Consider the following 72,089-nt stretch of genomic DNA (forward strand, 5'->3'; position numbering starts at 1 on the left):
TGGGGCGCATGCCCCCTTAGCCCCCCTCTAGTTGCGACCCTGGATAGCTAACTACCAATGATGGATTGTGGACATCATTGGTCTATGGCTAAAGTCAAGTGTTTTGCCATCATTGGCATTGCCCAATGTTATAAAAAAAAAGTGAATTGACGGCACTGGAACAATAGCCATGGGTTCCGAATGCGCAGAACTTAATCATTAATGGCTATACCATCGATGGTACAGTCATCAATAGACATCACTTACAGTATACCATAAAAATTGCTACTTTTATGGTATACTGGGACCTATTAAGCTTACATCGCTCATGCGCATTGATGCGAATACGAGGCATTCGCAACGCGGCAATGCGGCATTGTGGGGATGGGACAGTTAAAACAGGATTGGGTCTGTGATGCGGAAAATGGTTGCGGCCCAACTGCCTTCCCAGCCAGGATGCGGAGGCAGGGGGCTTCACTTATTCAGCAATGCGATCGCAATTGTATTGTAAATGGTGTTCCAGCCAGTCAGCTTCCAACTGTCATTTTTCAAACACATGACAGTTAGGAGCTGAAAACATCACAGTTAGGAGCTAAACACATGACAGTTTGGAGCTGATTGGTTGGAGCACCATTTATCATACGCAGCGAGTTTTATCGTCAACAACAAGTTTCATCACTCATTAAAAATAATACCCTTCAAGTCTTTTAACTAGATGCTTGAGTTCACCCACAGCAGTTAAGGTGGAATGGGGAATAGGGAGCCCCCTTGCCTCCTTTCCCATATATAACTTATCCGGTCACTGATGCCAGGAGATTGGGAGGCTTGTGCAGAGCGGCACGGAAGATGATTACGGCCGCATTACGTGCGCAGAAATAATTGCTGATCCTCGTCTGTATTCAAAGTTCCACTCATCTACGTGGCCGCACCACCTATACCCATAGCCTTGTGGACATCGCCAGTGCACTATCAGCGAGTGCTTGCACCAGCCCTATACCTGGAGCAACAGATTCCATGAACAACCTCAGGTACTTAGTCTACGTGCAAATGCCGTGTTGCCACCCAATTCTGCCCATCGTGCCAATTACTCATAATCGGCACAGTTACACATTACTGCACTCGGCCAAGGAGCATGCGTGGTGCTGCAAATCACCTGACCCGTCCGCCAGACTCAGTTGCGTGAAACATTGCATCAGCCCTTGGATGCTCAGTGGGCGTATCCCAGCTAATGGCATTAGTCCCAGATAGGGGGTCACTGATATTATACTGCATGAGAGGGGGGGGGGGGGGTATTTTCTTAAAATAAATCTAAATGTAACATCCGCTCTTCTGCTGAGCATATTGATACCCAATCGCTTTGTCATTAAGCATATATAGTGAAATAATAAAATACAGGCGTATACTGAGATCCTCCTGCTATTATCACTGCTATCCCAGTGTTTTCCCAGCTCCGGGCCCAGGTCATCACTAATCTCACAGGCAAAACTTTACCCTTTGGACCTTTTGCAATTTGCTCTGAACTTCTAAACACAATAACTCAGCTGGTTTTCCTGGCTATATAAATTCAGGTCCAAGGGAAGAGGCTCATTCTCTCCCTCTGACAAAGACGAGAAGCCAAGACTGGCAGAGAAGGAGTCCTGGAGCTCCTGAGAGCTGGTATAGCTCAACATGGGCAGTAGGACGCTATTGCTCCTCGTGCTGTTTGCCAGCAGTTGCACCTTTGCCCGTAAGTACTGGCTCACCTTACCCATGTGAGGGGAACAACACCAGCTGTACTTACCGCTGGTTATACTGTTACTGTGAGGACTGGTGGCTGCTGCTGCCTGCTGGGATGTCTGTAGATTAAATGTGGATTTATTTATGTATCTGCTTATTCATTTATTTACTAGCACTTATATAGTGGCAGCATATTACATTACACTTTACAGCTGGATAGAGATTGGCAAGCCATATTTAGTAAGGGAAATAGCAATTGTGTCTGGAATCTCACTGAATCTGTCTACTTTTATTATCAGATTTGCTTTAATTGAATCATGTTATTGATTTATAAAACATATTGTTATTTATACCATACTTAAAGATCTGACTATATCATATAATATCGCAGTTTCCATATTGTACTATAATAAAACAATAGTATTTTGAATATCCCCCCCCCCCCAAAATAAATAATAATAAAAAAAATAATATATATATATATATATATAAGTTTTTGGTGTATCTATCTATCTATCTATCTATCTATCTATCTATCTATCTATCTATCTATCTATCTATCTATCTATATATATATATATATATATGTATATATTTATATATGCTGTGTATATATATATATATATATATATATATATATCGGTACACACGCAATCACTTATTATGTAGTCTGTAATTTGTTGGTTTTCTTCTTTATATAGTGCCAGGTGTTGGATGGAATAGTTTTATAATGTACATTAGGGGCTCTGATTTTTCTTATAATACACAGTGGGGTAAATTTACTAATGTGGGAGATTTTTAGAACTGGCGATGTTGCCCATGGAAACCAATCAGATTCTACTTACCATTTATCTAGCTGCTTCTAGCAGATAATATATATAATCTGATTGGTTGCTATGGGCAACATCACCAGTTCTACAAATCTCCCACCATAGTAAATTTACCCCAGTGTATGGATGAGCAGTTCTTTCCCTAGTCAGTTAGTTGCTCTTCTTCAGCACTTATTTATAGGTGTATAATATGTATAATAATAATAATAATAATAATAATAATAATAATATTCCAATAGTGGTAAAGTTTTGAATATGTGCCTTAAAATATCTCATTTCTGTCAGATTCAGATCTTTTTGTTTTTTTGCTTCCCAGTTTTGCGCTGGCGTATTCCATACTGTAACGGTATAGCAGCTTAGACTGTATCTTGCCATCAGTTGCTATAATTGCTGTGTACAGAGATTGTGCGCCTGTTCATTTGTAAAACAGTGGACGTGCTATGGAGTGGCGGGCGGCTTATCATAGATTTGCAGATGTGTGTACCCAAGACACCTGCATTGTACTTATAGATGGAAGGAAGTTGTTCTATTATCTGGTATTTGTTACTGATTGGCAGCAGTCTGATGGGGACTTTTGTGTGTTTGTGTAGACACAACAACTGTCTGTAGGCTACAAAGACACCTCCTTATCATATTAACATTAGGGTGTATATAACAATAGGTTTAATAAATCATTTTATATTTTCCACAATTCCATTTTTGATACATTTTCATTGTTACCAAATATTTGGCTAGTAACTTGTTATATAACAGAGCACAAAGTGTTCCTCTATTCATATACTGTATACACTGGCAATTATCATTAAGCAGAAAAACCTACTGTTATTCTAAATGGTTCTTTGATTGCGTGAGAGTCTGTTCCTGCACACAATCTGACAGTGCTCTCATTATTTTCAGAGGAAGATGGGACAGAAAGCCAAAATTCAAGATGTTCGCGTAAGACTACTATTCTATTTATTTGTATAATTATTCTGTTCGAAAAAGTTTTCATGAATTAATAGAGGTTTATCAGTACATGGCAAAAAAATAAATAAAACTAAACCAGCTCCCCTTTCTCTTTTGCGCTTGAGTAGTGAAAGGGTTACAATAGCTGGGGTGATTTCCAGTCTTGCGACAGAAAGGCAGAGAATTGCTATATATGTTTTTTTAGATTGGACTATGCTATGTTACCTAACTACTGGTGAACAGGGTAAACAGCAAGCACGAACGCTGACTTCATACCTGTCATATCAGTGTGGATAATTATTTATTGCAGATAATCTTTCCAGGGATCATGAAATGTGTACTGTGTGTTTAACCTTTGTATTGAAGGCCAGGGGGGGCGGTTATTGGAATTGATACATGTTGTTCTTTAGAGGACAAAGTATTGAGTGTTGTTTTCAAATGACCACTAGCAAAACCTGTGTAACATAAGTATAACAGCGCCCTCTTGTGTCAGTCTGATATATTGCAATAAAACAAAACTGGAGGAGAGGATTGAGAAATAATAAGTTTTAGGTGTGTGATATAAATGTAATCTAAAGCAGTTTGCTAGTTGGCTTGTATTTTTTTATATGACTTAATTTATTTGAATAAATTAAAAAAACTTTAGTTTTTTTTACACGCATTATGTATTTTCATAAATCACCCTCTTTATTCAGGTAAATAATGATGTGAAATACATATATGAAATAATGAAAATTCATTTTAAATTAAATGAAAGATTTATTTATGAAATTATTGACATCTGTTCATATAGAGACAGCAGCTCCTTACAGCTAACACAATCTGTGAACAGTAATCTCTCTAAACCTAAAGGTGGCCATACACTATACAATTATCTGGCAGGTCATCGGTCCAGTCTGGCTGGTTGGAATGAAAATCAAGTAATGGCCCTCATTCCGAGTTGATCGGTCGCAAGGCGAATTTAGCAGAGTTACACACGCTAAGCCGCCGCCTACTGGGAGTGAATCTTAGCTTCTTAAAATTGCGACCGATGTATTCGCAATATTGCGATTACTAACTACTTAGCAGTTTCAGAGTAGCTCCAGACTTACTCTGCCTGTGCGATCATTTCAGTGCTTGTCGTTCCTGGTTGACGTCACAAACACACCCAGCGTTCGCCCAGGCACTCCCACCGTTTCCCCGGCCACTCCTGCGTTTTTTCCGGAAACGGTAGCGTTTTCAGTCACACGCCCCTGAAACGCCGTGTTTCCGCCCAGTAACACCCATTTCCTGTCAATCACATTACGATCGCCGGAGCGAAGAAAAAGCCGTGAGTAAAAATACTTTCTTCATAGTAAAGTTACTTGGCGCAGTCGCAGTGCGAACATTGCGCATGCGTACTACGCGGATTTTCACTGCGATGCGATGAAAAATACCGAGCGAACAACTCGGAATGAGGGCCAATGTATGGGAGCAAATTACAATTGTCCATTTGCTACCAAACACCGGAAAACGGTCCAAACCGTCATTCAGACGAATTGGTTATATTATGGATTTAACCAATTTGTCTGAACCACAGTTTTTGTCCATTATCCAATGTTTGGGAGCAAATGGCCAATTGTTGTTTGCTCCCATACATTACCAGATTTTCATTCCAACCAGCCAGACTGGACAGATGACCTGCCAGAAAATTGTATCGTGTATGCCCAGCTTACATAGTGAAGGGTTTGGAAGGGTTGGTATTGAAGCCGGGATTCCGTCTGTCAGATGGCCAGCGGGTTGGGGGGGTCGAGGTCTGCGCTTGCCACAGGTTCTATTCCCACTCTATGGTTGTCGTGGGAACAGTCCCTGTTGTAGGCATGCCGACCGACAGGCTAGTCAGTATTTGGGGTGCCGGCGCCACTATTGTGACAGCATCCCGTTTGGAATATAGCAGTGGTTCTCAAACTTAGTCATCAGGACCTCAAACAGGTCACATTTTCCAGGTTACTTGGCAGGTGCACAGGTATACTCATTACTGACTGACATATTTTAAAAGAGCCAAATATGGAGCTAATTATTTAACTTGTGAGAGTCTATGATGAGACCTGGAAAACATGAACTGTTTGGGGTCCTGAGGACTGAGTTTGAGAACCTGGAGCAACAGAAGGCCACCACTGAGCCAAAATGTGAAAATTATATAAATTCCTTTTGGGTGCAAGAAGAAAACAAGATCTTATACAGAAGAAAAAGGAAAGAAAAGAAAATATGAGTTTTAAAGCTAACCCCTAGACTACTGTTAGGCTGATGAATATTTGCATTAACTCAGAGTTTCCAAAACTCTGCCTTTACAGTCTAGGTTTTAGGGATATCCATGTTTGAGCACAGGTGACTCAATTAGTACCTCAGTCAATTGGACTTAAGCATGGGTATCCTGAAAACCTGGATTGCAGTGGCGGAGTTTGGGAAACTGTGCATTAACTGGTCAATGACACTATTTTAATTTACAATGTAATGTATTTGTTATAGATCTGAAACAAATAAAAGAATAAGTAAAAGTGAATGTTTGTTTAATGCACATGTTTATATTTTCAGGAGATGCAACAAAATTCAAGCATTTTAAGAAATATGTCTACAATTATGAGGCTGGTACATCCAGCGGAGTGACAGGTACAGCTGATGCACAGAGCGGATCTAGTTTTAACTGCAAGGTGAGTAGCTGGAGGGGGCCAGGCCACACATAAACATAACAATATAATTGGGCATTGAGACTGGAATGAGATCGTGTTTGTTGCTATACCACAGGTGGAATTGGAAGTTCCGCAGCCATGTAATTTCATCCTGAGGATTAGCCAGTGCACCCTGCGAGAGGTGTTCGGCGTGGACTCCGAGGGCAGATCGCTCTTCAAGAAGGCGAAGAATTCCGAAGATTTCGCCAATGCCATGTCCAAGTAAGTGGACCACGTGTTTAGTATTGCCACAAGTGCTGGCAGTGAGATGTTCTGGTGGACAGGAAACAAAAGGTTTTCCATCTACTATACTCTACATGACCAGAAATTATTGTTGTGGAACTACAACTCTCAGCATGACGTGACACAGGGTCAGTTTTAGGTGCCGCAGTGCCAAGGGCAGGAGGCAAAAGGACTTGGCAGCCTATTGCTAACATTCTACATAGAAATGATGCCCATGTATATAGATAAATAACAGAAAAAGAAAAGTGGCCATGTTCGGACTTGTAGTTCCACAGCAACTAGGCTGCCAAACATGGGCCTAAGGGGTCTATTTACTAAGCCTTGGATGGAGATAAAGTACCAGCCAATCAGCTCCTAACTGTCACGTCACAGGCTGTGTTTGACAAATGACCGTTAGGAGCTGATTGGCTGGATCTTTATCTTCAGCGACTTTATCTCCATCCAAGGCTTAGTAAATAGACCCCTTTGTCTGCTTTATGCTACACAGTAATAATGTTTATCAATGTCATTCTCCAGGTATGAAGTGAATTTCAGTGTTATTGAAGGGAAGCAGGTCATTTTATACCCAAATAATGAGGATCCTGGGAACATATTAAACATGAAGAGAGGAATTATTTCATCGCTGCTTGTTCCTGATGAGACCAAGGAGATCAGTAACATGGTAAGTGTATAGAGTGTTATGTAACATTATTGTCTGTGTGGCATGGCTGCTGGTCAGGGGCGTATTAAGAGAGGAGGGGACCCGCGTTCATTTTCAATCTGTAGCTGGCAGCGCAGAGACTCTGGGCACTAGGGTCACTAGGAGATCCTAGTGCTGTCCCAGAGTCTAGTGCGCAAGTGCAGGTCTCCAGGAAATGTTGCTGCAGCCATTTACCCGGTGATTTTCCTACTGCGCATGCACGAAATGCCGGGAAAATGGCCCCTGTGCCACTTTCTTGGAGGTTTGTGCAGCGCTGCTGCTGCCGGTGTGGGACTCCAGAGAGGTAAGTATTGAAAACATGGGTGCAGGGTGTGTGGTTTGGGCCTCCCTGGACCTGGGGGTCATGTGTGCACCGCACACACAGCACCCATTATAAATACTCCACTGCTGCTGGCCCTCTATATACAAGGAGCGCTTTCTGGAACTTCTCACTTTCTTCATCTGCTATCAGTGTTGGACTGGTGTATGAAGTGCCCACCGGGGTAACGCAGTGGTAGGGGCCCATGCTTAGGGGTGTGGCCAGCCTCCAGAGGGGGTGTGGCCGGCCACCACTGTAGGCTTGACTAACCATTAGAGAGTGCATGGGCTGGGCCCCTTGATAAATATATATATACATAGTAAATACCACCAGTGCATGCATGATAATGTACCAGGTTAAGAACAACTATGTACTGTAGAGAATATACCATCATCTTGTGCAGTATAAGGTAACATATATAGTGTATAATTCAAGTGCACAATCTGGAACCTAATCTCTAGAGGAAGGGGCGGGCCCTCGGGCAGCGATGACCACCGGGATTTTCCCCTGTACCCCTATGGGCCAGTCCAACCCCGGCTGCTTTCCAAGTTTCTCTTAGGTACAAGATCTATGAGGCCATTATATTAATAACTTTATTTTTATTATATGTTTTTCAGGATACTGCGTATGGGGAATGCTCCAGTCAAATCACTGTTACAGATAGGAAAGGAGCCGTCGCTACTGACATTACAATTAAAAGAAATCTGAAGACGTGTAATCAGTTCACACCATTAAGGGACTATGTTAGCCCCATTGCTCTATTTAAAGGAATGGTAAGTAGTATCTATCTATCTATCTATCTATCTATCTATCTATCTATCTATCTATCTATCTGTCTGTCTGTCTGTCTGTCTGTCTGTCTGTCTGTCTGTCTGTCTGTCTGTCTGTCTTTCCATATAGAATGGTGTGTTAAAATGTAGATTTACTAAGCCTTGGAGAGTACTAAAGTGGAAACAGATAAAGCACCAACCAATCAGCTGGGACGTTAACTCTGCCCACTTTATCTCTCTCCAAGGCTTAGTACATAGACCCCTAATCTCTCTCCACTTTGTAACTCTCCACGGCTTAGTACATCACGTCTACCCCTAAATCACATGACTGTGCATTATTTCCCAACCACCACACACCTGAATTACATCCCACTGTGACCAAAACCACATCAGAACCATTCTGAATTATTTTGACACAGCAGGGGCCATTTTATAAGATAAATATACCACTCTAGGGTGTGCGGCCACACTCTGATGTACGCAAGCCTTGGGAGGTTGAACGCAAGGTGTGCGTATATCAGAGTGCAACCACCGCCCAAGAGTGGTATATCTATTACATATATAAAATATGGTATGATGACATGATTTAATATACATACTGTTCTCCCAGAATGCACCTCTATCCACGCTACTCAGCAGCAGCCAGTCATGTCAGTACACACTGGAACCGAAGATGAGACACGTGAGAGAGGCGTCCTGCGTGGAAACTCACCTCTTCCTCCCCTTCTCCCACAAGTGAGTGTTATGTAACACCGAACACACTTCTTATTCTTCAGGAATGACCTGAAGATTATTCTAGCTTGGGAAATCCTGTCTATTGGCTTTTAGGCGCTCACTTTATATTTTGCTATTACAGGAATCAGTACGGTATGATGGCAAAAGTCACCCAAACACTGAAACTGGAATCTGTGTCCAAAACCAACAACAGAGAATTTACAGGTATGGATCCCTTTGATCTATGTAATACGCTCATTATCCCTGATATTGCAATTGAGTAAGTAGGTGGTGCTCATTCCTTCAGAGATGATACATGTCTGTGTTTCTTCCTCAGTCTCCCCTCCGGGGACCGGCCTGGCCTTAGAGGCAGTGGAGCACCTTTCAACCAATGAAGACGATGTGCTGGATAGTCTCATGGAATTGCAGAAAATGTCAACATCACAGCAGAATCAGCAGAGAGCAAACCTCTTCCACAAACTGGTGACCGCTCTGAGGGCACTTAACAATGAGACTCTGGGTCCTCTAGTGCCCAGACTGGTACAGCTATCCAGGTGACTATAAATGTAGAGAAAAATTATGACATGGTCTTCTTAGCACTCTTCTCTGATCATTTGCATGTATATAGCCGCGTCGGGTGCATATCCGTAATGGGTGGTGTGCGATATTTATGGGCCCATAAGACGGAACGGGGGAAGGTAGGCAATGACACCCACCGTGCACCCATTACAACGTCTTATCTGGCAGCTGCTCACACATTTTCTGGTGATTTCTTCAGAAAGAGGACGCCGGCAACATAATTCCGAGGTAATCACTGGAAATCTGGCGCATGCACAGAAGGGACTGCCAATAGGACTCTGGAACTATTCCATATATTCTGCACATGCGCCAAATTTCCAGTAGTGATGGGGCCCTAGCAGTTGCATACGGGCCCCCTCATGTATTTAAAAGCCCCTGTACTGCAAGGCAGATATAAGCAAAGTATGGTGCTCCTCCTGATATGAAACTACAAGTTCCATCGCCCTTGTTTGCCCATGTATACTGGAACTTGCTGGCCCACAATGGTAACATGTCCATCTTTGTCGACGTTTTTAGTTGGCAGAAGGGTAATTTTAAATACGACCCATTATTTTTAACTTAGCTATTGATCATATATTGCGTAGATCAGAAAGTATCCAAACTGTGCCTGTTTCAGCAGATTATTAATACGCAGAAAGACTGCCCAACATCTGTGTCTTCATATGAATATTGCTGATTTAGGGATTTTATTTTGCACTTTTAACATTGCCCCCCTCTGCCCCTACTAAATAAATATTCTGCACAGGTTCATTATATATGTCCAAATATTAAGTACCAGGTATCACCACAAGGTGTCAGCATTTCATTATGTTAGTGAAATCCTATCATGCCAGTGATTTTGACAGACAAACATTTTGAACATTTGCTAGATAACCCATTTGTTCCCAAACTTTGAATCACGGCGCTCTAGAGAATCAGCATTTTTTTTTCACGGCACCCCTAGGATAAAAGTTTTTCATTGATTAATTTTGAAAAAAATATTCAACCACTTAACTGGCATGGTCAGATCTCATGCGACTGCGCCGTCCCACCCTGTCCCCCCGTGTTTGATGAGGAGATCCTTTCTGCAGATGTGCATAATGTAATGTTTAAATATTTAGAAAAATAATTTTAAACTTTATTAAGTAAAAGAAATTTAAAAAAACAATGTTATTAACAGTTTTGAAGGGAAAATTGTCAGTTAAGTGGTTTAACCACTTAACTGACGATTTTTCCCTTCAAAACTGTTAATTTCCCTTCAATGTTATTAACAGTTTTGAAGGGAAAAATTGTCAGTTAAGTGGTTTAACCACTTAACTGACGACTTTTCCCTTCAAAACTGTTAATAACATTGTTTTTTTAAATTTATTTTACTTAATAAAGTTTAAAAAGTATTTTTCTAAATATTTAAACATTATATTATGCACATCTGCAGAATGGATCTCCTCATCAAACAACTGTCGTCCTAAAGGCCCATACACATTAGACGATGTCGCTCTGTGAGCGACATCGTCTAACGTTTCCCCCTCCCGGGCCGGCCGGTCGGCGGCCGCCTGTACGCACTGAGCGATATGACCGCTCATATCGCTCAGTGACGTCACGCCCCCGCCAGCCCTGCATGAAGGTCGTGGACGACAGTCCACATCCTTCATGCATGCCCTACCGACAGCGACGATCGTTGCCGACCCGCGGGGCCGCGCATCGGTCGTCGCTGGCGGCATACACACTTGATGATAAAATGAGCGACGTCGCTCAAGGAGGGGGAAAATGAGCGACGTCGCTCATTTTATCGTTAAGTGTGTATGGACCTTTAGTGTCAGCTATGTGGTGGTGTACAGTTGTCCTTATTGTCCACATGTTTTATGATTGGCGGCCACTAGCACTGGTTTTGCCTATTACTTGGACCATAAATAATTTGATTTGGTTCTGGACCACCAACCCTAGGCACCCCTGCGGTTTGGGAACCACTGGTTTAGAGTATTTTATAGTTATTTTTTATCATTATACAGTATGTGCATACTGTTTAGAAAGTCATGTTAAGTATTCTTATGCTCTCTATCTTTTTTGTAAAGCCCGATTGCACTGCAGGCATTGACCCAATGTGGTACCCCTGAATGTTTCGGAGGCATTCTTCAGGTTCTGCGGACTGGGAATATTTCGCCCGTGTTGACCGACACTGTTACATATGCTTTGGGGCTTTTGTCTTCACCGTGCACCAAGCGCGTCCGGGAACTTCTCAATATGGCCCAGTATCAGCAAAGCCGTGCTTCATTTTATGCCTTGAGCCATGCTGTAACCAAGTGAGTACATTCCGCAAACTAACACAGGTAGGAGATGTGGTGGAAATATGGTATAATAAAGTCACATATATAGTACAGAAACTTAGAAGATTATTGCGTTTCCGGTCTACACTTATACAATCGTTATAGCTATTCCTGATGATCACAACAGTAATGTAGTACAATATTGTTTTGTGATGCATAATTTTCAAGTAACAAATTTGTGTATACTACAAGTATTACTGCAGTATACTGAGCATTACATATCTTATACCACTGTTTAAAAAAAAAAGTAAGACAGAACAAAACAATAAATAATCAGTATTAATGTTATACCCAAACACAACATATGAAGTATATTTGGAATCTGTAGCTATTATCTGTCTCATTTTTCTTAATTTTGCATATTACTAGCTTCTATGAAGACCGCAAAACCATCACTCCTGAGCTGAGGGATGTGGCCGATTTCATGTCATCTCTCCTTGAAAATGAATGCACTGGAGATCAAGACAAGACCTTCCTAACTCTCAAGGTATTCCGGTGATTTAGTGGACGGAATGAAACTTGACTACAATATTTTCCCTTGACTAGCAGGTTCTCATACGGCTGGTTTCTTTTCTATTGCTCCTCAGGCTATTGGGATCATGGGGAACGTTTTAGAAGAAGCCAATCCACAGGTCAAGGCCGCAGTTCTGAAATGTGCTAGGGGTCAAGAAACATCACTCGATGTCCAGAAGGCAGCAGTTCAGGCCCTCCGCAAAATGTCCATGACAGATGAAGTAAGTTACCTTAGCAATTCATAGGCAGGTTATAATCTGATACACAGGGCTGTATTATCCGTAAGGCTGACTAGGCTGAAGCCTACGGGCCGTGCAGGAATTAGGGGCCCATCAATTTCTTTTTTTTTTATTGCTGAGGCACTGTTACCTGCGCCTAAGGCTCCAATGGTTAAAACCGCTTTGTACTCTGCGCCGTAGCAAGGCACACTTGTAGTCAATTGAGGTTTGTTTTTTTGCAGTAGGATTAAGCTGTGAGAAAAGAGGTCAGCAGACTTTATTTCAATTGGGAATCGGTGTCCGTGTGAATACTGAAAGTGTAAATGATGGCATAAGCTCCCAAATGTCTGCTGTAGTGGAGTGAAAGATTGAAGTGCTAGAAGGGGCCTGAAATATCTTAAAGCCTAGGGGCCTGTCCTTGGGTTAATATGGCCCTGCTGATACACAAATAGTCCTACTGTATGATGTTTTTTTTGAGAAGTGTGTAATAGATCTTCAAAAGTATCCGTTCCTGATTCACGTTCCTGATTCACAAAATTTCTTGCACCCTATGGTGCAGGAATCTGGAACAAATTAATTCCTAGCTTTCCCAATTTTCATCTAGGTTCGAAGTGTACTTGTCCAGGCTTTCCAAAACAACAATTCTCCAGTCCAGAAAAGGCTGGCGGCCTACCTCATCCTCATGAGAGGACCCTCATCGTCAGACCTCCGCAAAGTAGTCCGAACTCTCAAAAAAGATGACAGTGACCAAGTAAAGAACTTTGTAGCCTCTCACATTGTTAACATTCTGAACTCTCAGGAACCAGAAACTCAAGAGTAAGTACTATAAGTCAGAGAAATACTTCTCAGGTAGTTTCTTTAGAGTGAATTCAAAATGTATTATTGCCTATGCAGAATTTTGGAGTTTAAGAACTAGAGAAAATTTAAAAGCTCCAGCAAATCATTTGACATGACCCATCGCCGCCATCATTTATTTTCGTGTATTTAATGTACTGGGTAATGTGCTCTGACTTATCGATCTATTTTGAATTGCAGGTTGAAAGGTAAAGTAGAGGAATCCCTCAAGTCAAGTGGTGTGCCAGCTATTGTCAGCGACTTTACAAAATTCTCCCGCAATTACCAAATCTCCAAGACTTTGGATGTTCCAGGTTTGAGCGATAAATTGGGAGCCAAAGAAATTGGGAGCCAAAGTGGAAGGAAACATAATCTATGATTCTACTGGCTACATGCCTAAAGAAGCCATGTTGGAAGCTACGCTGAACATGTTTGGCCAATCTGTGGATATGTTTGGGGTATTTAAACCTTTTTTTTTATTGAGCTAGTGACCACAGTCATCATTTTGTAAAGTGTGTTTTGCTTATTCTTTAAAACTAGGGACATACTGTAAATACAAGCAGAAGAGTAAGAAGACATGGTTAGAAAACTAGAATATTAACAAACCAGAATATTTTAGCTCAGCCAGTTCCCGGTGTCCAAAGGGACTAGACCAGTATGTAGCCAATTAGATGCTTCTAAGTGAATAATATCAGTAGACACATGGGCCAATGGCTTACCTCTTGAAGCTTCAGAAGATCATTCAAGATGGCCAGTGGTGGACTAAAATTACCATCAGCCATCTTGTTAGGCCACCTGTATACTAAATCTACATGACTATCATAGGGATAGTTATGGAAAGGTTCAATAGTAATTACAGTATGACAAGTACATTTGGTATTTGACAATATATTATTGGTAAAAACTGCGACTGATTTAATACAATTGGCCATTATCCTTTTTATATAGGTCAACATAGAAGGAAAAAATTTTGAGACAACTCTAGATGCTTTGTTTGGGAAAGGTGGATTTTTCCCAGATTGTGCCACAAAGGCATTGTACTGGGTGGACGGCAAAGTTCCAGACAAAGTCGCTGAGGTTTTGTACAAGTGGTTTGGGGTCTCCAGACAAGATAACCAGAATCAGGTAAGTGTGCAGGTTATGCCTGATCTGTAGCATCTCTACGAATGCATGGAAATGCAGATTTCTCTAAAAAGAAAATATTTTTAGCATGAATTCTTACACATATGTGTTAATTGTATTATAGGATCTTAAAAAAGCATTCCTAATGAATGTTGAAAAGCTGATTAAGGAAGTAAAATCTAGCGATGCTCCAGAAGCCAAAGCATACCTGGAAATCCTTGGTAAAGAATTGGGGTACCTTAAACTGAGTGACTTCAAAATGATGGGGAACATGTTGCTGAAAAGCTTCCAATCAACACAGCAGCTGCCAGCACAGGTATCACCAAATATGAGTGGATAAAGTAGTGTTTGTAAGATGTATTGAAGATCCAACAAGGGTAAACAAGATATGATGGCCTGCCTTATCAAGAGGTTGTTATCCCAATAGAATAGTCTAATAGAAGGAAGGAAGAAAGGAAAACAGAATTACCCAAATATATATTTGTGAACTAGAGTTAAGTGAGCCACTAAAAACAAGATGCATAGTTAAACATTAAACAATACAGACATTCTCTACAGACATTGCAGCCGGAATGCCGTAGTACCATGTTTAGATAGTAGGTGGCAATGTAGAGCAATATTAGTATTCTTTATTCTTTTACCTCTTAATTTAAGACTATACCTTGCACAGTTTTCTAGGGCATGATCTGCATATCACGAGTTTTGGGGGTAAGGGTATAAGATAAGGGTACTGTATCTCTGCAAGCTGCAAACATTCATAGGCACATTTAGTACTTGACAGTGTGAGACAGTACCAGTACCAGAGTACTTGGCTCATGACCAGTGGCGCTGAGAGAGGGAGGGGGGAGGGGGTACTAATTACCCAGGCACAGGTCTGATGGAGGGGCCTAGGTCCCCATCCCCCTTTTCCTCAGCCCAGCACATGTTGCTGTATGCTGGGCTACAGTATGACCAGGGAAGCTCTTAGAATGCAATTTGTATTTTTTTCTAAAGGGTTCATGACCACGCCTCTTGTGATTAGGCCACACCCCTTGGAAGGTACCTGGGCCCAGCCAGGCTCCCTACTGCCCTGCTTATGACCTGTGTTTAGTATAAACTATTTTATATCATTTGTTGTATCTATTATTTTAGATCATGCAAACCTTTTCCAATGGTGGAGAAAGCGATCTCTTTGCCCACTACATCTTCTTAGACAATCAGTTCTACCTTCCAACCGGATCAGGTCTTCAGCTCCAAGTGTCTTTGTCTGGAATAATTACTCCAGGAACAAAGTCTGGAATTAAATTTGGGATGAAAAATGTAAGTATTCAATTCTGCTTCACTTTATAACTGGAAAAGAATAAAAGTCATATTTGTTCTGGCGTTATCTTAAATCGCATGAAACGTGCATCTTGTAAATAAGACGCAAGATTCCATTTTCAATTTATACGTTTTCTCCCACCTCTTTCTAACTGCATCATAGTAGCCCTTTAACTTTTACATAAACACTGATTGAGTTACGTACAGTCATCCCGCTAGCTTCCTACTATGAGCAAGCATGGTAATAGACTTGACCGATCAGTAGACCTGTGCTACTGTTAAGCTCTTCATGTTTGGCTCACAGTTAAATGAAACAAAGTACAAAACGTTAGACAGACATGTCATAGGGAACTTTCACATTTAAATGCTGACAGACGATTTAGTTGTGTAGTATTTAAGGTCATAACATTAATAAATACTTTTTGAGTTAGAAAGCTGGGATCACATGTAGGCTGATGGAAGTGTTTTGGTCCTCTGCAGATGAAAGCAGAACTGTCCCTGAAACCAGCCGTTGCAGTGGAGTTTGTTACTAACTTAGGAATTCAGATTCCAAAGTTTTCCAAACATGCCGTGCAAATGAATACCAACATTTACCACGAATCTGGAGTTCAGGCGCGGGCCTCTTTAAGCTACGGACAGTTCAAATTCTCCATCCCTGCACCTACAATGCCAACCAAACTCTTCAGTATCAAGTAAGTACAAGGAGATAAGGCTGGTCTTTACATTATATAGATAGATAGATAGATAGATAGATAGATAGATAGATAGATAGATAGATAGATATGAGTTGGAACTAATAATTTATTCTATCCCTAATTAGCAACAAGGTTAACCTGGTCTTTGCATCGAAGACTGAAGTCATGGCTTCCATCATGGAAAACAGGAAGGAGCAGTCATATTGCAAGCGTCTGATCACAGGGCTGGAGTACTGCACCAACATTGCATATTCCAACGCCAGTTCCATAGACGCCGCTCCCTACTTCCCACTTACCGGAGAGGCCAGGTGAATTATTAGTGCATGGTATAAAATATGTTTGTTATAGAAGATATGTAACTTTCATCGCTACAGTTGGCCACTTACAGATGGAATTACTATAACTCTGGCACACCATAGTCCAAAACTGGTTATATTCCCCCATATTTTGCAAGTTAAAGAATACAATGGACAAATACTAGTTGAATGCTGCTCAACAATTAAGTTCCTGATTGTGAATAATAGTTTGGGACTGACTCAAACCTCCTAAATAGAAGAAAAGGAGAAATTGCCCATAGCTACCAATCAGCTTCCATCTATCATTTATCAAGTAGATTCTATAAAATAGCTATAAGCTGATTGGTTTGTATGGGTAATTTCTCCGCCTGTCCCCCTTTATCTTGAAACAGTTTTTGATGTTTGACATAGACGTCTCTTTTCCAATTCTCCTAAGGTTTGAGCTGGAGATTCAGCCAACAGGTGAGGTGCAGGAATATTCATTGACTGCAAATTATAACCTGAATAGAGAAGGAAGTGACCAGGTGGCCACTCTGAAAGTCTCTGCACAAGCAGAAGGTATGTTCACATATGCATGTTGCATATTGTTCTTTGTTATTTATTACTTAATTAATATTATTATTATGTAGATTTTCGTATCCTATTAAATGCATTGTTTTTCAGGTGCCAAGTCACCTGAGGCCTCGCTGACCGTGAAATACAACCGCAACAAGTTTATCCTGACAAGTGATGTGGAGATCCCAGAAGCTAACGTCAACTTTGGTGCCAGCCTGAGACTCAATGATGAGTCAAGCGATTTCAGGAGATCATTCGCTCTTGTGGCCGAACTCAGCAACCAACAGATTTCCGAAGCCACTCTGACAGGCAGGCTAAGGTAACTGACAGTACAAAGTATGATAACAATTGTTCTTTGAATTGGACATCACAATAATGCATAGCGGTGTTACTACAGGTGCTATTTCACAAAATCACAGGGATTGGTTAGTCTAACCTGCCGTGTTTGCTGGCTCCACCTACTGTATCTTTTCTTAGCTCCACCCATCTTGCATATATAAAGCCTTTCTAACATTAACATAGAAACATAGAATTTGACAGCAGATAAGAACCACTTGGCCCATCTAGTCTGCCCCTTTTTTTTTTTTTTTACAATATTTTTATCTCAAACCTTATTTGATCCTTATTTCTTTGTAAGGCTATCCTTATATCTATCCCATGTATGTTTGAATTGCTCTACTGTCTTAGCCTCTACCACCTCTGATGGGAGGCTATTCCACTTGTCCACTACCCTTTCTGTGAAGTAATTTTTCCTCAAATTTCCCCAGAACCTACCTCCCTCCAGTCTCAGTGCATGTTCTCATGTCCTATTGCCTCTCTTCATTTGATGAATGTTTCCGTCCTGGACTTTGGAAGTTTCTATCATGTCCCCCCTTGCCCTTCTCTACTCCAAATTATACATATTGAGATTTTTTTGTCTTTCTGGGTATGTTTTGTGATGTAGGCCATGCACCATTTCAGTTGCATTGTCCACCATTTAGGTAGCTTTGCACACTGAGCCAACAAGTGTTTACTATAAACATGGATGTGTGGTGAAATAGTACTGTTCTTCTAAGGACATACTGTAGGAACACTGTAAACTTCTACTGAACACTATTTAGCAGTTCTGGGTAACAGGTCACCATAGGACCTTGACCAGTAGCCCTATCTCCTTCCTGCATTATTGTCAGATTTGTTATCATTTATAACATTTGTTTTAAATGCCTGCTGATATGTTATTATACATAGGTGCCTCTTTCATTAATAAATTAATTAATTAAAAGAATGGCTTTAACTTATTGCTGAAATGTACCAAACCTTCAAAAGAAAAGATTGCTTTTTGGAGGAAAGAAGGTGGCCGGGGGCCCCTGAAGTATAGTGAATCAGGTTGCCAATTACTGAAACTCACACAAGATAGCTTATAATATGAGACAGCTACACAATTCTGGTAGTTATAGCGGGAGAGAAGGGACTGCAGAATTAGATGGCCTGTGTAATTATAATACTGCGAATGGCATCTGAATTTAGTCGCATTACACCACTAGCAGGTGTTACTCTGTAGCAGGTCCCATCACACAAGTATGAATGTCAGTGGTGGTAGCGCTCATGGGAGCTATTAAAGCTTTGGTTAGTGTGCTCATTTGTCAGATTTGTCCTGGTAACTTGATAATTGTAGCATATGAAGTGGGTTGTGTTATAGAAGCATCAGGGAAACCCAGAGGCTACGGCACGCAAACTCTCATTAATTACGTCTGAAGAATGTTTGCTAGACCTTTGAGTTACACTGCGCTCCATCTGTAGACGTGCCATCAGCTCTGAAATATTTGAAGCTCTTATGATGAATATTCCTCTCCATGTCCCCTTCTAGCTATGACGGCAGTACTGAAGCTGTGCTGAGCGGAGGGCTGTCCATCCCACGGCTGCATGTGGAGGCTAACGCAGAGGCCAATCTTATGAAGGTTCTAAGTGATTACAAACTCCAGCTGCAGTCCTCTGCCACCATCTGTGCCTTATCGGGATCACAGAGGCTTGTGTTCACATATGGTAGGTCCCTGTAAATAACTCAAATGTTCACTTTCAAGTTCCTTTTGGAGCACAATGTATGGGGACTTTTACATTATTATGGAGATGCATTTAGTATCAGTCGGCATCTCACAATAATTAATGCATTTACTTAGGAAGGTCAATAGTTGGGCTGCTGTATTCCTTCAGGCATGCAAGTCATTATTAACATTCGCAACTGTGTATGTAAATGTTCTATTAGGACCGATGAAATATGTGGAGCCACATTGCCAACTATGGCAACTGGAGGCGATCGCCCATGGACTCCCACCAGAGATAGACTCGATGTCATGCCCCTGTCTTCCTGTAGGTCAGGTGGCTGAGCAGAGCATCAGCGGACGGAGCTGCTCAGCCAGCCCATGTCTCTGAGAGCCCGGCAGCTGAGCAGAGCACCGTGAGGTGTAGTTGCTCGGTCAGGCTGTTACGCCGGACCGGCCCATCAGCCATTGGCCCTTCAGGCATTTGACAGAAGTCCCAGAAAGCCAGTCCAACCCTGGCTCCCACACACCAACTAGCTACATCACCAATGTGGGGACACTGTGGCATATATGAACTGGGGCCACTACACTGTGTTTGATACATTTGTGGTGCTGGGAATATTTACACATTATGGGCCAAATGTATTAAGCCTTAAAAAGTGATAAAGTGGAGATTGATAAAGAATGATAAATGACCAGCCAACCAGCTCCTAACTGTAATTTTTCAAACACGGCCTGTACCATGGCAGTTAGGAGCTGATTGACTGGTACTTTATCACTCTTAGGGGTCTTTTCATGAAGCAGTGAAAATAGTGGAGAAGTGAGCCTGTGGAGAAGTTGCCTATGGCAACCAATCAGCTGCTCCGTACAGTTGTATAGTATGCACATTACAAATGTTACTGCAATGCTGATTGGTTGCCATGGGCAACTTCTCCACTGGCTCACTTCTCCACTCTTATCACTGCTTCATGAATAGACCCCTTTATCACTGTCCACTTGACCACTTTTTAAGGCTTAATACGTTTGGCCCTATACATTTTGTTAACATCGCCAGCATATTTTATTGACCAATGTATTGGTAAGGGTCCCCACAAGTTAGTTGCCCTGGAGAGCCTACAAACCTTAATCCAGCTCTGGAAATATCTTCTAGTTTCCAGAACTAGTTGTGAGAATTAAATATTTCCCCAAAAAGCGCTCTTGCTGCGTACCCCCATTGGTAACGTGCACGTCTATAACTGTTGCATTCTTTGCATTGTTTTTTGCATTGTTTTTTTGGATACAGATAGCGACAAGGTTGAGCTGGAATGGAAAACCGCTAGCAACAGTAATGTGAAGAAGATCATCTCTAAATTACCAGACGTCCGATTTTCTGACCTGTCAGACTACCCAGACACCATAAGGGGCTACGCCAATGATATACTGGATCACAAGGTGGCTCATACTGACATGACCGTCCGGCATATTAGTTCGCAGTCCATAGTGGTAAGCTTATCAATAGGTTCATAATAAAAGTGACAATATAAACTGATCTTCACATATTACACCCTCACAGTCTACACTTAAAGGGATTATGCACCTCAGATAACATTCATTAATAGCAATGTTGGTTTTTACTTATAGCTTATTTCTGTGTTTTTCATCATAACCTTTAAACATCCTTGGGAGAGTTTTTATTCACTCTTGTCCTTGGATGCAACAGCTGTGCTCTGTGCATTCGATTCAGCTATAGAGCAGTTATGCATTGTGTCCAGGGAACATTAAAATAAGTAAACAAAGACAGAGAAGTGTACAAGTGCGCTGTCAGCAGCAGCAGCTGGTAAAGGGGTAGTCTAAACTCCAAATGGTTAAAGAGTATGTTAAAAAAGGATATACTGTACCAGCGCTGGCTGTATAGGTTAATACACAAGTATTTAATTAACAAATAACATTTATTATCACAGATTAAAAAAGTTATAATATTATCAAAAACAATAAGATCACATATGTGCCAAGAGTGGTCAGCCACTAGTTGCCCAGTAATAAATTTGTTCCTGCTAGTAAAATTACCCTTATAATTATGGAAAGTCACAATATTAGAAATTTGCAGATTAGATGGTCCAGGTAAGCAGACCTTAAATTGATATTACCAGTGGTGTTCACTTGGAAGTAGCTATCGTCCCCTTCTTATCAGCTGGAATGTCCTTTTTATGCTGGTGGGGTATCCGAACCGCGGAGATAACAATAGCTGCTTGGGAAAAAGCAATCTCCTATTAGGTCAGCTGGAAAGTCCTTTGTGTGCTGACAGTTACCGCTGATGATACAAATGACAGATTTCCAAAAGGGGTAATAATTCCAAAGTGTTGCCGGAATAAGGAGCGAGGGTACAGGTGGCAGCAGGCTCAACACGTTTCGCTGGTATGTAGTGTGTGTCCAGCTTCCTAAAATAAGTAAATCTACACCTAAACTAAAGATGGCACAAACATCCAATAAAGTCATTGTAAAAAACTTGTACCACAATGGCAGGCATACGCAATGTGTGGGAAGTACTGTAAATAGCATATCTCTTTATTTCAGGCAACTAAAAAGTGGCTGCAGCAGGTATCACATAACAGTCCATACGTAGAAACGCTGAGCAACAAATTGACTGCATTTAAAGAGGGACTGAGCTTCCCAGATGACTTATTCTTAAACAGGTAACTGATGTAATAATAATAATAATCATAATAATAATCATAATAATATTGTACTCCATATAAAAGGTGTCTATATACTGTATATAGACGCTAAGGGGGGGATCAGTATGATTTGCCAATGGACGGGATGCCGGCAGTTAGAATACCGACAGTGGCATCCCGTCCATCCGAATTCCAACAGCCCCCCAGTAAGCCCCCTAACCCTCCTCTGCCCCCTACCCTAACCCTAACCCTCCCTTGTGAGTGCCTAGCCCTAACCCTCCCCGGTGGTGCCATACCCTAACCCTCCCTTGTGGGTGCCTAACCCTAACCCTCCCCGGTGGTGCCATACCCTAACCCTTCCCGCTTTGTGCTTAATCCTAACCCTCCCTTCCCTGCTGCCTAAACCTAACCCTTCCCGCTTGACGCCTAACCCTAACCTCCCCTTGTATGTGCCTTATCCCTAACCCTCCCTCCCCGGTCCCTAACCTTCCTGGCCCTGCAGCCTAACTCTAACCCCACTTCTTCTGCCTAAACATAACCTCCCCCCGCGGCAGGACGCCAGTGCATCCCGCTGTCTGGATGATCGGGATGCCAGCATTCTGTAATGTGACGTCGGCATCCCATGCAGCGTAGGAATCGACGCCGGCATTGCCACATACTTCAGGATCCCAGCATCGGTATATATCGACCGTCTGTGTCCCGTCTATCGGGAAGCTAACTGCTAAGGGGATATAAAATGTATATATCACCTCAGACATTGCTAATCGGGATCTGAAGTAAGCAATGAGCCCCTATGAAAATGTATTGACTGCTGGCGAACACAATACTGTGATACCAGAAACATTACCGCAGAGTCCTATTAAGACCCCAGAGAACCAAGCCACTCCCTTCCCCATCTTCCATTTGATGAAACACATAAAAACAGTGTTAACATAATTTGGGACCTAGGCGGAAGCCTAGATTAACTAACAGATGATCCACTCCCATTGTCTATTTTAGAGAGGAGTGATATATAAACAGATAGTGGAAGTTTAAAATGTTTAGTTGTACGATGTGGGGGTTTTACGGCAGATTTTTAATTGATCTAAGTCATTAACATGAGAAGTGGGATGAACTTTCACGGAAATATGGCAGAAACTTCTGACTTGTGGTCTGAGTACTGTAAAGGTGTGTACACACGGTGAGATTCGGGCTAACCCCGATTCCCACTATGCGACAGGGACTAAGTCGATATCGCAAGCATATAATGAGTGTGCTTGCGATACTGACTATGTGCGATTTTGGCTAAGTGTCAATTTTGACTAACGAGATAGTCAAAAATGACTTGCCTGCACAGTCTATCTAGGCTTGCGATGCCGACCGCGCGTCGGCATCGCATCGGGATCGCAAGGTGACTTTCACCTTGCGATCTGCACTAATTTTTCTTACGATTTTGTCTATATAGTCAAAATCGTAAGAAAATATCTCACCATGTGTATACACCATTAGTCTAACTTTTTTACATTAAAAATGTCAAAAAGGTAACTACTACAGTTCTCCATTCTCTGACATGTCACAATAATTGAATGCATTTAAATTTGCTTAAAACTTTCTTAACAAGTGAAAACATCTTTAACTACTAACAGTGACGGAAGAATCAGATACCAATTCAACAAAGACAGTATTTCCATCAATATCCCATTGCCCTTTGGTGGAAAGTTATCTCACGAGGTAGTTCCGAATATATGGTCACCACCTCTGGAACTAGAGTCAGTGGGATTAAGAGTCCCATCCAAGGAATTCAAGATTCCGGCCTTCACTATTCCAGAGTATTACCAACTAAAAGTGCCCTTAATTGGATATCTGGATCTTTCATCCAACATAAACAGCAACTATTACAACTGGTCTGCATCTTACACCGGAGGGAACACTTCCAGCAATGCTCAACAGCAATTCAGTTCTAGGTATCAAATGAGAGCAGATTCTAGTTTGGAGATTTTATCTTATAACATTGAAGGTAAGCCCTTCTTCTTCATCATTATTATTAGTTTATTATAGTAAAGTATTAATACATTTGCTTAAAGCAAAAATCATCGTGAAATAACTATTTCCGAAGTCCATTTTAAAGCCCACTTAAGCTGGGTACACACCTACAGATATATGATCGATTAGTCTGCAGATATATCTAAAGCTGGTTTGGGCATGGTGCCTTTCATACACACTGGCCCTCATTCCGAGTTGATCGCAGCCAGCAACTTTTTCCTGCTGGTGCGATCAAATAATCTCCGCCTATGGGGGAGTGTATTTTAGCATAGCAGGGCTGCGATCGCTTGTGCAGCCCTGCTATGCTAAAAAAGTTTCTCACAAATCAAGACCAGCCCTGGATATACTTACCCTGTGCGACAGATCCAGCGATGATGGGCTCAGCTTTGACTTCAGACATCCGCCCTCCGTTCACCTGGACACGCCTGCGTTTTTCTTACCACTCCCCGAAAACGGCCTCCAACGGTCAGTTGAAGCTCCAGAACGCCTTCCGGCAGTCAATCTTCTTGCGGTCGCGGCTGCGACCGCTTTCTCCGCTGTCAGCGTCGTTGCCGTCGCCGTGCAACGACGCGCGTGCACATTCCAGATCCGATCGCACCGCTGCGATGAAGTGCAGCGTGCGATCGGGTCGGAATGAGGGCCACTGTCCGATCCGTCGGGGACTGACTGATGTCATTTACATGCGCCCACCCAGTTCAGCTGTCAGTCACCTCTGGCTGCTGCAGCTTGTGTAGACCGCCCGTACACACATACTGACGTGCCAATATATCTAACGATATATTGGCCGTCGGCTGTGCAGCAGGGATTACGCGATATGTCTGTGAACAGCGGAGTTCACAGACATATTGCTCGTACACACTGGCCGTTGGACCCGCGATATATCGGCCGTTCAAGAGAACGGACGATATATCGGCCAGTGTGTACGCACCATAATTCATACTTATTTCATACTTCTGTTTACATTCATTTGTGAGTTATAAATATTTTTGAATTGCTACTGTGATTTTAAACAGCCTCATAGATGTTATTGCCTCAGTGATGCCACTGTCCCAATAATGGCCCTGCCTCAGTGATTCCACTGCCACAGTGATATTACTGCCTCTCTGACTTCACTGTCTCAGTGACTCTGCTTTCCCAGTGATGTTGCTTCCTCATGGACTCCACTGTCTCAGTAATGTTACTGCCTCAGTGACTCCGCTGCTGCAGCAATGTTACTGTCTTATTGTGTCCACTATCACAGTGATGTTACTGTCTTAGTGATGTTACTGTCTCATTGTTGTTACTGTCTCAGTTATGTTATTGCCTCAGTGACTCCACTGTCTTAGTGATGTTGGTGCCTCACTGACTCCGCTGCCTCAGTGATGTTACTGCCTCGCTGACTCTACTGTCTCAGTGATGTTACTGCCTCAGTGACTCCACTGCTACAGTGATGTTACTGCCCTATTGACTCCATTGTCTCAACGATGTTACTGCTTCAATGATGTTACTGTCTCAGTGACTCCGCTGCCCCATTGATGCTGCCATCTCAGCGATGTTACTGCCTCAATGATTTCACTGCCTTGGTGATGTTACGCCCCACTGATCCACTTCCCCAGTGATGTTACTGCCTCACTGACTCCACTGTCTCAGTGATGTTACTGCCCCGGTGACTCCGCTGCCCCAGGGATGTTACTGCCTCAGTGACTCCGCTGTTGCAGTGATGTTCCTGCCTCATTGACTTCACTGTCTCAGTGATGTTACTGCTTCAATGATTTTATTGTCTCAGTGATGTTACTGCCTCATTGATTCCACTGTCTCAGTGATGTTACTGCTTCAGTGATTTTATTGTCTCAGAGGTGTAACTGCCTCAGTGACTTCACTGTCTCAGCAATGTTACTGCCTCAACGATTTCACTGCCTCTGTGATGTCACAGGTTCCAAGTGAATAACTCATTAAGCTGCACTTTCATGAATATAGTCCTTACAACCACTGTGCAACACATTTCTGTATGTCAATACCAGTGTTATTACACAGCACATATTTATTTGCCGTTCCATCCAAATACAGTATTGAAATTGACAAATCCATTTGAACTGAAAAATGGCACTTGAACTTAATATATATTTACTCATTTATTTTTACTATGACAGGTTCTGCAATGTCGTCCTATGATCCGATGAACACATTAACCGTCTCCATAGAGAAATCATTACATCACACTCTACTCGATGCAAGCATGAGAATCAATGAATTGTACAACTTCAAAAGTAGCCAGTGGTATAAAGGCTCCGGTTCATACCAGGCCAGGAGTATCCTGGGACTTGAATTATCTGGAGCGGCCTCCGTCCGGTCATCAATTAATAATAACATTTTGACAGTAGAGGGAGAGGGCAATGATCGGTTTACTTTGGCATCATTCTTTGCAAACCAAGACTTACTGCTAGTGGGCACATTCAACACTGAAACCGGCCAGAAAAAATTAGAATCCAACTATAAGTTTGATTCATCTTTCTTGAAAGCAACAAACAAAATGTCGGGAATGTTTCTAACAGAGGCAACCACAATAACATCAACTACTGACTTTCAAGATGGAGCACTCATTAATGCCATGACCTTAGATCATAGGAATGGAGAGTTGTCTCTAAAGTGTGACACTAATGGAAATTACAACAACTTAGTTGGACTGAATAAATTTGAGGTCATGCTGTCAAGCGCAAGGGCTGCAGTACGCTCAGAGTATCAGGCTACCTACAAGCGCAACAGGTTCTACACCCTTCTGACTGGTTCTCTCAACAATGTTGGTCTTGAACTGAATTCAGATATCACTTTCAATAACCAGGGGAGCAGAAGCGCACACAAGGGCACCCTGAAAATCAACATGGATGGCCTAACCACCAGTGCAACTACCAGTGTCAACTACAGTCCTTTTGTGCTTGAGAGTGAGTTGAATGCTGCCATTGGGTTATCTGGAGCGGCAATGAAAATGACGGCGAATACCCGATGCCGAGAGCATAATGCAAAGATATCTGTTGATGGAAGGGCTTCCCTAAGTGAACTTTATTTGAGTAGCGTGCACCATGTTGCTCTTTACAGCATGGACAGCACACACTTATTGAGCTTTAAGGTTAATCCCGAAGGACTGAAGTTCACTAACAACTTAATGGGTTCCTTTGATAAGATAAAACTGGAGATCAGCAATGATCTAAGCATTGCTGGATACAATTTACAACTTACCTCTAAATTTGAAAACTCCTTTAGCCCTGACAGATTCCACAAGCATAGGTTTGACTTCCAAATGCAACCTTATACGATGACCGCTCTTTTGAATAATGAACTGCAATATGGTGCACTTGAGTTAACCAACAGAGGTCAAGTGCAGCTAGAAGCCTTTAAAATGAATTTCAATGGCAATGTAAGAGGTGCATTCAACAAAGATGAAATAAAGCATTCCTATGGCTTCACCATCGGTAAAATGGAAGCCAACCTGAACACAGACACAGTGGCAAATATTCAAGGAACTGCCCACACTCATAGATTCGCTGTGGACATTGCTGGCTTCTCTGCCTCACTTACCAGCAACACAAACTCTGAATCAAAGTCTATGCGTTTCACTAACAGGATTCGCTCTGTGGTAGAGCCATTCACAATCACAATTGACTCTCAGACCAATGGCGATGGAAGACTTATGATTTTTGGAGAGCAGACCGGACAGCTTTACAGCAAGTTCATCTTAAAAGCAGAGCCCCTAGCCTTTAATTTGGTTCATGATTACAGAGGATCCACTAGCCACTCCTTTGGAAAAGGCAAGGTGCATGAAACTCTAGTAGACTACAAGATTACTGTCCTGTTCACACCTGCAGAGCAGCTAAGTTCATGGAAGCTGAAGAGTCGTCTGAACCAAAACACATACAATCAAGATATTAGTGCCTATAATAATGCCGATAGCATTGGAGTTGAGGTTAGTGGGCAAACACTAGCAGACCTCTCCATATTGGACAGAGAGGTCCATCTGCCATTCGTCAGATTTAATCCAATCGACTCTCTAAACCTAAGAGACAGTGTTAACAGTCCTCAAGAATTTGGCATTTCTGGATACATAAAGTATGACAAGAATAAAGACATGCACGTCATTAGCCTACCTTTCATTGAGAACATGTCTTTGTATTTTGAGAAAATAAGAACGGCTTTACTTACCACCCTGCAAGCTCTTCAGAATTCATTAAAAGACATAAATATTGACCAATATGTAGAAAGGTACAAGAGGGCTTTGGACACAGCCAGCCAAAAAGTAAATGACTATGTTAACAATTTGGACATAGAAAGCAAAGTTAGTGTAGCAAGGGAAAGAATGATTTCCTTATCCAAAGAATTTAAAATCACAGCTGAGGAACTTCAAGCAGCAATTGAAAATAATTTCAGATGGGTGGAACTGAATTTGCAGAATTACTTGAACGAAGTGAACAGATATGCCAGAGAGAATTTTGACCTTGATCAGCTTATGAAGTCCGCTGAGAAGTTAATTCAAATATGTATTGAAAAACTGAAAGCCCTAGACAAGGAATACAGAGTGCGAGAAAAAACTCTTGAAATGATCCAGAACATACAAATCTTAATTGAGAAAATCAACGTTAATGAATTGGGACAAAGTTTGTCTGCTTGGATTCAAAATGTTGATGACTTGTACCAAATTAAAGCTAACCTAAAGAGATTATTACAAGAAATACAGAATTATATCCAGAGAATTGATATTGACCAAATCACTCAAAATGTTAAAGAACTACTGCAATCCATTGAGATATCGAAGTACAGAGATATGATAAAAAATGCTTTGCCCTTTGAGAACATCAGATTTATTATAGAGCAAGTTAAAAACCTTATTCTGACCCAACTGGAGGAATTGGAAGTGAGTGAGAAAATAAATGCAGTCATTGACAAACTCCAAGACATTGTGGCAACATATGACATTGACAAAAAAATTGAAGTCCTCATAGAAAAGTTTGCTGAGTTTCTTAACCACCAGAGGGTCAGGGAGACAATTGAAACTGTAATAAATATGCTGAGTGACATTGATATCAAGCTGCATTACAAAAAAGTACTTGCTTTTGTTGATGCCAAAGTCAAGCAAGTGAGAGACTATGACTTTCAGAAGCTTATCGATGACGTTAATTATTATCTCGATATGATAGTAAAGAAAATGAGGTCTTTTAATTATGAAAAGTTTGTGGATGACTTCAACAACTGGATAAGAGAGATGACTGAAGAAATAAATAAAAAGCTAAGGGCACTGGAGCTGCCACAAAAGGCAGAAGCCTTAAGACAATATCTGAATAACATCAGATCGGTGGCTGCTGAGTATCTTCAACAAGTAAGAGACACTAGGATTGCTGCAATCATGCAATGGTATGAGGATATCATGTCCTCAACGGTGTTAATTGAATGGAAGAAAAGGACAATTGAACATCTTGAAGATGTCAGAGACAGAATATACTCCATGAACATTAAAGAGGAATTCCAGAGATATCTAAAACAGGTTAGCCAGGCTTACAGTAGGTTAGTGATGTTCATAACAGATCAGTGGAGCTTCCTGGCTGGCAAGATTACCAGATTTGCAGAAGAAAACAATATTCAGGAGTGGGCTGAAAAGGTAAAAGTCTTTGTAGAAGAAGGATTTGTTGTGCCGGAGATTAAATTGGGCTATATTAGTATTCCTGCATTCGAAGTAAGCCTCCGGACTCTCAGAGATGCAACATTCAGAACACCATCCTTTAATGTACCATTCACTGATTTGTGGGTCCAATCTGTGGAAATCAACTTTAGGAAGCTGAAAAATATTGAAATTCCAACAAGGTTTGTCACACCTGAATTCACTCTGTTGAACATCTACAGAGTACCATCATACACAATTGATTTGAATGATATCAAACTGAAAATTGTAAGAATAATTGATCAAATTATTTCAAGTGACTACAAGTGGCCATCTTCAGATGTATTATTGAGAGATCTACAGATGAGCGACATGGGGCTTCCTGAATTTACCATTCCAGAAATCTCTCTACCTAATATGCAGCTACCAGAGTATAAAATCCCAAAACTAAACTTGGAAAATTTCCAATTTCCTGATATACAGATACCAGAATTTCAGCTCCCAAAAATTCCTCATACTGTTTCTATTCCAACATTTGGCAAGTTTTCCAGTTCATTCAAAGTAACATCTCCATTTTTTACAATGTTAACTTCAAGTGAGGTTAATAATGTCACTGTTTCTGCAAAAACACCAGAAATGGTTGCTTCCCTGACAGCAGAAGCAACATCAATGGTGGAGGCTTTGGCTTTTACATTCAGAGCTGACAGTCGGATTTCTGCACCCTTGATGGAGCAGTTAGTTCTTAAAGAAACTGTGTTGTTATCTAACAAACATGTTAAATTAGATCACTTTAGTGAAGTTGCTTTCACATCAAGTCACATTCAGACGCAAGTCCAAACCAAGGTTAACTTCAAAACCGAGAAGAACTCAGCTGATTTAGAAAACTCCATTATCTTGAAAGTAGAGAAAAGAATCACTGCTGATGTGAATACCAAATATTCTCACAGGTTGAATATTCCACAATTTGATTTTTCAAGTCAGCTTGACCTCCAAAATGATATTGACACAACAGTGGACATTGGACGCATTTCAGTCACTTCTTCTGGTAAAGGGAACTGGAATTGGGCCTGTCCACTTTTTTCACATGATGGCACCCACCAAGCAGACCTCAAGTTCAACTTAAGAGGTGGCAGCATTGAAGTTTCAGGAACCAACAAAATAATTGATAAATATCTAAAACTGGATCAAAGCCTGAAATATAATTCAGTATTCCTAAATTCTTTAACTATTGAAGCTATTTCAAAAGCTGAGTCACCTAGCATTGGTAACAGTATTGCTACCGTTAAAGGAAGTATCCAGGTTAATGATATGAAGATAGCACTTCAAGCCACTCATAACACAGAATTATTAGGACGAGCCACTGGAACCATAAACAACAACTTTGAGTTTTTAACAAGACCATTTGAAATAAAACTGGTCACTGCTAACAATGGGAATCTAAAAATTAGTTTCCCCATGGAATTAACTGGCAAGATTGAATTCTTAAACAACTATGACTTTATACTCGACCCCAATATCCAGCAAGTGTTATGGAAAGCTAATGGACGGTTCAACCAATACAAAGTGTCTCACACTATTTCACTGACCAATAATGAAGAAAATATTGCTGCTGGTCTGGCAATGAATGGGGAGGCTAACCTTGACTTCTTAACAATCCCAGTTTCCATCCCAGAAATCCAGATCCCATACACATCAATGAAAACGCCACAGGTTCGGGAATTTTCTCTTTGGGAACGAAGCGGCTTGAAGAATTTGCTGACAACAACCAGACAGAATATTGATCTGAACATAAAACTTCAATATCAGAAGAATAAAGACATGCATGCCATTCCTTTACCACTAGAGAAACTCTTTGATTCAATAAATACAAATATGAAGACCCTTAACCAGAAATTTGAAGTTGGGAGAGACAAAACATTGAACGTCTTGATGGACTCCTATAACCAAGCCAAAGTAAAGATTGATAAGTACAGAGTGGACAATCAAGTTAACAAAATTCCAAGAACATTTAGGATCCCTGGTTATAAGATACCATTTGTGAATATTGAAGTATCTTCTTTCTCTGCTGAACTTCCAGCCTTCGGCTATATAGTTCCTAAAGAAATAAGCACACCAAGCTTTGTAGTACCAGTTATTGGGTTCTCTATCCCAAGTTACAAATTAGTGCTACCTTCTCCAGAACTACCAGTATTACATGTTCCCAACAGCTTACGCAGGCTTTCTCTTCCCAGGATTAAACTGCCAAGTGGGCAGAGCAGTATTTTCATTCCAGCAATGGGAAACCTCACTTATGATTTCTTCTTTAAGTCAAATGTAATTTCACTCACAACAAGTGCTGGAATATACAATCAGTCTGATATCTCTGCGAGGGTAAGTGTAGCCTCCACCTCTGTCTTAGATGCTCTTGCATTCAACATTGATGGCACAACTGGGCTTACTAGAAAGAGAGGGCTAAAACTAGCTACTGCGCTGGCTCTGAAAACTGCATTCGGTGAAGGAAAACATGAAAGTTCTATATCATTTGGAAAGAAAAATGTGGAAGCATCGGTTATCACAAACGCCAAAATGGATACCCAGATTTTGAAAAGTACATTCAAGCAAGAACTGACTGGGAACACAAAGACAAAGCCTACAGTTACTTCAAAAATGACCCTGTCTTATGATTTAATTGTACCTTATGGTAATACAGCTAAAGGACAACTGGACCACACACTGAATCTTGAAGGCCTTACATCCTACTTTTCACTAGAGACAAGAACTATTGGAGATCTAAGGGGAACCCTTTTGACACGTCAGCCATTTTATGCAAGGTTTACCAGTGATGCAAATACTTACATGAATTCCAATAACCTTAGGTCATCCGTCAAGCTTGTGTCCAACTCTGGAGCAGAGGGCTTGGGAACCGTGGACTTCACAGAGAATCTTGCTATTGAAACATCTACCAGTCGCATATACACAGTTTGGGAACATAAGGGAGAAAATAATTTAATATTTGGACCATTTTTTACATCAAGAGGACAGCAAAGTGGTAAAGCAACGCTAGAACTGGCACTTTGGAGTCTGCTGGCAGATCTTAAAGTTCAGGTTAACCAACCTAATTTCTTTATTGAATCACTAAACCAAGACATTTCACTAAATGTTAAGGGTGAAAAACAAGAATTTAGCATGAAAGGGAATGGTGTAATAGAGTCCCTTATCTTGGCTCATAACATTCAGCTATCCAATGACCAAACAGATGCAAAACTGGATTTCGGTGGATCAGTGCAAGGCAACGTGGATTTCCTGAAATCAATTATCCTTCCAGTCTATGAAAAAAGCTTGTGGGATATCTTGAAATTTGATGTGACAACACGCGCTGATCAAAAACAGTATCTAAATGCATCGACAACAGTAATTTACACAAAAAATAACAATGGGTTTTTCTACCCTTTTCCATCTGAAAGCCTTGGAGATGGTTACACCATGACATTTCCAGGAATGACATTGTCAAACGCAATGCATCTTCCGTTATCACTACCAGAAGTTAAGTTTCCTGCTACCTACATCAATCTGTTATACACTGCAGAAAGAGATTCTAGCATACCCTTCATTGAGCTGTCTATACCACAATATCAAGTAACCATGTCCAAATACACTCTTCCCAAAAGCTTCTATAACTTTGATTTAAACAGCTTGTTCAACAAGATAGCCGACATTGACCTACCAACAATTGAAATCCCACCACAGAGTGTTGTGTTCCCACCGGTTAAACTGAGACTGCCGGCAGGAATTTACATCCCAGCATTTGGCTCTTTATCTGGATCTGTCAAGTTTACTACTCCAATCTACAATCTGACATGGACAAACAAGCTGGCAAACAATCCAGATGCTTTCGTTGGCTCTGTAGATGCCACCAGCAGTTCCACACTTCGATTTCTGGAGTTTGACCTGGATGGTGAGTCTCTCCTTTTTTTACTTTGTAGAAACAGTTGATTTTTGTATGAAATAAAACTGCTACCACATTTTTATGGAACCACAGTTAATGAGCAGACAAAAAGTTGACATATGATTGGAGAGAATAGATGTAATAAAAGTAATCATAGAACCTCAATGTTTTTAATTCAGATGTATTACTTGAATTTGTAAATTATCTTCAGTTGAATTTGTAAACTATCTTAATATTGCTCAAAGTTTATAAATAACAAAATGTCTTGTTGGTGACAGAGATTTGAAACAACATAAGATCTAGGAACATCCTTATTGGTAATATTTGATTTTTAACTGAACTGTTATTTTTTTGTATTATATTTGCAGCTTCAGTCGGCAGCTTATTAAATGGAAGAGATCTGATTGTATTAGGGCAGGGTAGTCTTTCACATGTCGACCTGAGCGCAAATTGGAAGCATGAAGCTACATTTACTGGACTGAGGTAACAACATCCATTTCCTATTTGATATTACATAAAATTATATATATATATATATTATATGTATATATTATACATATGTGTATGTAGCTATATATATATCTATATAGTCCCAAAAGCCGTTACTCTATAGTGTAAATAAGCAACTGTGCTCCGGTGCCCTCCAATTTACCTCGCACATCTGTGGGGGAAATATTATACATACTATAGGGGCGGCATTCGGAGCGACTTGACAAAATGTATTGTTTGTATTGTTGTATTGTCTGAAGATCTATATAGAGATGTAGCCAAGTTCATTGTTGCCGCATTTGAATACGCATTGCAGCAACGACTAGCTGTGCCTGGCAGTTCCTATTCGCCCCACAACTAGGAAATGCAATGTGTATGCATCGCGGGTGTGAATATACGCACGCACATAGGTGTACGTGAAACGCGGCAACCTAATCCCAACCATGTGCAGCCACAATGAGTGTGGCTACTTCTGTATATAAAACTAATAATATAAATCACATAAATGAAGTACACCTGTCACAAACCCATTTCTGTTTATATGTCAATACTATTTTTATCATACAAATCAACGTTTGTTTGAAAAATATGGCTTCTAAATGTCTTGTTCACGTTTGTTAGGATGGCGAACCACAAATTAGAATTAGGAATTATAAGCCCAACATTCACGGATGTCCAGATATCATGTAAACATGACAGCAATGGGATTTCCTCATCTATATCATCCCCATCTACTGGAATGCTCGGCCTTGTGGTTGAAAAAGATGCCAAGACTATCAAAATGAAAGTATACAGTCGCTCTCTTGTGAGTATTTCATGAAATTTTTTGGATGTCCCAGTATAGTAGAACAGAGATGAAGTCATAATAACCCATTCTTTTATTAAGGAACTGTTTGTTTCCAAAGGCAATCTATAGGCTACATGTGTTGTTATGGGTTAACCACTCTCCGCCCCTTCCCCGCTATACTTGCTTCATTGTCTGTGCAATATTCCTTCTTTCCTTTCCTGTTGATCTGTTCCATTTCCATTACTACCATGGGAGACGTTGGGGGAGTGCACAACACAAACGGGACAGATCACTTTGATTATTATATTGAGGGTAATTCACATAATATTCCCCGTTCTAAATACATATAGACTGCTTCATGCTATCAGTCATAATGTTAAGGGATGGCCAGCAGCCCATATTACTCAACAACTCAGAATGCCGGGGTTATAATGCCGTTATTTATTAGTGCCATGCACCATGTGATGTTATATCATCTCTTGTGCCTCTTATGAGGTCTTGCGGAAAATAAAATTATTGTATATTGTAACATTTTATCTAAAACTTTCTAAGCATCTAAATAGTTTTTTTTTTTACCAACGTGACACTTTTAACACGCTAATTATTACCACTCACCTCAGTAACACTCTCAACACATACTGTAGCCGCTGCTACTGCTACTTACGTAACACTTAAACATCTCACTAATGTGATGCCTTGGGACGGTTGGCTTGTGCTGGCCTGGAGGGGATCCCATGCCCTGGACTTGAACCTCAGTGTTAGGGACCTACCAGATGAGGTCACCTGGTTGCGGTTGGTGGGCCTATATTTTTGGCCGAAATAATGCTAAGCACTCTTATATTGCCGAGTTAATTATAATTATTCAGATCAGCAATGCATAATACTTAAAATGTACACCTCCATTTTCTCTTTTTTTCTGTGTGGAACTACAAGTCTTAGCATGGTTGCACCTTTCAAATTAGGATGTGCAGTCCAAGGCCACCCCCTATTAATAAAAAATAAAGAATAACAATTTACTCAGTTTTGCAAACATTTCAGTAAATATAATTCTTCCACTATGAATAGGCCATGATAAAGAGCATCCTTGTATTTACTAACATGTTTTATATTATAATATACAGTAGCTTAGTCATAGACATGTTTTAAAACCAATGCAATATTTCGGCATTACATAGATCTCTGTTAAAAAGTCATGGACATAATGCAAAGGTATCTTTAGATGAGAGTCTATTCCTATGGCAATTTTAGCTGCAGGATAAATAAATTTCGTACTTAGTGCTAATAACGTTCTTTATCTTTCCTCCAGGCATCACCTGGGAAGGACACATTGATTCTGAAAAACGAAATATCACTCAAAATGGCAGAAAGACTTCAGAACAAACTTAACTGGCGCGAAGACGCTGCCCAGGATGTTCTCAATGGTTTGAAGGAAAGATTACCGAAGATGTCAGACTCCATCTACAACTGCGTCAACAAATACCACCGGGAGCACTTAGGAATGGACATGAAAGAGGCCAACCTAAAGATGAAAGAACTTTTACATAGCAGGGTTTCATCAACATACAGATCTGCTTCCAATCAGATTGACCAGATGAAATATCAGCTGCAGTCGGCAGCCAGAGGTGCCAGCAGAAACTATGCAGACGCCTTCAATAAAGCGCAACAGTGGTACCAGGAACCCGCAGATATGTCCTTTCTCCTGAGTGACGGAGAGATGGGAGCCAAGGTTTATGACAAATTCATTACTGTAATAAGAGGCTACCACAATGCAGTGAGAGATGTGATTGATGCAGCTATTACGTTTCTGAAGAGCACACGCTTTCAGTTGCCAAGCCAACAGAGGAGTTACACAGGTGAGGAGCTGTTTGCCATGTTCATGAAGTCGACAACATACATTATTGATGAAAATATGAAGCAGATCCAACAACTTCTTGATTCCGTCATTCAGTCCTTGAATAATGCTAACTTCAACATCCCTGGTACAAACACAAACATTGAAGGCAGACAAGTAATCCTGGCCATCAAAGATATTTTGAAAGAAATCCAGCAGATTGTCAACAAGTTGTTTATTGATATCCAAAACCTAAGCCTGGAAAAATATCTCCAGCAGCTGAAGACCCTGACCCGAGAGGCCTCACTGAAAATGGAAAAACTGACTGAAGCTTTGAAGTCGAGAAACTATCAGGATATGAAAGCTCAAGCTCAGCAAATGTATAGTGATGCTGTAAACTCCAAGTATGTCCAATATCTTAGTGATAATGCTGCCAGGATTGAAAAGAGCGCCGACCAGCTGCTTAAACTTTACCGGACCGTATATGAAGAACTTTCTGAGAAATTAAAGCAGTTACTCATTTATGCCAAAGCCTTACGGGAAGAATATTTAGACCCGAATGTTGTTGGATGGTCCGTGAAATATTATGAAATTGAAGAGAAAGTACTTGAACTGTTCCAGGTCATCATCAATGCGTTGAAGGAACTGCCTGCAAAATATGGAATAAATATCTCAGAGCATGCAGACAATTTGAAGAAACTTTTAAAGGGGTATTATGAGCAAGCCAAGGTTCTAGCGACCAATGTAGAAGGTCGTGGACTTGAGCAAGTAAGGAAGATCTCTTTGAAAATAGATGAAAAAGTTAGTGACTGGTCAAATGCCGCCAAAACAGCTGCTTTGGAACATTCACAGCTTATTAATACAAAACTACACGAAGCCTACGTACAGCTTCTCAATTCTTATGAGAAGTTCTTCATTGAAGCCAACAATCTGATTGATCTGGTCATCGAAAAGTACAACTCGCTCGTAGAATTCATCACTCAAATGTTGCAAAATTTTCAAAATTCTGCCAGTGAAGAAATGAAGACATATATATCAACACAAAAGGGAGAACTTAAAGTTGAAGTCCCACATCCCTTCAACTGGGACTCCTTTGATGAAATTCCCCAGGTAAGAAGTGACATCATAGCTAAGAGGATGGAAATTGCACGCTCAATGGTACTTGACGGTGTTGACAAAGGATCTAAGAAATGGGAAGAACTGCAAAGTTTTATCGAGAAACAGCTAGAAGATGGAAAAGTTAGTGCACAGCAAATCATTGACAACATCCGACACTGGAAAAAAAATTGAATGGACATTATGTACTGTAGTAGCAGAGAATAAGGTTTTTACACTGTTTTTAAAATGACAGCAATCAGTATATATTAAGTTTTGAAGCTATTATTGTTTCTTGTAAATGAAAGAAAAAAACAAAACAAAAAGTATAACAAAATTGTCTTTATTTCCTTGAAGTTAACTAATAAACTTTGTTTGTTATAAGCTGGCATTTATTTTAACTAATTTCTCTACTTCTTTTCATTATTTAGAATCAACATTAAAATATATCATCAGCTTTGACTTCAATGACTTTTCTTTAAAGTGTCAAAATACGGCTACTTAATGGCGTAATGGGACATTAAAAATAGATGTTTGGATCCAGGACATTCCATTATCCAGGAGATGTTTCTTTTAGCCACTTAACTGATGTTTTTTCCCAACAAAACCACTCAGAAATTGTTTTTTTTTTAAATTACTTATTAAGGTTTAAAAAGCATTTTTAATTATATCTACAAATATTTTATTTAAAAAAAAAAAATACCCTGGGGGGTGTTTTGCACCATAGACCCCCATTATAAAATAACTCCCCACCCTCCAATTGGCAATAAAACCCCTAGTGGTCTATATATGTATAAATACTTATAATTGGACATCCCCCACACATACACCCCGTAGTAGTAAAAAAAAACATGTTCCTCCACTGGTGACAAATCTCCCCTTGGAGTCCCCCTTGATCCCCTCCCAGAAAAGCATCAGATGTGATGCAACCAAGCCAGGTAAAGTACACCTGGCTCTGATTGCATCTCACACAACCATGCCAGACAAGGGGTTAAAATGTCGTAAAAAAAAAAATGAGTTGATTCTGCTATTTTCGATGATAATAATAAGCCACTTGGCGTCACTATTCCATAGGTATCTGGGCCTGAAATGTATTTCTTCTTTTGCCAAGCAAACAGTATGGCAGCTTCGATTCATATTTATACTGCAAATGCATATTGTACTGAGACATAAGACTGACTTATCTCCACTATAGAACATTATGAAACAATATATCCTACCTGTAAATAGTATATTTTCCCTTTAACAACTGCTTAGAAATTATTTGGAATGAAGTCGATAAAAACATTCAAGGCTGTTTAAATTTTTATGTTTAAGTTTTTACAACGCTACACTTTTCACTTCTTATAATGTAAAGCAGTGATAGACATTAAGCAACCTGAAACACAACAGGGATCGCATTGGCAACCTCCTACCCTTCAGAAGCACCTCACTTTGCTCTTAATCGGAGTAATAAGTTAACATTAAATATTAACGAGACACCTGTCTGTAATAACATATCACCTGGCATTTCAATAAGTTTACAAGTTCTAACAAACAAATAGAACAGCTTTACAGGAAGGTCAACAGGCTCTGACTGAAGACTTGTAGGGCTGCATGCGGCACTAGGGCTGCCAGTTGCCCATCACTGATGTCTTCGTACAATCCCAACTTGAAATCACGACATATGGTTACACCCTTGAAGTAATCATTTACTCCCCCACTTAATCAGGCCGTCACTATTTATAACTATCCATATACAACAATATAAAAAAATCTAATAATAGAAATACAAAAATGAACAATGGATCATGGAGTAAGCAACAATGTAAATAAAAGATATTGCTGGATCTATTGTTCATTTTTGTATGTCTATTATTGTATTTTTTATATTGCTGTTTTTGCGTGTAACAGGATTTTCTGTTTGTCTTTCCTTGTGAACTGTTGCATGGACGTCACCAAGTTGGAGCATGTCAGCTGATGCTCCTTGCCTCAGCTGATAATAGCAACCAATCAGAAACCTGCAATCCCAATTTAAGCCTTGTCTGCCTTTTTGTCCTGTGCCAGAGCATGTAATTCTGACTCCTAGCAAGTTGCATCCTGACCTCCTAGCTCTTGCTTGCTACAAGTTGTTGTTATCCCTGGCTCCTGAGTAACGCTTCAGTTCCAGGTTATCAGAATCCTGCGTTGCTGAGTTTCTCGTCGCATTGTCTGCTTTCTACTGCGCGCCACTCAGCTTCAGCCACAGTAATTGTACACAGACTTCAACCATTTATCTCTGTCTTTAGTAAACCTGTTAAGCTCACTCATTTAGACCTCATGTGGCCTTAAGAAAAACACAGATTTGGGGTCCCCCTTCTTCAAACAATCCATAGCACTATATCCTGTCATCACCACCTCCCTGCTGTGCATGCTGTGTTTGTGCCTTCTTCCCTCAAAAGTCTACGAGGAGGCAGCAGCGCAGGTCCTACCTCCACTATGCAGTGGGGTCCGATTAGGGAGATTCCTCTTGGGCAGTGTGGAGACCAATTTTGCTTATCACCAGCCTCCGCCACAAGCAGCAGCTCTCCCGATAGCCGCACTGCTGCTGGGAGAGCTGCTGCAGGCGGAAGAGTCTGGAGATGAGCAGAGTAGTCCTTAAACAGCAGTGCCAGCAGGGGCAGATCAATTCTTTTATTTTAGGGGGAGTTGGCAGTGAACATCCCTCCTGTTGTGATTGGTTTGTGTTACAGTTTCAGAGAGAGAAGGAAACCAGAGGGGGATGACAATAAAGGGGAGAGAGAGAGAGACAAACATGTTTCATGATGAAACAACACTTTCACCAACTTGATTACACGTGTTACAGTAATTATTACATGTGTGCTCGCCTGGATTTCACAGTTACTGTAAACAAACAGTTAAGGTAAGCCACAAGTTACAATTGTGTTCCCCATTTGGAAGCAGAGAGGTTCAATACACATCTACTAGGAGATGTACTGTGATCACTACTGTGGGAGTGCACAAAATGTTCCCCACTCTGAAAAAAAGAGAGGGACCCATATAAACACAACCTGCTGGGCCCCGCAAATTAGACATTCACCACTAAATACGGAACCCAGGGCATCGCATAATTTGGTTAACCTTTGACATATACAGTAACAGTGGGGTGCTGGATTATTAGGGTACAGAAACAATATGGACACATGATGATTCGTATTGCCATCCAGTATAGACCTGTACCACAATGCAACCAGTCAGATTAAAGCCAATGTCCCTACACAACCTTTCTTACTGTACATTCATGATGCCCTCCACCCCCAAAATATGACCACGCAACACTGCTATACTGTATTTACAACCCCAGCATCAACTGCCCAGCCCCTAGCATCACAGCTCCTTGTATGACAAGCATATACTGTCCAACAAAGCCTAGTACCTCCAAATAACTAGTATATTCCATGTCTGGACACACATTTACATGCTACACAGCCCAGTGGTTCAGGGGCCCCTAGTAATCCATCTCTCACCTATTACCAGTATATAGTGTCCATTTGTGTCTACTGTGTCCCCAGGGGCCCAGCAACAAACATCACCAGTTTATTCGATGTCTCCACGTACTTTCACATTTCTGCACAGGGTCACCTAGCACCCCAACACCTACATATAACCAGCACATCACTCTCCAGCATAGCCTAGTGAGTGCCGCCCCCCCCCCCCGCCCCCCCCCCCCCCCCCCCCCGGAGCCCCAACACCTCTGCATTCCCTCTGCTACTTACACATTACTTTCCTTCACAGCAATTGATCCTGGGACCAGGTTACCATCACCCCAATTCCCACCTAGAACCAGCATGTTACTGTCCAACTGAGCCCAGTTTGACACCAGTGCCCCTACACCTCCCTCCACCAGTTTATGCTTTGCCTCCACACACTCATGTAACAGCAGCAGACCTCATGTTGGCCGCTGTGGTCCCCGGCGGCTGTACCCACCTGAATGAACTGGATAGTGAGCACAGACTTACCCACCCACCTCCTCCTACCACCACTTGCTGATGCTTGTCCTGCACCGAGCTATCCTTCCAAATGACCACGCCGGGGATGGGGGTCCCTGCGCCATTGCCATGATGCAAATGGTCGTCTGATGGGCTGCTGGCCAGCTCTGCTGATGTGGGGGTGTGGCCTCTGCTGTTATGCTAGTAGCGCTGCATATTCAGGAGCAGATAGGAGAGGAAGATAATCAAAGATAATCAGCAGTTCAAGTCTGGTTCCAGTTCAGTTCAAGTCTCCAAATCCAGTCCGGTCCAGTATCTCTAGTTTGTTTGAGTCAGGTTCCAGTCAGTCACTGGTACACTGGTAACAACCTAGTGTCTAGCCGTACCATAGTGTTACTCCAGCTACCGCCCATGGGCGCCTGATTCAGTGTCCACTTTCTACCTTTGATGGATTCAGATTTGACGGATCCTGACACAGATTCAACTTTTCTCTTACATCCTAGGAGATACTGGGAATCCATTTAGTACCATGGGGTATAGACGTAGGAGCCATGGGCACTTTAAGAAATTGATAGTGTGCTCTGGCCCCTCCCTCTATGCCCCTCCTATCAGACTCAGTTTAGAAAATGTGCCCGGAGGAGCTGGTCACATCTCTGGATGCTCCTAAGGAGTTGTTTTAATTTATTTTCTGTGTTTGTAGTTTTGAGGCAGGACTGGATGGCACCAGCCTGCTTGCATCGCAGGACTTAGGGAGGTGGGTGGGGGGAATGGCCCAACCTCTCTCAGGGTTAATGGTCTCGTTCCCCACTAACATGTTACTAGCTCCTGAGGGAACTATTCGCAAGCCCCACCACGGCGAGCGTACATTCCCGCCACCCCTAACAGAGCCAGAAGAAAGAAGAGTGGTGAGTACTAAGTCAGCGTCCCGGTTAGCGGGTCGCCGGCCATTATGGCAGCATGGGGGTACGGAGACGCATGGCTTCTAAACGTGGTGGACTGCGTCTCCTGCTGTGTAAAAACACAGACACTAAACAGCAGACACAGGGGGTCATTCCTAGTTGATCGCTAGCTGCATTTGTTCGCAGCGCAGTGATCAGGCTAAAAAATGGCAGTTCTGCGCATGCATATGGAGCGCAATGTGCAAGCGTGTTGTACGGGTACAACGAACAATGTAGTTTTGCACAGGGTCCAGCGAAGCATTTCAGTCGCACTGGTGGCCGCAGTGAGTTTGAGATGAAGTGGGCGTTTCTGGATGTCAACTGATCGTTATCAGGGAGTGTTTGGAAAAATGCAGGCGTGCCAGGAAAAACGCAGGCGTGCCAGGAAAAACGCAGGCGTGGCTGGGCGGATGCTGGGCGGGTTTGTGATGTCAAAACAGGAACTAAACAGTCTGAAGTGATCGCAAGCGCTGAGTAGGTTTTGAGCTGCTCTGAAACTGCACAAAAAAACTTTGTAGCCGCTCTGTGAAACATTCGTTCGCACTTCTGCTAAGCTAAAATACACTCCCAGTAGGCGGCGGCATAGCGTTTGCACAGCTGCTAAAAACTGCTAGCGAGCGATCAACTCGGAATGATCCCCCACAGTACCCAGACTGGCAACAAAGCCATAAAAGGAGTCTGTCTCCATTTTATGCACTTAGACACATACAGCCAGTATAAAAAAGAGCAGGAAAACCGCGTGCCATTGAAGGGTCGGGGCTTCACTATGAGAGGATCCAGCAGCTCACCAGCACCATTTTCCCTCTGCAGCTGACACAGACGCTGACTGACAGGGATGCGCAGCTCCTCCAGAGAGACTCCAGTTTACCTCAGCAGTACCAGGGGGTCATAGCGGGGATGAGCGATTATTAGTGTACTAAGGGGGTCATTCCAACCTGAGCGCATGCTGCTGTTTTTCACAGCGGTGCGATCAGGTCTGAACTGCGTATACGTGCAGGCCACAATGCGCAGGTGCGTCGTTGCCCGGCGACGGTCATCGCCGAGCAGCAACCGATTGAAAGAAGAAAGAGTTTACAGCCACGAACGCAAGAAGATTGACAGGAAGAGGCTGGCTGGGGCTGTCAACTCACCGTTTTCTGGGAGTGTCGAAGAAAACGCAGGCGTGCCCGGCCGTTTGCAGGGAGGGATCCTGACGTCATCTCCAGGAAGGATCATCGCAGCGGGTGAGTAAGTCTTGATCTGTGCAGAGACTGCACAAACTTTTTGCTTGTGCAGCTCTCTGCACAGCCGATCGCACACCCGCACAGCTCTAACCCCTTCCCCTGTAGGCGGCAATTACCTGTTCACAGCAGTGCAAAAAATACCCTGTGTGCGACCAGGTCGGAATGCCCCCTAAGTCCCTAATCTAGGTACCTAGTCTGCGACCCGGCTAAACTTGGCATTAGCGTTAAGGGTGCTGTGTGCTGGTTCCATACTCCCTCTGTGTCTCCCTGGGCTCTTTGTGGGTTAATTGTGCATTTAACCTTTTCCTGTGTGAGCTGTCACTATTACAGTATGTCAGGCAAAGAGTGTGTTTCATGTAAGGCACAGTGTTCCTCTTCTCCAGGGTGTTCACTAGTGTGTACACAATGTAGTGTCCCTTCTCAGGCTAGTGGGGCAGAACCAGCATGGCTGGTCTCCATTAAGGGAATGACTTCCATAATCTCTACTAAGTTATCTTGGACCGAGAAAAAGATGCAATACTTAAGACAATCTATGACTGAGTTTATGAAAACACCCAGTACCCAAACCAGAGTCTCTGTCCCCTGCCATTTGTCTGCAAAAATGCACTTTGGCCCATATCCTGCAGTCTGACTCGGATGATGAGGTGTCAGAAATGGAGGTGGGTGAGGTGGACTCAGAGGTGGGGGAGGGTACTCTGTCGCAGGGAATAGAGGCTCTCATAGAAGCTATCAGAGAAGTTCTAAATATCCCTGTAAGGTGACAGAGGAGAGTGAGGAATCTTATTTTGATTTTAAAAAAAATAATAATCCTCAGCTACTTTTCCTGTGTCAAAGGAACTAAATACCCTGTTTGAAGAACGGTGGGTTAGTCCTGATAGGAAATTTCAAATCCCTAAATAGTTGTTGTCATCCTTTCTTTTTGCTCCTGAGGATAGGAAACAATGGGCAAATCCACCGATAGTGGATGCATCAGTATCCAGGCTTTCACGAAAAATTGTATTGCCTGTCCCTGGTGCAGCCTCCCTAAAAGACGCAGCTGATTGTAAAATTGAAACTACGCTGAAATCCTTGTATACAGCTGCTGGGGTGGCCCAGAGACCCACTGTAGCATGTGGGTTGACTACTAGAGCCATTGCAAAATGGTCAGGTAACCTGATTGAAGGGTTAGACACCTTGCCTCAGGAGGAGGTTATCTTGTTCCTACAGCATATACAGGACTCTGTGAATTTTATTGTAGAAGCCATTAAAGAAATAGGCTTGCTTAATGCATGCACTACGGCTACGGCAGGGTCTGCATGCAGGGGTCTATGGCTACGCCAGTGGACTGCGGATGCAGACTCCAGGAAAGACGTAGCAGGCTTTCCTTTCACAGGCAAGGCCTTGTTTGAGATGAACTAGACAAATGGATCTCCAAAGCTACTGCAGGTAAGTCCACATACCTTCCTTCTGCAGCTCCCCCAGCTAGAAAGGCCTACTCAGGTCCCAATTTACAGTCCTTTTGGACTGCCATGTTTAGCAGCAAACCCAGAGGTTCTTCTACAGTCACCAGAGGTGCTAGAAGTAAACCACGCAAACCAGCTGCTGCTTGTTCACAGGATCATGGTTCAAGCTTTGCTTCCTCAAAACCTTCAGCATTATGGTGGACCGCAATGCCTGGAAGACTGGCAGGTGGGAGCCCGGCTAAAATTCTTCAGTCACAACTGGACAAGTTCGTGCCAGGATCCCTGGGTCATAGATCCTATTTCCCAGGGCTACAGACTGGAGTTCCAGGAGCTCCCACCTCACAGATTCTTCAAATCAGGCTTACCAGTTTCACAAGAGGCAAGTATAACTTTACAGGACGCCATTCAAAAACTGGTACAGACTTAGGTCATTGTTCCATTTCCACCTCATCTGCAATACAAGGGGTACTATTCCAACTTGTTTGTAGTACCAAAACCGGACGGTTCGGTAAGACCGATTCTGAACCTCGAGTCGTTGAACCCGTACTTACGAGCGTTCAAATTCAAGATGGAGTCTCTGAGAGCGGTGATCTCAGGTCTGGAGGAGGGGGAATTCCTAGTGTCTCTGGATATCAAGGATGCCTACCTTCATATACCGATCTGGCCGCCTCATCAGGCTTATCTATGGTTTGCACTGCAGGACTGTCACTACCAGTTCCAGTCCCAGCCATTTGGTCTCTCCACGGCTCCGAGGGTGTTCACTAAAGTTATGGCAGAGATGATGTTTCTACTCCGCAAACAAGGAGTGCACAAAGGGGGTGATTTTGAGTTGTTCGCTCGCTAGCTGCTTTTAGCAGCATTGCACACGCTAAGTCGCTGCCCTCTGGGAGTGTATCTTAGCATAGCAGAATTGCTAACGAAAGCTTCGCTAATTTTCTCATAACGATTACCCCACAGTTTCTGAGTAGCTCCAGACTTACTAAGCCATTGCGACCAGCTCAGTCCTTTTTGTTCCTGGTTTGACGTCACAAACACACCCAGCGTTCGCCCAGCCACTCCCCCGTTTCTCCAGCCACTACTGCATTTTGCAACTCGAACGCCTGCGTTTTTCCGCACACTCCCATAAAACGGCCAGTTTCCACCCAGAAACACCCACTTCCTGTCAATCACACTACGATCAGCACAGCGATGAAAAAGCTTCATTATGCTGTGAGTAAAATACCTAACTTTTGTGTAAAATAACTAAGCGCATGCGCTCTGCGAACCTTGCGCATGCGCAGTAAGCGACTAATCGCAGTATAGCGAAAATTGGCAACGAGCGAACAACTCGGAATGACCCCCATAATTCCATACCTGGATGATCTTCTGATAAAGGCAACATCCAGTGAGCGGTTGTTGGACAGCATTGACCTCTCAACCAGACTACTCCTGGATCACGGGTGGATTCTGACCCTACCAAAATCTCACCTGGAAACAACACAGAGGCTTCCATTCCTGGGAATGATACTGGTCTCAGAAAGTGTTCCTTCCATTGGAAAAGGCAATGGTGATCCAGTCGATGGTTCGGGCTGTCCTGAAGCCAACACTGATCTCAGTGCATCTGTACATTCGCCTTCTGGGGAAAATGGTGGCCTCTTACGAGATGCTTCAGTATGGAATGTTTCATGCAAGGCCCTTCCAGCTGGATCTGTTGGACAAATGGTCCGGATTGCATCTTCACATGCACCAGAAGATCCATCTGTTGCCAAAAGCCAGGCTTCTGTGGTGGCTACAGACTTCTCACCTAGTCGAGGGTCAGAGGTTCGGGATTCTACTAGGTCGTGGGTTCTTCTTGGGCGGCTGCCTGGGGTGTCTCAGCTTTACAGCTCTGCCAAGCAGCTACTTGGTCAGGTTTGAACACGTTTGCTAAGTTTTACAAGTTCGATACTTTGGCCTTTGAGGACCTTCAGTTTGGTCAATCAGTTCTGTAGGAACCTCAGCAGTCTCCCACCCAGTTTGGGAACTTTGGTACTTCCCCATGGTACTAAATGGATTCCCAGTATCCCCTAGGACATAAGAGAAAATAGGATTTTAATTATTTACCGGTAAATTATTTTCTCATAGTCCGTAGGGGATACTGGGCTCCTGCCCGATGCTTCCTTGTTCCCTTAGTGTTACTTGGTTAAGTATTCTGGTTTGCTTAGCTGTTGCTGTTTCAAGTTTGTTTAGCATGGCTTTCCTCTTGTTTTGTGTGTGCTAGTTCGTAATCTCACCACTTTCCTTTTCTATCCTTCTCTCACAGTTTGTCCATCTCCTCGGGCACAGTTTCCTAGACTGAGTCTGGTAGGAGGGGCATAGAGGGTGGGGCCAGTGCACACTATCAATTTCATAAAGTGCCCATGGTTCCTAGTGGACCCGTCTATACCCCATGGTACTAAATGGATTCCCAGTATCCCCTACAAATTACGAGAAAAGGATTTACCGGTAGGTAATTAAAATCCTATTTTTGCTGTTAAATTAAAAATCTGCTTTAAGTAAACCACTTGCCTGGCTTCATCGCATGTGATGAGACTGGAGCCAGGATTACATTACCTGGAGGTTATATCTCATGCTGTCCCGCTGTGTCCCCCATCGTGTAGATGAAGAGGCCAACAGGTGTAGAATGTTATGAGCCACGGCTGTGGCTCGTTCCTGTTTTGCAGTTTTGTTCTGTGTTTCGTGTTATACTTCTGTTTATGTTCCCCGTGGGTGTCATGGGGTGCTCGGAGCTCACCCTTAAGGAGGGGATACTGTTATGAACCACAGGTAGTGGTTCATTCCTATTTTATGTTTATAAAGTTGTCTTGTATGCCAGGATTTCCTGTTGCTCTGTTTTAGAATACTCTTGTCTGCTGCCGCTGGTTAGTCTGTGTAATTGCAGCTTGTTCCCTTGTGTTCAGCCTCACCTGGCTGCTAATTGCATCTGGTCAGTTTGGAATCATGCAACAAGGCAGCTGCATGGGATTATTAATTATGCCTCTCTGTTATATGCTGGCTGTTTGCAATTCACAGATGCTGGTGATATTTCTGGGTTTTCAGTCTGCTTGAGTTCTGAGCTTGGTTCCTGCTAGTTCCTGAGCTTCCTGTGTCGATTCCTGTGTCAGTCCCTGTGTCGATTTCTATGTCTGATCCCGTGTCCTGCCGTGAGGCGTTCCTGTCCTGAGGTCCAGTACCTTTGCCTGTGCAAGTTTCTGGCTTCTTGGTGTCCACTGGTCTGCCGTTTGGGATTCTGCCTGTCCTCCAGTTCTGAGAGTCTGTGTCAGCAGCATTGGGAGTTCCTGTCCGTTTGCCAGTATTCGTACCGGTTCCGTGAGTAGCGGCACTACCGCGTCCGTCGGCCTAGGCCGCTGTATTCCCTTATTATTTCTGTCACTGGTGTTTTGCAGAGGGTTCTGCTTATGCTGTCACCGCCGGTACACAAAAGTATTGTGTCGGCATGTGGTCAGCATTTCCTTTGTTGTTCTTTTCCTTTGGCGGCAAGCCGCACATACTTTGGTTTTAGGTTTGTTAGTAGCCCCTGGCCTTGTTGTTTAGTCAGAGGGCCCCTTGTTATCACCCTGTCTCGGTTCACTCTTTGTCTCTCATTAAGACCTGAGGGGGCATCGAAGTTGGGCAGACGTAATCCGCCCTTCAAACGCGGCTGCCATGGGCTCAAGCAACCATAGTCTCGCAGGAGTGTACTGACAGCACGGGCGAGACAACGGAGATAGGGCGCCAGGGGCTATTCCCTTTCCATTCCCCTTTCCCAGCATTACGTCCTGGTGCTCTGGACTCGCTTCATAACATCTCCCTTGTTCTGAGCACCAGGAGCCTAACATAGAATATATCTTCTCTGGCTCCCCGGATCCCCTGGCAGTGCTGCAGTGCTAATTGACTATCAGCATCACTTCCATAATCGTGGCCCAGAATGCAGTGTGGCATGTGCCGGAGAATCAAAGTGTTGAGAGGGGAACTTGGTTCCTCTCCCAGCAGAATAATGTTGATCTCTGCAAGTGCAAACATCAGCTGCTGCAGGTGGACATCATCACCCTCCCCCCGACACATTCTCCCCTACGCTCTGCATGTGGGGGTGTGGGGTGTATGCTTATAGGGTGTGGGGGGGGCACCCATTAGGGATCAAAAAAATTGGGGATGGGGGCTACTAAGGGTGTATGGGGGGTACTACCATTAGGATTTAAGACCACTGGGAGGGTCTATTGCCGATAGGGGGGTGGGAACTTATTTTATAATGGGGGCCTATGAACACGGAGGGATGGGGGATGTAAAAAAAACCCATATATATATATATAAAATAAAACACAATACCCAAGCGCGCTATATGGAACGTATTTACAGCAATTCTTCCAAGGAAACCCAAGTGGATGTACAATATACACTGAAGAATACTATTTTCTGAGGACCTGTAACAGACAACCCCTCACCAGATAGTCACCCAAACAAGAGGCCCAAGGCCAATTAGTAGAAAATATTGGTTTAATATTACAGATTAAACATATACATGTTATAAATAGTTTTTTTACACAATCTTTGCATATAAAAAAATATAAAATATAAATGCTAGTAAGTTATGTCCAGTGTATTCAATATATGTTGTTGACTTTAGGTACTCCCTCACCTTTTTCAAGGTGTGAGCTCAAAAGGGAGTATCTTCACAAACTGGATTAGTTTATGACTGACAGACCCAACGCGTTTCGTCTATATGACTTCATCAGGGGTAACTTGTTTGGGAGTGAATAAAAGAAAAGAAAATAATTAAAAGGAAAATAAATTCCTTAATTGAAAGACAACACCGAATATGATATAGGAGATTATAATTGAGGCGGGTACCTACCAATATGGAAATCAGGCTTATTTGATGCTAAAGAGTTTATACATAAGAGATCAAACCTAAAATAAAAAAGAACACATTCTTTAAATGTGTTCATAAATGGGAATTGAGTGTCAGATAGCTTTTTCTGAATGAGAGAACATACCTTGAAAATGAATAAGTTCATCTCCTGTGTGGCTCCTAGTATTAACTTTTATTAAAGCTCCTCTAGAGAGTGCTGACAACCATATGCTGGTGTCTTAACAGAACCACCTGGCAAAAAGAAAATCTAATATAGGCATGAACCAAACTAAAATATTTCAATAGGAAAAAGTGGCAGATTTTAAAAGCACATACCTGAATATATTACACGACTTTTATATTCATAAATGGTCTGGTTCAGGCTTTGGCACAAAGATATATAAATCTATAGAGATCAAAGTTGGCTCATTAAATGGTGTGGGGTGTGTCAGTCATTATAGATCACAACAAAAACCACATAAATATACATACCAGAATAGTCTAGCAGACATAAGGGTATGTACACAGAAACTTCCCCAATAATGTTCACAAACAGATCTTTAAAAATAAAGAACATTATTTCAATTTAGAATACACATAATTCAACAATAAATAGTTCTTTATGAGAACTTCTATAGTACTTGACTGAAGCCCATAAAAACAAATGTATCGGGGGTAGTTCATACACTCACCCTAATAGTCTTAGCAGCACCCATATGTGTGGAAGTAGCAGAATGGTGTAATGGTTACTACAGCAGCTATTTAAGCTCCCTCCATGATTACATCACTTCCTCTAATTAGAAACTAGTTCATAAACTAGTTCAGATGTAAATGTGAGATTAAACCATAGTTTTGAGTTCAAATTCACCATCCACTAAGTTCTGAAATAGTATTGTCTAACCACAAATAAAGAAAATGTATAATATAAACCTAAAAACCTTAATGTAAAACTAATAAGGAACAAAATAGCCTCCACCTTTCCGGAAGAACGTACTTCCAGTATGCATCCCACCTGGAACGCATACCGTATTGTGCCTGGTGACTATAGTAACCACCTGGTTTTAATGATGTTGGGCTCCATCTAATTGGTAATGAACTAGCTCTGACGCTGACCTCGTTGGAGATACTTCCCCCAGTAACTACGCGGCAGAGCCGTGTCAATAATACCTCTGACGCTGTCTGCGCCAGGGATACCGGACATCCGCCAGCCATGCCCATAGCCGCGCCCGCTCGCCCCTGACGTCTATCGTGTCAGTGATGTCCAATGTCAGCTAACCGTGCCCACAGGTCTAACCCCGGCCCGTGGTCACACCTACTGGTGGCGCTACGTTACGAATGGACAATATAGCTCAAATCTATGCTTATTGGTCCTTCAAATCTCCTAAGGGCACATTCCAAATAAGGTTATGTGACCATAACTAAAGTTTTGTGTAGGGATTACCTGATGTTGTCCCTGGAATGCAAACAAAGACAGAATGTGTTCCAAATAGATTTAATTAATTATTTTTTGAGGCTTCAGTTTTACAAAAAGCAAAAAAGACATATTAATTTGTAGCTACCTGATAATTACAGACCGAAGTCTTAATTAAACAACAAGTTAGCAACTCATGAATTTAATAACAAAATTCCAATTAATACTATTTACATAGAGAATTTGTACAGCTTCCACAGATCACATGATCACATCATATACAGTGACTCTCAGTAAAACAGTGTGCTTAAAGATAGATCATAAATGGATCGCAATGACCTCAGACTCTACATCTATCCTTTTTCAATATTATATCTTGTGATGTCTTGTAAACTACGTGAATGTAATGTATAATATTCCGACATATATTATAACCTCAATGTTTAAGTGCTCTGTAATAACAATTTGAACTAAATGAATGTGATAAACTTGACTTATAATTTGACTCAAAGAAATGACACATTGTCTATATTTTCATTGAGTCCATTAGGGGAAAGGGTGTTTAGAGTAAAAATCCAAAAGGATTCTCTTTTAGAAAGTGCACGTTCTCTATCCCCTCCTCTGGGTCCTAGTTTCACCAATTCTAATATGCACTGTGTGGGCTCCCGAGGACCGAGTTTGAGAACCTCTGTTTTAAGGTATATTCAAATCCATTTTCATGTTTCCAAAAGAAAGTGGATTTTTCCATAAATTTGCAGCATATGCAACGATTACAGGGGAAACAACCCACAGTCTTCCTCAACAAGAAAGAAGAATTAGTCTCTGACTGAGTGGCAGGTTTTATAGATCTTAGTGCACTAGGTGCTAGAATTTTCTTCAAATTGTTTGCCCTTCTGAAAACTACTTGGGGTTTGAAAGGAAATGTTGGTCCAAGGATGGGATCCTTCAATAAGATGGGCCAATGTTTGTCCAATATCTTAGTGATTAACCGATTTTCTTTATTGAACTGAGTTATAAAGGGCTTACATTTGTTATCACTCGTGTTCTTAGAGACCGGATTTTTGAATAAGAGACTAGCTTGATCTACATTGCTTGCTTTCTGTAGGGCTTCCTGTACCTATATCTGATTAAAGCCTCGTGCCAGGAAGCTATCCTTGAGTATATTTGCTTGCGTCATAAACTCACTAAAGATACTGCAATTTTTCCTTATTCTGAGAAACTGGGAATAAGGAACTCCATCAATCCAGATGGGGTGATGACAACTGGATGTTGGAATAAAATTGTTTGCATCGACTGTTTTAACACCCTCACCAATCTTACTTTCCAAATTAAGATCTAGATAGTCTATATTATTTGCGTCAGTTTTAAAGGTGAACCTTAGATTGAAGGGATTCATTTGGAGGTAGTTGATGAATTGTTCCACACTTGTTTCATCTCCTCTCCATATTAAAATTAAATCATCAATGTATAGCCGATATAGCTTAATATGATCTCTCTCAAAGTTGGATCCATAAATAAATGACTCCTACCACACCCCCATCAGCAGGTTAGCATACGACGGGGCAAATTTTGTCCCCATCGCAGTTCCCTGCTGCTGGAGGTAGTGGGAATCCTCAAATTTAAAATAATTGTGTTTTAGTATAAAATCTATTCCATCCAAAATGAATTTAGTTTCTGCCTCTGATTTCTCAGAGTCGGCTGTTAGAAACGACTGCACTGCTTCAATCCCCTATATATGTGGGATGGAGGAGTAGAAGGCTTGAACATCAGTAGTAAGCCATCTTTCCTCGACATTCCATATATATCCATCCAATATTTGTAACAGACTTGTAGAGTCCTTTAGGTATGAGGGCAATGTTGTCACATAGGGTTGCAATTTTAAATCAATATAATGGGAAAGGTTTGCAGTTAATGAATCTACCCCCGAAATGATCGGTCTTTCCAGGGGGGGGGGGGGGGGGGGCTGTAGACTCTTAGGAACCTTAGGGAGGTGATAAAATATGGCGGTAGTAGGGTGTTCTACCCATAAATAATCCAAATCCTTCTCTTACAGATTACATTATTTCTTTGTGCATCATACAAAAGGACTCTAAGATCTTCTTTAAATGCCATTGTTGGATCTTCATTAAGTCTAATATAAGTTGAAGTATCATCTAATATATTATGGGCTTCTTTAATGTTGTCAGTTCTATCCTGTAGGACCACTGCTCCTCCTTTGTCCGCACTTTTGATTATTAGATTCTCCTCCTTTTTGAGCTGATTCAGAGCCTTCTTTTCCTCCAAATTCAAATTGGAATTGAACTTATTATTTTTTATTTCCTAAAATCATCTTTAACTGACTCATAAAAGATATTTACATTACTACCCCTCAACTCTACCGGATAGAATTTAGAGTGGGGGGGGGGCACCAATGGTTTTCTCACCTCTTGGGAGGCTACCGACGGCATAGGATGTTTAAAAAATGACGCTGTAGAGTGAGGGACCTGATGTATTTGTTCAAATCAATGAATAAATCAAACTTGTCTGCGTGTTGTTTGGGCGCAAGATAAGGGTACTGTCGTGTTTTATATATATATAGAAAGACAGCATAAAGGGGCACTCACCAGAGTTTTGCACGTAAAAAGCATTGAATATTTTATTTATACTTATCAAGGTAATTTCACAAGGAAAGTTCTTTCAACGTTTCGATCCATCAGGATCATCATCAGGAAAATACAGCATAGGCAGCATGTACAAAAAGTTGCATCCGTTCATGTACACCAGTATATGTTGACGTCTGGACTAACACTCTGGACCTCTTGGGAGCCACCCCAGTCGATGTTATACTCTTTTGTGTGAGTGCGACCACATTTGGATTATATATATATATATATATATATATATATATTATATATATATATATATATATATATATATATAAAGTTCCACTGTTGCTAAATTAGCAAGCTGCACGTCACTCCATTGTAAAAAATGCTTTTAATGAATTTTTAAATACATAGAGAAAACAGCCTGTCCGTCATATCAATGGCTCGTTTCGGGACCTGGCATAGTCCCTTCGTCAGGATTACATTTGGCTGCTGTAGTCAGTGGAGAAAAACGTGCTGTGAGAAAAAAGAAGAAGAAAGTATGCTAAATCTTACCTTATATCCCTGCTGGTGTGTGTGTGTTCAGCTGCTCACGGAGGCTGGGGAGGCGCGCCCCTGGTCCCGGTGACATCATCCCGGAAATGGCTGTCATTGGCTGCAGCTTGTTGCCCTGGCAACCCGGCTTGCGTCCCCGGTCTCCGGCGCTGAGTGTGGGAGTAGAATTAATGTAATTAAACAGTCACAATGTATGTAGGTGATCATATAGCAATCCCTGTCAGGATAATAAAGTAGATGAATGAAATAAGGTATTGCTCTGCAATAATATAACTGATTTGTTCTCTGAATGTGAACTTGCTTGTGGCTGACTGAAAAGACAATGAGGAACGTAATCATAAACAAATGTGAATTAAGGGAAAGCATGCTGTTGCTGTGTGGGACATGTATATATCTAAGATGTATGATGCTAAGGTGTCATGGACATGATATCTGATTGCAATGAGCTATGTGTATGGACGGTCTATGGCCCTCATTCCGAGTTGTTCGCTCGCAAGGCGAATGTAGCAGAGTTACACACGCTAAGCCGCCGCCTACTGGGAGTGAATCTTAGCTTCTTAAAATTGCGACCGACATACGCGCAATATTGCGATTACAAACGAGTTAGCAGTTTCTGAGTAGCTTCAGACTTACTCTGCCTGTGCGATCAGTTCAGTGCTTTTCGTTCCTGGCTGACGTCATAAACACACCCAGCGTTCGCCCAGGCACTCCCACCGTTTCTCCGGCCACTCCTGCGTTTTTTCCGGAAACGGTAGCGTTTCCATCCACACGCCCCTAAAACGCCGTGCATCCGCCCAGTAACACCCATTTCCTGTCAATCACAATGCGAACGTCGGAGCGATGAAAATGCCGTGAGTAAACTTACTTTCTTCATAGTAAAGTTACTTGGCGCAGTCGCAGTGCGAACATTGCGCATGCGCACTAAGAGAATTCTCACTGCGATGCGATGAAAAACTCCGAGCGAACAACTCGGAATGAGGGCCCATGTTCTAGAAAAGAAGAAAGAGGAAGTGAGTCAGAAAATATTCCAGTTAATTTTTTCATTAAGTCCGTTTGGGATGTATAGTGTTCAATTTGAATATCCAACGTGATTCTAATTTTTGTAGAGCTGTCATTTTGTCTCCTCCTCTGATCATCGGGGGAAGTTGATCTATAATTTGATAGCGTAATTGTGCAAGGCTATGTTGACATAATTTATGACGTGCCACTGGTTGGTCATTTGGTTCTCCTTGAAGTGATTTTGCTATCGCAGAGCGATGTAATGCCATCCTCTCTTTAAACATGCGGCTAGTCATGCCGATGTAGTATTTATTGCATGGACATGTGATGTAATAAATCACAAAACATGAAGAACAATTTAGAATCTGTCGGATTTCATATTGTTTGTTTTTATGTGGATGTTGGAAAGAACTTCCTGGGATGAGGTATTTGCACGTAGTGCAAGAGGCACACTTGTAGCAGCCCGTTTTTTTGCTAAAGCCAAATATGCCTGGAGATGGTGTGTAATTGGTAATGTCCGCCTTGACAAGATGGTTGCGTAAATTTCTTCCTCTCCTAAAACTGGTCATAGGTGTTGTGTTAGTAAAGCATGGTAAATTGGGGTCAGTTTTCACTATTGGCCAGAGTGCCTTTGTTGCCCTGGTTATCATAGGGCTGGTAGTGGAAAAGTTAGTTGACCAAATGAATTTGTTCTTAGTGTCTGTTGTAGTTTGTTTATTCAACAAGCCCTGTCTTTCAATTTGCAATACTTTTGCTTTGGTCTTGGCCAGTTGTATAGGGTCATAACCTCTTGTTATGAATTTGTTCATGGTTATATCCAACGCTGCTGGCAAATCATCTGCGTTGCTGGTTATTCTGGCTATTCTAAGCATTTGAGAGTATGGAAGACCCTGTTTTAATGCCTTGGGATGATGGCGACTTGCTTCAAGTAGAGTATTTCTATCCGTTGGTTTGTAATAAACAGACGTTTCCAAATGGCCCTGTTGATTGGTCACTATGACATCAAGAAAATTGACCCTAGTGTTACTAATCTTAAAAGTAAATTTAATACAGGAGGGGAGATGATTGATGTTGTTCATCATGTGTATGAAGTCTTCTTCACTGCTATTCCAAAGCATGAAGCAATCGTCTATGTAGCATGTATACCAACAGATATATTTCTTGTAGTTAACATTATCCAAAAAGAACTTCTGTTCCTGTTTAAACATATAAATGTTTGCATATGCCGGAGCTACCGTGCTACCCATGGCGCAGCCTTGGGTTTGTAAATAATATCTGCCATCGTACAGAAAGTATTTTCGGGTTAGAACCAAACGTAATAACTGTAAAAAAAAGTGGAATGTGAAATACGAAAAAATTCTTGTATGTTATTGACAAACTCCTGTACCGCCTCCAATCCTTCAATATGGGGAATGGAAGTATATAGAGAGTTAACGTCCATGGTACATTAATATTGAAACTGTGATGTAGTAGAGAAGGATGTTAAAGCATTTAAGAAAGATGTTGTATCTTTTAGATACGTATGCTCCTTAATAATATGCGGCTGTAACAGTGAGTCTAACAATTCTGCTATGGGTTGGTATAGGGAACCTCTTGCTGACACTATTGGGCGACCTGGAGGTTCAGCACAGTTTTTGTGTACTTTGGGGACCGTGTATAACACTGGTGTTATGGGAAACTTGACTAACAAGGATGTGCGGATTTTTGAGGTAATCCAACCATCTTGTTCAGCTTGTTGTAAAATATCGGACAGTTCTTGCTTATATTGATCTGTAGGATCCCTGTCAAGTTGTTGATATGTTACAGTGTCCGATAGTTGCCTCTGAATTTCTTGTTTGTATTTATGAAGGTCCTGTATTACTACACTTCCGCCCTTGTCTGCTGGTCGTATTATGATAGAGGTGTCAGCTTTTAGTGATTTTAATGCTTTATTTTCTTCGGTGGTCAGATTAGGATAGATTTTTGGTCTTGCTCCTCTGAATTTGTGGACAGCTTCATCCAACAGTCTGCTATAGGTTTTAATTGAAGCATTTGTTGATATTGGATCAAATTTGGATTTGTGGTATTTCCTTAACGTAACTTCCATTGCCGTTGGAGTTTCTAATTCAGGTTGCTTTTGAAAATGTTCTTTCAATCTTAATTTCCGTTCCATTTTATGTAGGTCATTCTGCCATTCAAAGTCGTCATGGAAGTTTGTGGGGACATATGAAAGACCTCTCTTCAATAAGGAGGTTTCGGCAGGTGAGAGCTCACGTGATGACAAGTTGAAAATCAAGTTGTTTTCTTGCTTTTTGGCTGAGACTTTGCTGAGCCTTTTGTTTTGGCCGCTCCTTCTGGTAGATCTCCAGTGTCTAACTTCGCTCAAGTGCGAACCCCTAAAGGGGGGCGTTGTGAATTTGGGGCTTCATCCGAGTCCGCTATCTTAAAATCACTATCGCTGTTGGAAGTTTGACGGTCTTTTGACCTCTGTTCCCGATGTTGACGCCAGTTAGATCTATAGTTGGTTCGGTTTTGCCTGGTGGAATCTGTGCCCGTCAGCCAGCGATATACGCGATGTTCTTCGTAGTCTGTCTTAACTACCTGAAGTTTGGTATTTTTAAACTTTAGTAGTTCTTTCTTATGGTTTTCAACTTGCTGATTTAATTTGATCCACCATGTGTTATGATTGGGATCCTGCAATATCTGTTGTTGAGACTGATGGTATTCTTCTATGCGTAGTCTTGTTGCTTTCAGTTCTTTGCCTGCCTCCTCTATAACTAATAACATTAAATCGAAACTGCACTTGTTAAGGACTGCTATCCATCGCCTACAAAAATCTGCATTCATACGTCCTATTGTTGGTACGTTGAGAATTCTAAACCCTCGAGGTATAAGTTTTTGGCGGTAGTAATCGGATAGAGTCGATCCGTGCAGCAAGTAGTCCACTTCCCGATTTCTTAACTTCAGCAGTTGTTGGTAAACATCATTTGGTGTGAATTCCAGCGTATCTGGAACTGCATCTTCATCAAATAGAATTTGTTCCGCTTGTTGTTGCGTGAAACTTAATGTATCTCCTGTTTGTAGTGTTAATCCTACAAAATTGATGTCCCCTGAGGTTGTGGGGATATTACTTGCTTCAGACATGCTTGCAAAACGGTTAGGTGTTTGGCACACTTAAATAAAAAAAATTTGAAGGAAAACTTGTAAATCCGCTTTGGGTGCCTTGATACTACAGCTGAATATTGCTAACAGCTGCTATGCATATGTACCTTGGATGATCCGGCACTCCCTTGCTGGTATTGGTAATGCTGGGTGCTCGTGCTGTAATGTATAAAGTTCCACTGTTGCTAAATTAGCAAGCTGCACGTCACTCCATTGTAAAAAATGCTTTAAATGAATTTTTAAATACATAGAGAAAACAGCCTGTCCGTCATATCAACGGCTCGTTTCGGGACCTGGCATAGTCCCTTCGTCAGGATTACATTTGGCTGCTGTAGTCAGTGGTGAAAAACGTGCTGTGAGAAAAAAGAAGAAGAAAGTATGCTAAATCTTACCTTATATCCCTGCTGGTGTGTGTGTGTTCAGCTGCTCACGGAGGCTGGGGAGGCGCGCCCCTGGTCCCGGTGACGTCATCCCGGAAATGGCTGTCATTGGCTCCAGCTTGTTGCCCTGGCAACCCGGCTTGCGTCCCCGGTCTCCGGCGCTGAGTGTGGGAGTAGAATTAATGTAATTAAACAGTCACAATGTATGTAGGTGAACATATAGCAATCCCTGTCAGGATAATAAAGTACATGAATACATTTATATACACACATATATTTTTTATTTTATTTTTTTAAATAAATATTTTAATATATTATTAAAAATGCTTTTTACACTTTAATAAGTAATAATAAATAAAAAAAATAATTCTGAGTGGTTTTGTGGAGAACAATTGTCAGCAAAGTTGTTAATACGGGTTAGTTCACAGCTCCAGACTAGGTGAAAAGTAGGGAAAAACCCTTATTTCAAGTCAAAATTATGAGAACACAGGGCATGATTCAGCAGTAGACGGATTTGCACACACACGAGCGGCTTTGCAAATTCGTCCACTCAAAATGCAAATCCAGAAGGAGGTGTCAGACACCTGGGGGTTTATTTACTAATATTCGTGGTTTAGCCGTTTTTAAGGGTGTTTGATCTCGAATGGTATCGGGTGCATTTTACTGCAACTTTTTTAATCCTGATACGGTCATTTACTAAGCAGCCGAGTTTTCCACATTCGTTTTTTTCCGATGTCGATGTGATTCGCAATGTCAGGCAGTGTTTTACGGGAGTGATGAGTAAAACACTGCCTGACAAAACACAAGGAATCCCGGCCGGATCTGTGAGATCCGTGCAGGGCTTCATTGTGTACCTTAAAAACAGTGTTTAAAGAGTTAAAAAACAGAAAAATAATTGCGTGGGGTCCCCCCTCCTAAGCACAACCAGCCTCGGGCTCTTTGAGCTGGTCCTGGTTGTAAAAATACGGGGAAAAAATTGACAGGGGTTCCCCCATATTTAAACAACCAGCACTGGGCTCTGCGCCTGGTCCTGGTGCCAAAAATACGGGGGACAAAAAGCGTAGGGGTCCCCCGTATTTTTAACACCAGCATCGGGCTCCACTAGTCAGCGAGATAATGCCACAGCCGGGAGACACTTTTATATAGGTCCCTGCGGCCCTGGCATTAAATCACTAACTAGTCACCCCTGGCCGGGGTACCCTGGAGGAGTGGGGACCCCTTAAATCAAGGGGTCCCCCCCTCCAGCCACCCAAGGGCCAGGGGTGAAGCCCGAGGCTGTCCCCCCCATCCAAAGGTGGCAGATGGGGGGCTGATAGCCAAGTGCAAAAATAAGAATATTGTTTTTTGTAGCAGTACTACAAGTCCCAGCAAGCCTCCCCCGCAAGCCGGTACTTGGAGAACCACATGTACCAGCATGAGGGGGGGGAAACGGGCCCGCTGGTACCTGTAGTACTACTACAAAAAAAATACCCAACAAAAAACAGAACACACACACCGTGACAGTAAAACTTTATTACATACATGCACACCTACATACACACATACTTACCTATGTTCACACGAGGCTCGGTCCACTTCAATGTAGCGCATAGGTGATCCATTGTATCCAATGGTGGGAACTTTGCAGTCAGAAGTTGAGGTTACTCGCGGTCAACCGCTGACCGCAAAGTTCCCACCATTGGATACAATGGAGCGCATATGCGCTACATTGTATCTTCAGTGCGCAGCCTGACTGACAGCTCAGGAGCGCACAGCCAATCAGGAGAGTGCCATGACGTGGCGCTCCTTGATTGGCTGAAGGGACCCTCTTTGACAGGAGTCACGGGGGGTCCTGTCAGTCGGGGAAAGGGGTCCCATGTGTAAACATGGAAACCCTTTCAGTGCGTGGTTCGGGCTTTCCGGTTTGTTTTTTTGCCAAGTACGTGGATTACAAAGAGGACAGAGCTACACTGGATTGTGTGAGTATAATTTTATTCACAGGTACCCCGTGGATTCTACATGGAGAAGTGGACCGAACCTCGTGTGAACATAGGTAAGTATCTGTGTATGTAGGTGTGCATGTATGTAATAAAGTTTTACTGTCACGGTGTGTGTGTTCTGTTTTTTGTTGGGTATTTTTTTTTTTTGTAGTAGTAGTACTACAGGTACCAGCGGGCCCTTTTTTGGTCACGCCCCCTTTACCCATGTCCATGCCCCTTTTACTAATTTGTACCGGGTTTTGAGTATAAAATGTGAGAGGGTATGCACTGGCAGAGACCCCTTTTACACATCCACGCTGGCAGAGACCCCTTTTTACACATCAGGCTGGCAGAGACCCCTTTTTCGACATTACACTAGCAGAGACCCCTTTTTACACATGAGGCTGGCCGAGACCCCTTTTTACACATCAGGCTGGCAGAGACCACTTTTTACACATTACACTGGCAGAGACCCCTTTTTACACATTACGCTAACAGAGACCACTTTTTTTTTTTTTTAAAGAGAGAGTGGGGGTGAGTAAGAGAGAGGGGGGGGGATAACATGAAAGAGACTAGGGGAAGGATCCGAGAGAGAGAGAGAAACATCCGCATTCACCATCCGCACTCACCGGGGGGGGGGGGGGTAGGGTGTCATGTCAGTACTCTCCCTCCAGTGTTGAGGCTGGCCGAGTGCTGTGCTGCTGCTGGGATCCCGGACTGTGTGGGTGGCAGCCAGTAGGTCTTCTCCTCAGTGGCGACTACTCAGGTGGGCTGCAGACCTAGGCCTGGCTCCCGCCACCGAGTCCGCTCCCAGAGTGCCGTGCAGTGCATGCACTAAGACCTAGCGCCCGCAGCCCATACAAGTGTCTTTCCAGCCTATACAACTGTCTCTCCAACCCACACAAGTGTCTCTCAAGCCCCAGTCCACACAAGAGTCTCTCCAGCCCACACAAGTGTTTCTCCATCCCCAGCCCACACAAGTGTCTCTCCAGCCCATACAAGTGTCTCTCCAGCCCGAGCCCACACTAGTATCTCTCCAGCCCCAGTCCATACAATTGTCTCTCTAGCCCACAAAAGTGATTCTCCATCCTCAGTCAACACAAGTGTCTCTCCAGCCCATAAAAGTGTCTCTCCAGCCCCAGCCCATACAAGTGTCTCTCCGGCTCCAGTCAACACATGTATCTCTCCAGCCCCAGCCCACACAAGTGTCTCTCCAGCCCATGCAAGTGTCTCTCCAGCCCCAGCCCACATGTGTCTCTCCAGCCCACAAAAGTGTCTCTCCAGCCCATACAAGTGTCTCTCCAGCCCGAGCCCACACAAGTATCTCTCCAGCCCGAGCCCACACAAGTATCTCTCCATCCCCAGTCCACATAAGTGTCTCTCTAGCCCACAAAAGTGATTCTACATCCCCAGTCCACACAAGTGTCTCTCCAGCCCATAAAAGTGTCTCTACAGCCCAAGCCCACACAACTGTCTCTACAGCCCATGCAAGTGTCTCTACAGCCCAAGCCCACACAAGTGTCACTCCAGCCCATGCAAGTGTCTCTCCAGCCTATACAACTGTCTCTCCAACCCACACAAGAGTCTCTCAAGCCCCAGTCCACACAAGAGTCTCTCCAGCCCACACAAGTGTTTCTCCATCCCCAGCCCACACAAGTGTCTCTCCAGCCCATACAAGTGTCTCTCCAGCCCAAGCCCACACAAGTATCTCTCCAGCCCCAGTCCACACAATTGCCTCTCTAGCCCACAAAAGTGATTCTCCATCCCCAGTCCACACAAGTATCTCTCCAGACCGAGCCCATACAAGTGTATCTCCAGCCCCAGTCCACACATGTATCTCTCCAGCACCAGCCCACACAAGTGTCCCTCCAGCCCATGCAAGTGTCTCTCCAGCCCCAGCCCACTCATGTCTCTCCAGCCCACACAAGTATCTCTCCAGCCTTAGTCCACATAAGTGTCTCTCTAGCCCACAAAAGTGATTCTCCATCCCCAGTCCATACAAGTGTCTCTCCAGCCCATAAAGGTGTCTCTACAGCCCAAGCCCACACAACTGTCTCTACAGCTAAGAATGCCAAATTGATTTCTCACAAATATTTAAAATGCCCGCTCTAATATATATTGCAGACGTCAGGTGCATCTTATTACCATATACGATAAAATTGCGCTGTACATCGCAAAACACTGTATCCCATAAGAGAAAACAATACACCCACACATTATCTGAGTTCCAAAGCTCATTGATGTATATATTTGTTATTAAAAAGGATATGGATTCAATATATTACAAAGTACAGTGTACCTATAGTTACATGGTTACACTCACACAGTAAGCAGATTTAACTTACAGTTACATACAGTTACATGCCAGTGATACAAAACCATTATCCTTAAGTTATATAAATTCATCTTTCCATATCACTCTCTCTCTCTGTAAAGTAATGCTGGGACTCCATCTTCCTCTGAGTCCTTACAGCAACTCTGAGACCAAAACAGGAACTACCTTCCTGTGTGATCAGCAAAATGTGTTATCTAGTTTGGGGGAGGGGACTCTCTCTCATTCATGATGAGTCACTAGTTTCTTTGTATATGCTGAACAGGTTCAGTCTTGGGGACGTCCAAAGGGGCTGGCATGAGTTTCCTGTCCACCACCTGTTTGGAATATCTATTGTTCTAATAAAAGTGATTTTAGCTTTTATACATGTAATCATAATTATCCGCTGCAATGTCCCACAACTTCACAACAAGCATCAAATGAATCTACACATCAATCTGGTTGCTTCAATAGTAAACATGACTGGTCTATCTGGTTCCATTCAAATAATACACATACATGACAGCACTGACCACATATACAATTCTAAATCATCATGATGTCTGGCGCTTGATACCACCACAATTATGTACTGCATGAAATAAGTGTCGAATCCATCTCTGTGACATGTCCGTGTAAATGCGTGTGTTACCATATATTGCTGTGCTCACTGCGCATATTTGCAAGTATAGCGACTTATATGTGTGTAGTTTGTATGTTCTCTTTATGTAATATTTTGTGACTTTGACAGTCCACCCTTTGGCAGTAAACAATAACTGCCATCAATTATTAACATTATAAAAAAATATTTCATACCATAATCGGTGACCTAGACACAAGTATGTATGCATTTCGCAAATCAGACACTTGACTATATTTGGGGAAGACAGGGAGGAGGACGAGACATCCTCTATATGCACTCGGCGGTCATGGGACCACTGGTTGGGTGTGGGACAACATTCAACCTATAGAGTATGCTGGGACAGTGCTTTGGCCTATAATGTCTGATTTGCAATGAACATTTCACACATACATGTACCTACATCTTTGTACACTGATGTTTGGATTCGATTGAGGTTCTGCTGGGTAGATGAAGAAGACACAAACAAATCGTGACAGTGACATATAACATTTTCATGATCTACATATTCCTATCATTTTGTGAACATTGTTTCCATTTCTGGAACGTATGCTAGGTCTGTTTAATCATTGAACAAGGGTTATAAGTAGTGTCCTTCCTAAATAACGTAAACCTTTGGAGTTCGGTGAGAGCCACTCATAAACCTTTCTTCCACATATATTATAGAGATGAGCGCCTGAAATTTTTCGGGTTTTGTGTTTTGGTTTTGGGTTCGGTTCCGCGGCCGTGTTTTGGGTTCGAACGCGTTTTGGCAAAACCTCACCGAATTTTTTTTGTCGGATTCGGGTGTGTTTTGGATTCGGGTGTTTTTTTCCAAAAACACTAAAAAACAGCTTAAATCATAGAATTTGGGGGTCATTTTGATCCCAAAGTATTATTAACCTCAAAAACCATAATTTACACTCATTTTCAGTCTATTCTGAATACCTCACACCTCACAATATTATTTTTAGTCCTAAAATTTGCACCGAGGTCGCTGTGTGAGTAAGATAAGCGACCCTAGTGGCCGACACAAACACCGGGCCCATCTAGGAGTGGCACTGCAGTGTCACGCAGGATGTCCCTTCCAAAAAAACCTCCCCAAACAGCACATGACGCAAAGAAAAAAAGAGGCGCAATGAGGTAGCTGTGTGAGTAAGATTAGCGACCCTAGTGGCCGACACAAACACCGGGCCCATCTAGGAGTGGCACTGCAGTGTCACGCAGGATGGCCCTTCCAAAAAACCCTCCCCAAACAGCACATGACGCAAAGAAAAAAAGAGGCGCAATGAGGTAGCTGTGTGAGTAAGATTAGCGACCCTAGTGGCCGACACAAACACCGGGCCCATCTAGGAGTGGCACTGCAGTGTCACGCAGGATGTCCCTTCCAAAAAACCCTCCCCAAACAGCACATGACGCAAAGAAAAAAAGAGGCGCAATGAGGTAGCTGACTGTGTGAGTAAGATTAGCGACCCTAGTGGCCGACACAAACACCGGGCCCATCTAGGAGTGGCACTGCAGTGTCACGCAGGATGTCCCTTCCAAAAAACCCTCCCCAAACAGCACATGACGCAAAGAAAAAAAGAGGCGCAATGAGGTAGCTGTGTGAGTAAGATTAGCGACCCTAGTGGCCGACACAAACACCGGGCCCATCTAGGAGTGGCACTGCAGTGTCACGCAGGATGGCCCTTCCAAAAAACCCTCCCCAAACAGCACATGACGCAAAGAAAAAAAGAGGCGCAATGAGGTAGCTGTGTGAGTAAGATTAGCGACCCTAGTGGCCGACACAAACACCGGGCCCATCTAGGAGTGGCACTGCAGTGTCACGCAGGATGTCCCTTCCAAAAAACCCTCCCCAAACAGCACATGACGCAAAGAAAAAAAGAGGCTTTTTACTGATATTTGGTGTTTTGGATTTGACATGCTCTGTACTATGCCATTGGGCATCGGCCTTGGCAGACGACGTTGCTGGCATTTCATCGTCTCGGCCATGACTAGTGGCAGCAGCTTCAGCACGAGGTGGAAGTGGATCTTGATCTTTCCCAAATTTTGGAACCTCAACATTTTTGTTCTCCATATTTTAATAGGCACAACTAAAAGGCACCTCAGGTAAACAATGGAGATGGATGGATTGGATACTAGTATACAATTATGGACGGGCTGCCGAGTGCCGACCTCAGAGGTAGCCACAGCCGTGAACTACCGTACTGTACTGTGTCTGCTGCTAATATATAGACTGGTTGATAAAGAGATAGTATACTCGTAACTAGTATGTATGTATAAAGAAAGAAAAAAAAACCACGGTTAGGTGGTATATACAATTATGGACGGGCTGCCGAGTGCCGACACAGAGGTAGCCACAGCCGTGAACTACCGCACTGTACTGTGTCTGCTGCTAATATATAGACTGGTTGATAAAGAGATAGTATACTCGTAACTAGTATGTATGTATAAAGAAAGAAAAAAAAACCACGGTTAGGTGGTATATACAATTATGGACGGGCTGCCGAGTGCCGACACAGAGGTAGCCACAGCCGTGAACTACCGCACTGTACTGTGTCTGCTGCTAATATATAGACTGGTTGATAAAGAGATAGTATACTCGTAACTAGTATGTATGTATAAAGAAAGAAAAAAAAACCACGGTTAGGTGGTATATACAATTATGGACGGGCTGCCGAGTGCCGACACAGAGGTAGCCACAGCCGTGAACTACCGCACTGTACTGTGTCTGCTGCTAATATATAGACTGGTTGATAAAGAGATAGTATACTCGTAACTAGTATGTATGTATAAAGAAAGAAAAAAAAACCACGGTTAGGTGGTATATACAATTATGGACGGGCTGCCGAGTGCCGACACAGAGGTAGCCACAGCCGTGAACTACCGCACTGTACTGTGTCTGCTGCTAATATATAGACTGGTTGATAAAGAGATAGTATACTCGTAACTAGTATGTATGTATAGAGAAAGAAAAAAAAACCACGGTTAGGTCACTGGTATATACAATTATGGACGGGCTGCCGAGTGCCGACACAGAGGTAGCCACAGCCGCGAACTACCGCACTGTACTGTCTCTGCTGCTAATATAGACTGGTTGATAAAGAGATAGTATACTACTAATATTATATACTGGTGGTCAGGTCACTGGTCACTAGTCACACTGGCAGTGGCACTCCTGCAGCAAAAGTGTGCACTGTTTAATTTTAATATAATATTATGTACTCCTGGCTCCTGCTATAACCTATAACTGGCACTGCAGTAGTGCTCCCCAGTCTCCCCCACAATTATAAGCTGTGTGAGCTGAGCAGTCAGACAGATATATAATATATATAGATGATGCAGCACACTGGCCTGAGCCTGAGCAGTGCACACAGATATGGTATGTGACTGACTGAGTCACTGTGTGTATCGCTTTTTTCAGGCAGAGAACGGATATATTAAATAAACTGCACTGTGTGTCTGGTGGTCACTCACTATATAATATATTATGTACTCCTGGCTCCTGCTATAACCTATAACTGGCACTGCAGTAGTGCTCCCCAGTCTCCCCCACAATTATAAGCTGTGTGAGCTGAGCAGTCAGACAGATATATATAATATTATATATAGATAATAGATGATGCAGCACACTGGCCTGAGCCTGAGCAGTGCACACAGATATGGTATGTGACTGAGTCACTGTGTGCTGTGTATCGCTTTTTTCAGGCAGAGAACGGATTATATTATGTACTCCTGGCTCCTGCTATAACCTATAACTGGCACTGCAGTAGTGCTCCCCAGTCTCCCCCACAATTATAAGCTGTGTGAGCTGAGCAGTCAGACAGATATATATAATATTATATATAGATAATAGATGATGCAGCACACTGGCCTGAGCCTGAGCAGTGCACACAGATATGGTATGTGACTGAGTCACTGTGTGCTGTGTATCGCTTTTTTCAGGCAGAGAACGGATTATAAATAAAAGTGGTGGTCACTGGTCACTATCAGCAAAACTCTGCACTGTACACTACTGAGTACTCCTAATGCTCCCCAAAATTAGTAAATCAAGTGTCTCTCTAATCTATTCTAATTCTAAACGGAGAGGACGCCAGCCACGTCCTCTCCCTATCAATCTCAATGCACGTGTGAAAATGGCGGCGACGCGCGGCTCCTTATATAGAATCCGAGTCTCGCGATAGAATCCGAGCCTCGCGAGAATCCGACAGCGTCATGATGACGTTCGGGCGCGCTCGGGTTAACCGAGCAAGGCGGGAAGATCCGAGTCGCTCGGACCCGTGAAAAAAAACATGATGTTCTGGCGGGTTCGGATTCAGAGAAACCGAACCCGCTCATCTCTAATATATTAATGAGCTCTTTATCTGCAATGTGTGAATAGCCATTGTCTAATTGTTCCTGATTACCTCTGAACTCCATAACTACTAGACCTTTGACTTTTCTCTGATTTTAACAAACTGATTGGCTAATCCTGGGATCCTATAAGGAAAACACTCCTTCCTTCAGAACCAGTTCCAGCCCCATACTCGACTCCTCATAAAAAAAAAACCTTGCAAAAATAGAATATCCTGAAAGAAAATGTTTGTCAGCGGGAAAGAGAGAAAAGAAAATAGAACAAAACAACTCTTGTTCATAACAAATCAATTACAATGACTGCTCTTTCTGCAGTCCTTTAGTACGCTCAGGTAGTGTTCAACAGTGCCGCCTCTCAGTCTTCACGGACTCACAGTTCACTTGGAACACACAGTTCACTTTGCTCTCCACCTTGCTCTTTGAACACACAGTTCACAACTCGATGAATGTGAGCAATAACTCCGGGTCAGCGACCATCTTGCAGTGGGACGAGTGGACCCAAGTCTCTCTTTCGGCGACCTTTAGTGCTGTCAACAAATCTTGGTATGGTCCTTCCCACCTGTCTATTAGGCAACCTGAGCGTAAGAACAATCACACAGTCTCTTGGTTCACAATCAAGACAGTTAGCATTTGGCATACCAGCAATCAACAGTTTCAAGTTCTTTTGTCAAGTTCTCAAATGCTGGCTCATCTCAACAAGGTACTGTACTGTCACCTCATTGGTGTATTTCTGATCATTGTGCGGATCAATCATGACATGAGGTTGTCTTCCAAAAACAACCAAAAAGACACAAATACCAAAACAAAAACAAAAACAAATTTCGAAGAGGTTGATTCGTTGAGTGAAGATCTGGGAGTGGTTCCGAAGCTAAATAATACTAGTGGCAGTATCTATGATCACAATAGTACAATTTCAGGCTTTGCTCCTACTTCTAGGGGTACCATTATCTACACACAAATTTCTGCACAATTTTTCTTTGCGGTAAACACAGCAGCATCCGTGGTGGCAGGAAATGCCTCTACCCAGTTTGAGAAAACATCAGTGCACGCCAATACATAACAATAATTCCTAAAGGGTATTAACTGTACAAAGTCGATTTGTATTTCCTGATCCTTCTGCAGGAGAGATATGGGATGGCTCTGTTGGTATTGCTTTACCAATATTCTTTCTCAAGCAAGTAAGACAGGTCATTGCTCTCTTACCTGCATGAGAATAGAATCCTGGGGCACACCAGTAGGCTCTCATCAGCCTGCACCTACCCTCTTTGCCTAGATGAGTCAGACCGTGTGCCACCTCAGCTAGGCTTGGAAGGTATGCTCTGGGGGCTACTGGCTTACCGTGTCCACCTGCCCACAGTCCTGAGGACTCCTGGCCATACCCCTTTGTCCTCCAGACTGCCTTTTCCTGCAGGGAACACAATTTTTTTTCATTTTAATTTTCTATTGTGTGTTTGCAATGCAGAGTACCATGAGCATAACTCAAAAAGAAAAAAAGAGACATCTCTAGAGGAGAGAAGGAGGAAGAAAATAAAAAAGAAAATGTCAGGTTTGCCATTCACCAACAGACATATCAGTGTCTATACAAAATTTCCCTTCACCAGTATTCCCATTCTCCACCCTTTGTGCATGACAAGGCACACTGCAGTAATACTGGTGTTATCGTGCTGTTGAGATATACTGGGTTTGGGCAGAACTCTGAAGGACCTAGGCATGTGGAGTTTGAACTGTACTTGGGTCCATGTATTGTACCACCCTGTGTGAACGCAAAAGATGAAGAGGAAAACTGTAGAGAAACAGAATAGAGGTTGGTGACAGATGAGTTTGTAGAGGTGAAGAAGATTATATAAAAATTTGACAACTGGATTGGGCACTATGGGGAAGCGATTCACTACTTGGTCTATACCCCTTAAAAAAATTTCTGTGTGTCTTATCTCTACTGGGACTATCCCAGCCATCAATCCAGTGTCCTGTCCATCCTAAGTTGATAGGGAACCCGGTATCTGTGAGATAATTTCCTCTACCTGTGATGGACATGCATCTACAACAGTAGAATGCGACATTAGTCTTCAAGTTTTGTCAAAAAGTAATGTTGCATTTATTTTGTTCTTCCCATTAGCCGAATCTGTGTTTTCTATATGGCTTATGATTCCTTACTATATGTCCCTTGGTCCCGTCTATGTGTTTAATAATTGGCTTGTGTTTTCTGTCTAGGGGATCTATATTGACTATGTGTCCTACTACTCCTACAATCTCTGGCAAAATGCCCTTCCTTCCTACAAGTGCAACATATTCTAGGTCTTTTCCTACTATCCGGGTTTTGGGGTTTGGACTGATGGGTCTTTCCTGTATGTGCCAGTATACTTACCGTCCTCAACCTCTCCACCTGTTGTTCTCTGCGCCTAACACTATTCTTGTGATGTTCAATAGGACACTATCTAAGATTAGCTATTGTGACCTTTCCAATTTTGCAAAGAAGTCTGCACCCTGACACTCAGGGGCAGATTTATTAAGCCTGGTGAAGTGATAAAGTGGAAGGTGATAAAGTACCAACCAATCAGCTCCTAACTTCCACGTTACAGGCTGGGTTTGAAAAATGACAGTTAGGAGGTGATTGGCTGGTGCTTTATCACCGTCCACTTTATCACTTCACCAGGCTTAATAAATCTGCCCCTCAATGCCTTATGGAGCCCGTCCATTTGCACAGAGACAGCCACCTCCCATTTGCCGAATTAGTGTTTACCAGTGGCAGGGCCGGCCCTAACCAATATGATGCCCTAGGCAAGATTTTGGCTGGTGCCCCCTAGCACCATCGCTGGTTCTGCCTCTGACCTTGCACGTCTTTCCCAGCACCATCACCCCTCACTCATAGCAGTCCTTGTACCCCTTATATTTTAAATAGGAACAGTTCGCACATTTGACTCACAGCCCAAAAAGGGGCATCTTCTTGCATTATTAATGCCCTTACACACATAATGACACACATAGTGCCCCCTACACATTTGCTGCACATTATTAGTGCCACTATACACATAATGACACACATACAGTAGTACCCTGTTACACATATGCCACACATTATTAATGCCCTTATACACATAATGACACACATAGTGCCACCTACACATTTGCTGCACATTATTACTGCCCCTATACACATAATGACACACATACAGTAGTACCCTGTTACACATATGCCGCACATTATTAATGCCCTTATACACATAATGACACGCATAGTGCCCCTTACACATATGTTGCACATTATTAATGCATTTTTACATGACACACATAATGCTCCTTACACATATTCCGAACACTACTGCACAACCAACCCACTCACATGCACACAGCAATCACACTGCCCCTAACACTGTGACCTCTGTCTCTGCTTGGATACAGATGTGTCCTCACAAATCTTGCATCAATGCTAACGTCGGGCACCTTTTTTTAAAGAAAATGCATCTTATTTGAAATGCTATGTGGCTAGGATGCACAATCAGCTTCTGCTGATTAAAATGATATGTAGCATGCCTATATACTGTGTGAGACTGTGGCTGTATCTGCATATGAAATGCTACATACAGAATATAGGCATGCCACATATCATTTTAATCAGCAGAAGCTGATGATGCCCCTAGGCA

General features: G+C 42.4%; 1 protein-coding gene across 1 annotated transcript; it reads left to right on the forward strand.

The window, feature by feature from the left end:
• Nucleotides 1-1,562: 1,562 nt before the first annotated feature.
• APOB (apolipoprotein B) lies at nt 1,563-38,124 on the forward strand. The gene is given in 30 exon segments (XM_063915313.1): nt 1,563-1,705; nt 3,423-3,461; nt 6,024-6,139; nt 6,234-6,379; nt 6,917-7,061; nt 8,016-8,171; nt 8,779-8,903; nt 9,025-9,107; nt 9,220-9,436; nt 11,513-11,740; nt 12,134-12,251; nt 12,352-12,498; nt 13,100-13,311; nt 13,531-13,675; nt 13,677-13,787; nt 14,278-14,454; nt 14,576-14,767; nt 15,583-15,750; nt 16,231-16,442; nt 16,571-16,753; nt 17,178-17,299; nt 17,405-17,615; nt 19,143-19,318; nt 20,597-20,796; nt 21,868-21,986; nt 23,594-23,964; nt 26,120-33,547; nt 33,907-34,021; nt 34,649-34,832; nt 36,121-38,124. Coding segments are annotated over 30 exon segments (13,719 nt in total). The 5' UTR covers nt 1,563-1,647; the 3' UTR covers nt 37,936-38,124.
• The last annotated feature ends 33,965 nt before the right edge of the window (nt 38,125-72,089 follow it).

The sequence above is a fragment of the Pseudophryne corroboree genome, chromosome 4, assembly GCF_028390025.1.
Source record: "Pseudophryne corroboree isolate aPseCor3 chromosome 4, aPseCor3.hap2, whole genome shotgun sequence".
NCBI lineage: Eukaryota > Metazoa > Chordata > Amphibia > Anura > Myobatrachidae > Pseudophryne > Pseudophryne corroboree.